At 47.1% G+C, this 71,799-nt stretch overlaps 1 protein-coding gene across 2 annotated transcripts; it reads right to left on the bottom strand.

Annotated features, from left to right (window-relative positions):
* Window positions 1-3,223: 3,223 nt before the first annotated feature.
* On the bottom strand, window positions 3,224-32,362 carry Ctnnb1 (catenin beta 1). 2 transcript variants are annotated; one of them, XM_052186953.1, is made up of 16 exons: window positions 32,196-32,362; window positions 13,617-13,677; window positions 13,099-13,326; window positions 12,676-12,929; window positions 12,325-12,563; window positions 12,042-12,243; window positions 10,844-10,988; window positions 8,356-8,459; window positions 7,940-8,278; window positions 7,628-7,786; window positions 6,434-6,553; window positions 5,978-6,128; window positions 5,767-5,888; window positions 4,966-5,026; window positions 4,206-4,426; window positions 3,224-3,786 (listed from the first exon to the last, which is right to left on the bottom strand). In XM_052186953.1, exons 2-15 carry the CDS (start codon window positions 13,627-13,629, stop codon window positions 4,218-4,220), a joined length of 2,346 nt encoding a protein of 781 aa, XP_052042913.1. In that variant the 5' UTR covers window positions 13,630-13,677; window positions 32,196-32,362; the 3' UTR covers window positions 3,224-3,786; window positions 4,206-4,217. The 2 variants fall into 2 exon arrangements, with proteins under 2 accessions (XP_052042913.1, XP_052042912.1); XM_052186952.1 differs by having other exon boundaries at window positions 3,224-4,426.
* Between the last annotated feature and the right edge of the window lie 39,437 nt (window positions 32,363-71,799).

A 71,799-nucleotide genomic window follows, 5' to 3' on the forward strand; every position in this document is an offset into this window, starting at 1 on the left:
CTTCCTGGGCCAGGCCCGCCTCTTGCCTCCAAGGCTCCTTGGCATGGCTCAGGGCTCCACTGCAGCACTCGGATGAGGTAAAAACACAGAAGCACTAAGGATTTCACACAGCCAGGAGTGGTGTCTCACCAGGCCGTGGCTGAGTGATCTAAGGGAGCAGGTTCAGGTCTCAGCTCCCCTCTCTGACCAGTGCTTGGGTTCTGGGATCTTGCTGGGAACTGCTTCAAAACAATGGGACATTCCTCTTCCCTTTTCAGAAGAACATAGAACAGGAAGGCTTTAACATTCCAGAACATTCTGTCAGGTGGTTTACAGGCAAGGGGCCTGGGGTGTGACGCAGGGTTGCTGTCTTGCTAGATGCTAGGCCTGGCAGTCACCACCACCCTGGCCTCCCATCCCCTGCTTCTCCCACTCAATATATGATATGGCTTGCTCCCCAAGCTTACAAACTACTGTAGAAACTTGATAGGTGAGCGCACTGGCTAGTCAGGGGAAGGAGGCAAACACAGCTCCTCCTCCGCCCTTCCTCACCTAGTCGGTCCCTGCTCTGGGCTCTGAGTGTGGTGGTGGCAGTCCGGACCCAGGCTCCTGCCTGCACTGCATGCTCATTCCCTAACTCCAGCTGCCACTAAGCACGGCAGACACAGACAGAAGCAGAGGGCCAGGCAGGCCGCTGGCCAGGCCTTACTTTCCTTCCTTCCACTGGCAGCCCCCAGCTCCAGCCTTTGCCCTAAACCACAGCCTGAAAGTAGGGGCTGGTTGCACTGCCCTCAGGAAACGCCGATAAGAGGCCACAGCTGCCCGAGGATACCTAGGTAGCTGTGGTGGTCACCCTAGAGCCCTTCACATATGCCCATCTTGTTTCCTGCATGCACTCAAGACCCCTGGGACACTGGGCCGGCATTCCTGTGCTCTGGTCCAGCAGAGAGCTGATGGACAAGCCTCCCGCCCTGCCCTGTCCCAGCCTGCTCACAAATGGCCTTTACCCCTTCCCCAGACACCGAAAAATACAGTGTACAAATGAATCTCCCTGATAGCTGCCATGGGTGCAGCCCAGGTGGTTCAGCTGGGAACCTCAGCCTCAACCACACCAAAGGTCACACAGGAAGGGAAAGAAATGCTGGCCTCTGACTTTCCTGGTCATACCATTGGCCTAGGCTGCAGCTCGGGGTCCCAGTGGTGGAGGACGTGAAGGAGGCAACAGGCCCAGAACCCAAACCCTACTGAACCCTGTGCAGCAGGCAGCAGTCAACTTGTTTCTGCAGATGGCTGTGTTCAAGACCGCATGTGCTCCAAAGGCCAGCCAACTGTCAGGAACTGAACTGCCTGGTCTCTGCTTTTCTATTTATGCACTTCAGTGGTTTCCTCTCAACTCAGCCATGCGGGATTCTCTTACTGAATGCTCACCAATGGTCATGTGACAGCTTACTTAGCTGTAGGGAGTTGCTATTACCCACAGTGCTCTGCCTTAGACAGCACCTCAAGCTCTTGAGAATACCTGGCTTACAATCTGCTGGCCCGAGCCCAAATGGACACAGGACATCTGCTGCTGGGCTCCGCACTCTGGGCACTTCTCCTGCCACATCCAGCTTTTTAAAAACAGGTCCTAGAGCTTCAACCAGGAGGGCCAGGCTTCCCCCTGCTGACCAGCCCTCGCTGGGGCTGCCTGCTTGGCCTCGCCACTGACTGCAGAGACCTGCCACTTCTAGTGTCGAGGGTTGAGAAGTTAGTGGTAGGAGAATGGACAGACCACATTCCACATGGAGTCAGATCTCACCAGTTTATAATTGCACTCAGGACACTACTTTCAGGAGGCATGGTGGAAGGTCATTCCAGAGAACTGAGCCACCAGACCTGTGAGATCAAGAGCAGCTGCTTATCTTGCCAGCACTTTCACTATCAGGACCCAGATCAAAGCACCTACCTCATCTGTGCCCGTTCCCCTTTGGCGTGGTAGCTGCTGCAGAGGAGTCACGCGTCTAGCTCCCAAGGACAGCTCAAAACTGGAGCTGCCTGCAGTCAGAATGCCCCCTCTGGAGAGTCCTCTCTTCCCTTCCCTTGCACATGTGTCAGAACTGGGGGCACAGCTGTTTAGGAGCTCCCCCCTACAGCAAGCATTTCAGCAGTGTGGGGGCCTGCCAGCATCCCGTGTACCTCACCCCCCAGGCATGCCTTCTGTGAGGTACACGGATGCTGCCCTACTGAGTGCACTGGAGCGGTGCTAGTAGAGTACAGTGCTTGTTTTCCCACAGACCTCCACACTGCCCAGGAGGTGTGCCTGCATCCCAGACAGCACCTACCTGCATCTGTCCCTTTGCCACCTCTGCAGGTAGCACTTGGCTCTATGTCATCCTTGTGCTTCTGGGGATGAACCAGAACTACCGCCGTACAGAACACCCTGCTGTGGCCCCTCACATAAAAAGGGTGACTGCAGTAAAGCTCTACCCTGTTACCTTGACCCCAGTGGGGCATCTCGGAGGACTTCCTCACAGGACCCTCCTCCTCCTATGAATTTAACAGGCACAATCTTAAAACCCAGGAAACCAAATAGCTCTCTAAAGCACAACACATTCTCACTTTTTGAGTTGTAACAACAGTTCTTTGTAGGAAATGTACAAAGCCTGCTTGACAGACTCACCATCAAAATGACAGATCATCTGGCAGGCCACAGGGAAGGCAGCCCATTTTGGTCTTAAGATCAGATAAATATGGTTTTGGTTCAAAGGAATAGGAGGACTGCCCTCTCCACGCAAGCCACATTGGCAATGGTGCTGGAGTCCACCCCAGGCAGAGCTTCCCTGCTGCAGTGGGACGGCACCAGCCTGGGAGGGCCAAGGCAGCCTCCCGCTTTAGCGACTGTTCAGTGTAGTGCAGAGACTACTGCAGGAAGTGCCTGCCTAGTACCTGGGTAAGACGGCGAGCTGGAGGAGGACTGGTTACACAGGCTTGCTCAGCCCTTTGGTCAGAAGTGACGACAGTCATTTCGTAAGAGCGCAGCCAGCCAGTGACACATTCAAGTCCTACAACAACACGCTTCCTTCCTCTGGTTTGCCTGGGTTTTGTTGTGACATTGCTCAGGGTCACTGAGCACTCCCATCCAGACTTGGTCGTCTCTACCCTGCCAGCCTGGGCACCCCGCTGGCGCCCCTTCCCCTGGGCAAGCTGGATGCCTTCACTGCCCCCAGCAGCCATCTCGTGACAAACAAACAAAATGACACAAGCGAATGAATTAAAAGTTTAATTCTGAACCATTTTTATAACCGCATCTGTTGAAGCATTGTATCACAGCAGGTTACAACAACTTTGGGATAAAAGGCAACTGGTATACTGTCCAAAACAAGGCTCAAATAACACCTCTTACTGATTTACCCTACCGCACGTATCCCCGATAAAGTTTTTGTTCAAAAACATGAAATAGATCCACCTGCTTATTTTAAGCATATTAAAAAGGAAACTAATCGGACCATTTCTATCTGTCTATTTATACAAAAGGCTACACAATGTTACACGTCTCCAGATTACAATTAGCGTGATTATGAATTAGTGTTCTACACCATTACTCAGTTCTTAGAAATCAGAAATTGCTGTAGCAGGTTCACTAGAACATAACACTACTTAAAAACTAACAGTTACTGCAAAAAAATAAAAGCAAGCAAAGTCAGCACCACTACAGATATTAAAACAAAGAACAAGCAAGGCTAGGGTTTGATAACGCCATCTTGTGATCCATTCGTGTGCATTCTTCACTGCGTGAGTCACTCCCCAAATCCATTTGTATTGTTACTCCTCGACCAAAAAGGACCAGAACAAAAAGTTTACTTCGACTGTTCCCATAGGAAACTCAGCTTGGTTAGTGTGTCAGGCACTTTCTGAGATACCAGCCCACCCCTCGAGCCTTCTCAGCAACTCTACAGGCCAATCACAATGCAAGTTCAGACAATACAGCTGTATAGAGAGAAAGGCTGCTATTAATGTTGAAAACAGCAAATGTTACTCATCTGAGTGTAATGCTGCAAAAGCTGTGGCAAATACGTCAAAGTGAGAAACTTCCACACATGAACATCTCCTTCCAAGGTATGGTATGTATCTGTTTTGTGGCAGATTTACAAACAGGCCTAAAACCATTCCCACCCTACCAAGTCTTTCTGGAGTTCTGCAGGCAGAGTAAAGTATTCACCCACACTGGCTTTTACAAGCTTTCTTACCTAAAGGGCGATTTACAGGTCAGTATCAAACCAGGCCAGCTGATTGCTGTCCCCTGGGGGTAGCCCGTCCATGAGGTCCTGGGCATGTCCCAGGTCAGGCAGCCCATCTACCGGGTAGTCAGCACCAGGGTGGTGGCCACCCATCTCATGCTCCATCATAGGGTCCATCCCCAGGGCATCCTGGCCGTATCCACCAGAGTGAAAAGAACGGTAGCTGGGATCTGCAGGAGTCAGGGTATCCACAAGATGGGCAAGGGAAAGGGCAGAGACTGATTAGCTGTGATAAGGACATCCTGCCAGAACACTGCTTTCTAGGCTCCTCTTCTAGGTAATTACAGGCTTCACACAGTTCCTGAGACTATCTACCACACAGCAGCAGCAGTGTGCCTTCAGCACTTGAATCTGACCCTGGCAGAACATGAAGCGGCAGTAGCAGCTTACTGTGTCTGACCTCCTGAGAATAGAAAAGTCTGATCTGCCTGTCACAGATCAGGTGAGAAGCCAAGGAGTTCCACAGCTCCTTGGAGAAAGTCTCTGGGATAGAGTGATGACTGTAGCACCTTCTGCTGCTCAAATTTGGGTAATTTTTCAAAAAGCTTTGATGGATCAGCTATGACCCTAGACGACCCCTCCCCATCCACCCCACCCCATTCTGTTCTCCATGTTGCTGCTGACTCTAGAATTCAGGGACCATCCTAAGTGCAGCCACCACTTCCTCCAACCCAGGTTCCCAGGTGTGGACAAGGGCTTTACGACATACCATCCTGGCGATATCCAAGGGCTTCTCCCTGGGCACCAATGTCCAGTCCAAGATCAGCAGTCTACATAAAATGGTACAGAAAAGACATAAACTTTCAAAAACCACACCTAAGTGTTTATAAGATCTCAGAATACAGAGACCTCAAACCGCAGGTAGCATTAAAGCATTCCCTCGCTGAGTGAGTACATGTGGTGGGTATGAGAGACATGGCTGTTCCAAGGATACAGGCACAGCAATAAACACCGACAGGCTGCTCCGACACCGAGTGCACAGTGGAAATGGTAGTCTGAGCAGGAGTATCTGGAATACCAAAGCTGCCATTATCCAGACAGAGGCAGCTGTGAGGATGGGAACAGGAACAGGCATCAGGACGCAGTGGGCAAAGAATGGCAAGGGCTCAAGTCAGAACTTGTCATGATGCTACTGTCTCACATCCTGAAACCCAAGGTTGCACTCAGCGAGCCAAGCATCACACACTGAATATTGGGAACTGTAGGGGACTACGGGCTCTAGCTGGGAACTGTGGGGGTATTTAAAACAGACTTCTAGAGAGGTTTACTAGAAACAGTGATTCAAAGACTATCTGTACTGAGGACAAATTACTAACAAATTCAAAGAAAAGCAGACTGTATAAAAAACAGCATATTGATAAACTGACTCTCAATAACTGCTCAGCAGATTACCTTGGAAGACTCAGAGCCCTATCTCACCTGTGCTCCTGTGAGTTCTGAGGGAGACTGTGCTCATGCTAGCTGCAGTTAGAGCTCAGTTAAAGCACGGAGTCGCGCAATGCTGGCCTACCTCATTCCAAGCCATTGGCTCTGTCCTGAAGAGGGAACTGGTCAGCTCGACTGAAAGCCGTTTCTTGTAATCCTGTGGCTTGTCCTCAGACATTCGGAATAGGACAGCAGCTGCGTATGTTGCTGGAATAGGAACGAAAAGAGCCCTTGAGAATAGCCAGGCCCAGCCCCAGTGCACAGGCAACTGACTAACGGACTGCGCCCCTGCTTACCCACGCCTTCGTTCCTGGAGTGGAGTAATTCTGTCAGGGGAGCTGTGGCTCCCTCAGCTTCAATGGCCTCTGCAGCCTCCTTGTCCTGAGCAAGTTCACAGAGAACCCCTGCAGCTACTCTTTGGATATTTTCAATGGGAGAATAAAGCAACTATGGAAAAAACATAGAAACAAGACCTTTAAACCCAAAGTAAAGCATGGCATGTGCCTAACTGTGGTACAAAGTTGACCAATGCAGAGTGTCCGCAGCACCCACTTGGCTATGTTCATGCTTGCTAATCTGTGTTCCCAGGAGAAGGCTGCTCTGACATAAAGGATTTCTAGAATTGTCCTCTGGCCTCGCCTCCCCTAAGGCTGTAGTAGCAATGCTCTTGACTAAAAAGGAGAGGCTTCTGGTCTCTAATCCTCTGTGTTTAGGGACTCAAGTCTGGAAGGCAGTCACTGAAGTCAACGTACCTGCACAAACAATGGAATGGTATTGAGTCCTCGGATTACAATCCGGTTGTGAACATCCCGAGCAAGGATGTGGAGAGCTCCAGTACACCCTTCAACTATCTCCTCCATGCGGACACCCTCCTAGGAGGAGAAAAGCAGTTAACAAGCTGGCCATCACTCTGAGCAGCAGGTGCCCAGTGCTCAGGACTGGAGGGTTCCTCCCGTCCACTGTCACGGAAGGCTCCTACAGCAGGCCTTCTCCTGCACAGCACCATGTACGGAGTGAGCAGCTCTCCTGTGCTGTAACTTCCACATCTGCAGATTCAACCAACCACATATCAAATGCAGCTAGACAAAAGCCCGCACCTGGGCCAAGTGCAGCCTGCCCTGTCTATTACTTTCCAAGACTCAGCACGCACCCTACAGGATGAGCTTCAGCACCCAAGGGTGACCACAGGAACAGTGTAAATATCAACAACGTTTGCACAAGAGCCTTGAGCTTCCACAGGTAGTGAGGACAGTGACTGCTCGGCTTCCCTGTCCTTCAAACCCCAGAGTTGGCAGCTTTCTCACTCATGGAGTCAGAGGTGGTGAATGTGGGCCATTCCAATGGTTCTTTCCACTTCTCTATTTCTCACGTGTATCTGGTGAGAACTTCCCTCAGCTTTATTCCTACAGCTAGAATCCCATTGAGCGGCCAGGGGATTGCCCAGAGACCAGTCAGCATCTGTGTATTTGCTTTCTAAACTAAACTATGTTTTGACTCTGCTATTACAGTCAACTCGATTTCTATGAGGACACAGTATTTTGTTCACAGACTAGACAGGCGGCAGCACAGTAACTGAGAAGGAGGCCATCCTATGGAGAGGGCCGGAAACAATAATAACGAGCAAACGCACAAAACCACCAGCAGAATGGGCTCTGAAACCCACTGTGACAGGCTTACTCTTGTTGTCTGATTTGGGTACAAACATGGCTGAGGTAGATTTCCCACACTGGCACATGCATTCAAGATCTAACATTCAAGTACATTGCACGTCTCTTTTTAAGGCTAACCTGGGAAACATCACCAGAGCTTATCACAGTGTCTCTGGAAACTAGACACAGGTTAGGTTTTTCCAGTCATTAGCAGGGATGGGGAGGTAGAGACAACACACGAAAACAGTGTTCACCCCATCCCTTTACAACAGCCACGTGTCACTCAGATCTACCTACCACAAACTGCTGCTGTGTTCCACCCATGGAGGTGCGCCGTTGGGTGTCCTGATGCGCTCGCACAAGCAGCTGAACTAGCCGTGGAATAGCACCCTGTTCCCGCAAAGGTGCATGATTTGCTGGGCAAAGGGCAAGGTTCCGAATCAGTCCGACAGTTGCCTGCAGAGGAAGGAATTAGTAGACAGCACAACAAGGCACAGCAGCACTGGCTGAGTAAACAGACGCTCCTCCAGGCCCCACACCCACTCCCAGCCATGCGTCCATCCCAACAGACGATCTCCATCCCAGCAATGCGCCCGGCTGACAGTTCACCTTTATCAGAGGCCAGTGGGATGGTGGGTGCAGGAGTTTAACCACAACAGGTAGTCCATAATGAAGGCGAACAGCATTCTGGGCCATCTCAGCTTCCTGATGCCGGCTGGTCAGGTGACGAAGAGCACAGATGGCAGGCTCAGTGATGTCCTCCCTGTCACCGGCACGAAGGACAGTGCGCACAAGAGCCTCTATGCCACCCACTTGGCACACCATCATCTTGTTTTTGTAATTATTGCAAGTGAGGTTAGAGAGAATTCCAGCCGCACAGGTGACCACATTTATATCATCAGAACCCAGAAGCTGCACTAGAGTCCCCAGGAGGCCTTCCATTCCTTCCTGTTGAGATAAAAACAGGATGAGTTCAGGGCTCATGGAGACCCTGGCACCAATGCAGCAACTTGTGCACAGCGTACCTGCTTAGTCGCTGCATCTGAAAGGTTTCTGAGAGTCCAAAGACAGTTCTGAACAAGTCGCTGACTCGGGTCTGTCAGATGAAGCCCCAGTGCCTGCATCCCACCTGCAAAGTCAGACATCAAAGGCAGGCCTGTTAGCCCTCACAGTATCCCTTGACTCGAAAAGCCTCCTCACCTCCTCCAAGAACTTCATTTCCTTCAGTTTTCTAGAATGTCACAGCTTTTCTAGTCTACTTTGCCAAAGATAACTCATGTCAAATGGCTGCTATATCCTTCTAAGGTTGGGGAAAGTTTCACCTGCAAATAACATTCCTACCAACTCCTTTCATTCAGCTACTTCCGGAATGACAGCAGTTTGTGCATGCTGTGCTGACCATCACATGGTGTGTACAGAGGAAAACACTGTAGTCCTCAAGTCATTAAGTCATGTGAGTAGGAAGGCAATGCCCGCAAGTCTTGAAGTACAGATGTAAACCTACTGGTAGACGCCCTGGGACTCAGGAGTCAGGTAAGCTGCACTGCTCAGTCAGGACTACTTAAGCCTGAGTTTACAAATAGCCTGGGCAACAGTGACAGTCCACGTAACAAGCCACGTAAAACACACCCCCTTCTTCAACTGAAGTCACTTCTGAATGAGAGACAGACCCAGTTACCTCCTTGGTCGTCCTTCACACTTACTTTGTGTCCTCAAACCTGACTAATTAGACTTATTTGTCACAGCTATAATTCAGTCTACCTTCCTGACTTGCTCCCAGATGGTGGCAGTACCTGGGCTGAGCCCGTGGTAAATGGCTGGTTACTTTATACAACTATCAACTCTCAGAACATGCACCTTGCCCCAAGTGCTCACCAGAATAGCTTAGGAGACCTCAATTCTCAGTAGTAATAACCCATCATGCTCTTCTGAGACACCCCTCTTCCTTCCTGTCATAAACTCAGGCAGCTTCCCACCCTTAGCCTGGCTTTCCCCATATCCTTCTAACTGCATGTCACCTTCTTAAATAACCTTGTTAACACATTAGCAAGAACCTGACAGTTCCACTTAACCTGCAAGTTGCCAATGTTCTTGCCAAAGACAACTTCTCTGGTTTGCTCCTGTAGTCTCATGGTTGCTAAGAACTAGGACTGTTTCCGCAGACCAAGGACTTCTATTTACTAGCTAGGTTTTTCTAAGCCAGCATTTCCTTCAGTGGTTCCCACTGTGCAGCCACTTTCCTGCTCAGCAAAACTGCAGAGCACACAGCTTGCTCTGAGACTACCACCTCAGTCATCAACCTTGAGGACCTTTAGCAGTGTTCTCCATAGCGTTACCAAAACAGCACAGTAGTCACTCCTGTGCACCAGGTAAGGCCCTGCTTATGATCCGGTAACTGCTCAAGCTGTGTTTGTACCAACGTCCTCCTTGCTCTAAGACATGGCCCACACAACGCTCTCCACCCAGAGAGCACCCAAGTTCACATGTCTCAAGGAAAAACAAGGTCGCTGCTTCCCCCAAAGTGCGATGCTGCACTCCTTTCTGGGGTGGCCTCCTCAGTAGCTGTCATTGTTATGTACTGTCCACGCTGTCATAACACATTTCTCAGTTCTATTCTGAGACAAGGCCTTGCTAAATAACCCAGTTAGTCCTAGAGTGCTGCCCAAGTGCTGGGGTCCAGGCCTGTGCACTGAGCTCAGCACCTACCTGCCTTTGTGTACTGTGCTCATCTTCACAAGATTAAGTAGGAACCAGTTTCCTCCCCACTGCTCTCAAGATGAATGTGTGGTAATAGTGTCAATTACGCTGCTTCAAGTATATTCAATATAAACACATCCATATCAGAACGACCTGGGCATCGGAAAAGGTTCCACGCACCTCCATCTCCAACTATCCCAGCTACCTATGGACTTTATCAGTCTACAAACTTAAACAATCTCAACAGAGGTTCTGGAAAACCTGGCAGAACTAACATCCCTTTACTCCACATGAACACAAGCCACACCTGCCTTTCCCAGGCCCATGGCTTCACTGTTAGCAACTATGTCAGTAACCTGAAGCCCCCAACAGCCCAAAGATGGTTGCCGCCACCCTGTGCCTCATCCCCAGCTCCTTCCTCTACATAATGCCTTCATCATTTTCAGTGTCTATTGGGATCTGAAGCTTGGGTCAACAGCCTAGGCAGATGTTAGTTCTTACTGAAGAAAGGAAGCCAGAGCTGAAACGACTTTCTTGGGCCAAACCAAGAGGCTTGGACATAAGCCATGTATTTTCTTTTCTATCATTGACAGAACACCTTAACAACAAATTTCAGACAAAACAAAACCAAACCACTTCTCTACTCAGCTGTACTCTGTATTCACAGGGTTGCAGTGAGGCCCAACCTTACATTACCAAAATCAAAATCAGAAACAAGCTTTATGGAGCAATGTGTTTCTGTTGTCTCTGACAAGCAAAATAACACAGGGGCAAGAGAACATGTTTTGTGAGTGATCTCGGAATCTGAGTACTCACCAGCTTCCACAATGGCCGGCTTGTTGCTAGAGCAGACAGACAGCACCTTCAGCACTCTGCTTGTGGTCCACAGAAGCTTCTCGTAAGTGTAGGTCCTCATTATGTTTACTAGGGCTTGGGGTCCACCACTGGCCAGAATGATCAGCTAGAGAGAGATGGAACTGTAAGTCATGAGACTCAGGAAATGCTAGAGAACAGTGCCATCACCGAGTTACTGTACATGTGAGAACTTTAGCCAGCGTGCAGTTAAGTGTGTCTCTGGACCCTTCTGATCCAGTCCAAGGGGGTCCCAGGTATGTGACTCCTGTGCTACAATTCTGCTCAAATTTAGACCCACCATTCTTTCGAGAATATACCAGCTCAAGTCAAAGAGATGGCTCAGCTGTTAAAAGAACAGCACTGGCTGCTCTTCCAGAGAACCCAGGTTCAAGTCCCAGAACCTACTACATGGCAGCTTGAAACTGTGCAAATCCAGTTCCAGTTGATCTGATACCCTCAGACAGACAGACATGCAGGCCAAAACAAAAAACAAAACAAAAAAAATTCAACTGGCCACCTCTCCACAGTGAACACTGAGGAAAGACCATGAAAAGCAGCAGGGTTGCCTGGGATAGTGGTGAAGGTCCTGTCCGGACAGCCAGTTAAAAACGGGTACTAAGCCCATAGCTTCGGACTCTGGTCTTCTATGTTGTGTGCCTTAAGACTGCAGAATACCCACTCCCTCATCCTTCAGGTCCCACAGGCAGGTCTCATCCCATGCCTGTGTTTAAGATCATATCTCCAGGACTTTGGTATGCCCAACAAAGCCTCACCGGATCCACCCAGCCCAGCTACAGCTTTAGCCCAAACTGTCCAACACTGTGTCTCTTAACTGCTCTCTAGCACACCGTCCCTCTTCTTCCTCAGGACTGTAGATGTCCTCCTCACTGTCTCCTCCTAGCTAACACCTCACTTCTCAAAGATTGCCACCAGACTTCAAAACACCATTTCCTTTGTACACCCAGCCCCTCTTCTCTGCCCAAGTGTAAACACTCAGGAGGCCTGTCCCCATCCCTCCAGTGCTAAGAGCACCACACTGTACACACAGAGATTCAGTGTTTAAAGACGCAAAGGGTGAGACACACATCTTTGAGCCTGTGTGTATGTGCTGAGGACTCAGTGGCTCCACACTCTGTGGGAACAACTTCCACCACTCTACCTTGCTCTCTTGGTTGCCGTAAGCTAAGATCTGAAGGCAGTCTGTTGTAATAGCCAAGAATTTCACGTTTGTTTTGTTGAGCAAAGCAACCATTTTCTGTAGCCCACCAGCTAGGCGCACTGCCATTTTAGCTCCTTCCTGATGGAGCAGGAGATTATGCAGTGTCGTGATGGCGTAGAACAGTACGGAATCCACTGGTGACCTGGGACGAGAGGAGAACCTGTTAGCCATGCCAGCACCCTTCCACTTCCAACCTTCAAGTTCCCTGGCCCTGTTCTCTTACCCAAGCATTTTCACCAGCGCTGGGATGCCACCAGACTTAAAGATGGCCAACAGGCCCTCACGATGGTGAGAGAGGTTGTGCAGAGTCCCAGCGGTACAGCGAGCTGTTTCTACATCATTTGTATTCTGCATGGTGCGTACAATGGCAGACACCATCTGAGGTGAGCGCATGATGGCATGTCTGGAAGCTTCCTTCTTGGAAAGCTGATGAACCATGACAGCAGCCTTATTAACAACCACCTAGAACAGGGATGGAAAGCACGTTAGTTTCCAAGACCCGATGTGGGGCAGCCACTGGCATCCCGAGAGCTCCCCTCAAGTGACCGGAAAAGCAAGTTGCATCACTGCTCACCTGGTCCTCATCATTTAGCAGTTTTGTCAGCTCAGGAATTGCACGTGTGGCAAGTTCTGCGTCATCCTGATAGTTGATCAAATTGACAACTGCATGTTTTAGCATCTGTGATGGTTCAGCCAAGCGCTGGACATTGGTGGGATGAGCAGCGTCAAACTGCGTGGACGGGATCTGCATGCCCTCATCTAGGGTCTCAGGGAACATGGCAGCTCGGACCCTCTGAGCCCGAGTCATCGCGTACTGACCGTCGATATCTGGGAAAGGCAAATCCAACACTCACTAGGCATGTGAGACTCCACTGCCCACCTCCCCCACCCCACCCCACCCCGCCCCCGCCTTTCCTCCACCCACTTGTGCTGTGTCTGAGCCGTCCCACAGCCCTGCCAGAAACTTAACACTAGCTTCCAAATGCAAATGCTTTACCAGCTACTTGCTCTTGCGTGAACGACTGGGAAAAGCCTTGCTCCCACTCATAAAGGACTTGGGAGGTGTCCACATCTTCTTCCTCAGGATTGCCCTTGCCACTCAGGGAAGGAGCTGTGGTCGTGGCACCAGAATGGATTCCAGAATCCAAGTAAGACTGCTGCTGCCAGTGGCTGACAGCGGCTTTTCTGTCCGGCTCCATGGCCATGTCCAACTCCATCAGGTCAGCTGTAAAAACAGAGTAGTTAGTGCACTGAAATGCTACCTGAAGAAGACATCTGTGACAATGACACATTGAATTCTGTGGGAAAGGCAGCCACGGAGCAGAGTGAGGCCAGTGAGGGTGACCTAATAGCACTCGGGCTCCAGGATCACCCACTCACTAGATCCCATTAGGTGGCTTGTTGATTATTTCACCAAGCCAGTGCAGCGTGCCTAAGAGAACAAAGGCCGTCTGGCCAGGCAGCAGGGGCTGTGAGGTGGCTAGAAAGCAGATCATCACAGTGGGCATCACAAACCTTGAGTGGCCATTGTCCACGCAGGGATGTCACAGCAGTTTTGCGCTGAGCTTCAGATACCCTGAAAAATCCCATCAAGTCATTCATTACAACCTAAACTTGATTTAACCCGTCACTGTGACTCTGCTACCTGATTAGTATGCCAGCCCTCCAGACCCCCCCAAAACCAGTTCACCATGGCCTACAATGAAATACACACCAGCCACGGTCCCATCACCACTGAGCTCAGGGTTATGTCCAGGTGGCTCCTCTCAGTAGAACACAGATTGTAGATACAAGGACAAGGTGCCGCTAAAGAATATCCCCCCCCCTCCCAGTGAAAGCCAGCCAAGGGAGCACTAGTTAAAATCCTGGGCTGTGCATGCCTTCAAGTTGTTTGGAAATCCTAACAGTCAAGAGGCAGTGGAGTTTTTTTTTTTTTTAAAGAAAAAACACCCAATTTTTATTAAACAAATCCATTGTTTTTCCTGATATAACACAATTACCAGGTCAGAATGGTGATTTATGCAATTTAAGAAACAAGATTACTTTAAGTCAAAGTTTGAAGCACAAATAAAAAAGTACATTTGTGAATAAGATTTGTCTAAGTTCAAACAATGTTGTACACACCATGTCAATTGGTACGGATGCCCCTGTGACTCAACAATGTAACATTTTCCACTGGTGAATTTTAATCTAAATTATGTCTTCATTTTGGCTCTGTACAATATTCAAGAAAACCACCAAATCACCAAGGATAAAATGGAAGCTTAAGGTTCATGACCTCTGGGCACTCTATGAACAGATTCCATTAACGTCTATCCCAAGCAGGCTGCACCACAGTTAAAATAATGAGTACAATCAACAGTGAATGGATAAAGACACAGAAAGGACTCCTGTTTTGGGAAATTTTTAAAAAGTAAGCTGGCACGATCCCGCGTTAGTGCTGGCACGGGCAGGCCACAGGGCTCCAGCCGGGTAATCTCAACTCAGTAGTCTCTCTGCCCGCCAACTCTCCAGTGGGGCTGGAGCCCCCAAACCCCCTGCAGATCACTACACCAGCTTCTCTCCGGCTAGCCCTGCAGAGTCTGGCTCGCTTGTCCCTGGACCACAGTATTCCTCCGCCACTGATGGTCTAACTTTCTAGTAACCAAGTAAATCAAAACTCTTGAACATTATCTTTAACTAATCAGATTTAAGTATCAATAAATTATTAATTTACAAGATGCCAATACAATTATTTCAGAGCCAACTGATAATGATAAAAGCTTTATCCCAATTATTCTAACCTTATGATGTCATAACTACCCGGGGCTGGTTCAAGCCATACTGGTTCAAGTCCGCCTCCATTCTCCTTCCTCTTCTCTCTCTCCTGAGAGGCTTTGTCTCCAGCCCCTAGCTCCACCTCCCTTTCCCTGTCCAATCACAGGCCTTCTCTTCACTAATGTACTCGGACAGGTAAAAATCTGCGACAGACTCCTACAAATGAATTTATTTTCAATTCACGCAAAGGTGTTTTTCAACATTTAATGAAGTTAGAAACCCCAAATACTGACCAGTGTTTAGGTAGAGAAAACACACTTATCTTTCCTGTTTTCTGAGAAACTGTTCACTCTAAAGCCCAGACTAGCACTCCTGCCTTGCTCACCCCCTCCTGAGTTGGGACCACCACATCTGGATTCCACCACTCCTCACAGGCTAAAGCAGGTAAGCACAAGTTGGGCCCCTTCTTCAGGGTTCACAGTAACTTTCCATCTTTAATCTACAATGATGCCCACACTCCTGCATGGAGAAATGGGTGTGGCCGCGCTTTGTTCACCTTGGGTAGTGCTGCTGTGCCCAGCCCTCAGGCAAGTGCAGGCCCACTGCAGCTTTGCAGAGGGGGACTTGAACCCTGTCTGTATCTAGCTTCCCATGCGGCCAACACAGACAGGTCAGGAGACCAGGCAGTGCCACTACTACATACAGGCTCCATACTGCCCATGCTACCGCCTTAGTGGTCTTGACCCAAACACTCACCTCTTGCCTGGTGTATACGGCTGACACAATATATAATAATTTTATGGGGGAAAAGCTAATGTTCTAAACTCAGTACCTGCATGTTAAGAGTCCTGAACACACAATCCATTAGCATACAGTCTTAGCACCTAACAAAGCACCCTTCACGGTACCTGAAAACCATCCCTGCTCTGCACGGTGGCCCTGGAGAGTGGAGGACAAATGCCTGCCCACAAGTAGAATGAAAACAGGATAAAAGAGAGCCGACAGTTTTAAGCAGCAACATGCAGATCAAAGAATTTCTTTTGTAGAAAGATTCAAAAATGGAAGAATTCTAAGCACCATTCACCAAAACACCACCACTACCCTGGCCAGTCTACCCAGAAGAGAAGCAGGGCCTTGTCCAAAAGGCGACTGCTTTTTTTCTCATTGGCAACTTCCAGGCAAAGGCTGCCGATACCCTGCCAAGCACACCTGCCAATGTCTTAAGGGTCCATAATCATATAGGTCACAATTTCCCATTTCTGAAGGGAACCATGTAATTCATGTAACGCCTCTGTGGGAGACTCTTCAATAGCAAAAGAAAAACTCAAAAAATGTAAGCTCTGCAAAAACAGATAGAGCTTTTAAAATGGGGTAAGGGATACCACAAATACTTTAACCTGGTATTCCTATGAAACTTAGAAACAAAAACAGCGCCGGGCGATAGTGGCGCACGCCTGTAATCCCAGCACTCTGGGAGGCAGAGGCAGGTGGATTTCTGAGTTCGAGGCCAGCCTGGTCTACAGAGGGAGTTCCAGGACAGCCAAGGCTATACAGAGAAACCCTGTCTCGGAAAAAAAAAAAAAAATATTAACTGAAGTTGCAAAATACTCCTGAAACACTATAGGGAAAGACCTCAGACATAGAAGAAAATGATGATGGATCCAGTAACCAAATCAAGGTTTCAGAAAACCCACAGCTGCAGAAGAACTTGCCTAAGTCTAAGTGGCTCACCTGGTCACAGTGAGCACAGCTGACCACAGTGTCTCATCTCCAGAGGAGATGTGTGGCTCACAGCTTCTCCTGCATCTACTTACGCAGTAGTCTAAGGAATCTGTACAAATTTATCTTTGTGTATTTTTCTTCTTGCTCTCTAAATGTATGTTTTACTTTTCTAGTTATCTATGAACTCAAAGATCACCTGACTTTATGTATATATGCCTCTCATAGAACTAGTATAGATTTACACTACGGTTATTTTCCAAGTTCCCATTAGGATAAAATTACCTTATTCATCCTGTAAGAATTTTGAATTATTATTAACTATGGATAAGATCACTGCATAAAGCACATACATTATAAAACCACATGCCAACAATTCATTTTTAAAAAAATGTACACAAGAACAAATCCAATCATTTAAAGAAAACACTGCTCTAATTCCGGAATGTCATAACCTTTGGATTTATTTCCAGGATTTAAAAAACTTTACTAAATGTGTAAGTCTGAAAGCAGAGGTGTAAGCTACAGTTCTGTGGTTTCCCTGCTTACCTTCTTCAGCTGTATATTCTTTAAGGATAGTCTTTCTGAAGTGACCCCACTCTTCCAAAGCACACAGAATGAAATGTCCTTACATTGTACCCTTAAGACATTTTAGGCACACAAATGGCTGAGAAACAGGAAGTACACTGGCTACCCCATAATGACTATACCACCCAACCCCCCCCCTTACCATAGTGACATTCCGAGTACATTTGGGGTTTTTTTTGTTTTTTTTTTTGTTTTTTTTGTTTTTGTTTTTGTTTTGGTCAGTTCTATAACATCAATCCTGCAGTTAATGACACTTTGGTATTATATGAAATTTATCACTAAAGGTTTTTTGTCAAATAAAAATCATGCATGTCAACAGTTATAAAACTATGAATGCCAGTACTATAGTGAATGACCACAGAAGAACTAAATCCTGCCTCCTGTTGAATACTTAGTCCTTCCTCATGTGCAATTCTTCTAATACAAGATTATGATAGACATCTTAACATAGAAAAAATTTTCTTAGCTAATTCTGATAATAGAAATGCTAGCAGCACTGTGGGTTTTAAAGATAAAAAGAACACTTAAGCTGTGCTTAATAACACTGACTGATACTCAGTCAACATGGCTACAAAAACTGATAGAATGTGAGTTAACACCAAGTCCACAGAAGGCACCACAGAAGTCATTTGCTTCCCAAGGTCTTGTCATGATCAACTGTGACCCAGCGTGATTTACCATCCTGCCTATCTCCCAGCACCATCCCCGTCCTGGCAGTGCTTCTTCAGCCTGCTTGAAACCTCAACACTTGTTCTGTCTTGTCTGTTAGATTTTGGCACTTTATTTTTATGAAGCACATATATGCACCATACTTAAGGTCTCTGAATATGCATATTTAAAACAATCACATACTTCAATTTTACAATTATAACTTTGCATTTATTGTCAGCCTCACCAATGAGTACTCAAGACAGAACCAACCCTTCCGAGTGCCAACAAATATTAAGATGGTCCTTTATGAGCATCACCTAGAATATCTTATTAAAAAGAAAGAAAGAAAAAAAGAAAGAAAGAAAGAAGGAAGGAAGGAAGGAAGGAAGGAAGGAAGGAAGGAAAGAAAAGAAAAGAAAAGAAAAGAAAAGAAAAGAAAAGAAAAGAAAAGAAAAGAAAAGAAAAGAAAAGAAAAAGCAAGCAAGCAAGCAAGCAAAGCAAAGCAAAGCAAAGCAAGCATGGGCTGGCAAGATGACTCAATAGGTAAAGGCACTTGGTACCAAGCCTGGCAACCTGAGTTCCATCTCTAGGGCCCAGGAAAGGACCAACTTCCCCAAGTTGTCCCTCTCATGCCTACTGCATGTGTACAGTAAAGAAAAATACAACAAAATACATTCTTTTTAATAACAGACACCAGCATGACATCAATCAGCCAGCATCTAAGCATGGGAAATGGGCCCTACAGCCCCAGCCCAGAGCTGAGGAGCTAATGAACGCTCAGGGAGGGAGTGGGATTTCTTTCTTTTTCTTTTTAAAAAGATTTATTTATTATTATATGTAAGTACACTGTAGCTGTCTTCAGACACTCCAGAAGAGAGCATTAGATCTCATTACAGATGGTTGTGAGCCACCATGTGGATGCTGGGATTTGAACTCAGGACCTTCAAAAGAACAGTCAGTGCTCTTAACCGCTGAGCCATCTCTCTAGCCTGGGAGTGGGGTTTCTGAAAGAAAATGGACTCCAGTAGTAGGTCAGCCATATTACAATGGATGGCCCCACACCTATGAGCATGTGAGTGTCATAAACTGGAACCTATGGGCTATTAACAAAGAGGACATAAAATCTGGAGTTTTCTGAGGTGGCAGGTAGGCCTGGAAGGAGTGAGGAGGAGGACTGTGGGTGAACAGGATCAGAGTGTATTAATTATATCCACAGAGGAAATTCTCAACAACTAACAAGTCTTTTAAGCATCTTTTCTGTCCAGCTCATCAGGCTCACAGACACAGAAACAGAGCAGTAGGCATCACACCAGCTGCTTCAGTGAGGACAGTGTCAGCTCTTTAGCAGGTTTTAGGTTTTTATTTTAAGGTTAAAAAAAAAAAAATCACCGCTTACTAATTTGTAGTGAGAAGCCGGGCAGTGGTGGTGCACACCTTTAATCCCAGCACTTGGGAGACAGAGGCAGGCTGATTTCTGAGTTCGAGGCCAGCCTGGTCTACAGAATGAGTCCCAGGACAGCCAGGACTACACAGAGAAACCCGGTCTTGGGGGGGGGGGGGGGAAACAAATCCAAAGAATAAAACTAATTTGTAGTGAGTACATGGATGTTTTGGTGCAGCATTATCTATACCTTACATAGAACTAAATACAAACAAAAAAATATACATTAGCATTTCAAATAAATATTAAAGCTCAATGTTATTTTGAAACTTAATCTCTGTGCTTCTAAAGCTTACAATTATTAAAATGGAGCCATCCTGAGGGGAAAAGCCAGTTCTTAACAAGTAACTCCATGTTTAAGGTGGGCAACACCTGTAAGCCCATCAAGTATGTTTTATAATTTAATAAGGGTTCAATATAATAATAATTTTAAAAGTCACCATTACAATTATATGCAAAAAAAAAAAAACCCATTGGAATCCATTCACAACAGCATCAAGAAAAAGCAAACAGGCAGGAGAGGGGTGCGAGTCAGAGCACTGGGAGATCTTGCTTTCTAACTACAAAGGGCCTTGTCGGATGGAAGTGCCAGCTCTAGAACCTGGTTAGTTCAATGTACTCACTCTTTAAATAAAACCACTTTCCTCTGTCTCCCGAAGCTGATGTGGGGAAGCCACTCCAACACTTGTGCCTCCCTGAGCTCCCTCAGCGCCTGCCAGCATGCCTATGCTTCATGAAAGTAAGACTGACTTACATGCTCATGCTTCTGAGGCACTGAAAATTTATTCTCATTTTCCACAAAGGCAGACAGAAATGGAAAGCAAGTCTTCCAACCACCTGGACAGAGCTAGAAGACTTGACAAAGCGTTCAAGAGGCTGCCTCGTCACGCTAAAAGCCGTTTTCACCTGTACCTCTCTCTCTCTACAGTAAACCCACATCTACATTCCATCAGACACCACTAAAAAGTAAAAATCAAACTAATGTAGCCATCAGATATGTGTTAAAACTGACACCCATCAGAAAGCATAAAGGATGTGGCACACCCTCATTCATTCACACACACACACACACACACACACACACACACACACACACACACACCAGTTAAAATGTTAGACAGTACCCTACTACCCATATGGTAATTTTTAAAATAGCATACTGGAAACATGATTAAAGGCAAAAATACACAGCACACAAGGAACAGGACAAAAGAATCTTTACAAAGACACACCACAACAAGAAACAATATTTCAAAGAAAAAAACCAGAATTGAGCAATAAGAACAGTTAAGGCCGTCTGTCTGTCTGTCTCAGATGACCAGTTAGAAAGGTGATGACAACCACAGCCAAGAGGGCTCATCAAACTGGCTAGAAGCAAAGCTAGCACAAAGTCTATCACTTAACATCTCCTACTTTAAAACCTCATTTGTTAACAACAAAGGAAGCAGAGGCATTCCACCTGCACAGTATAACAAAAAGGCTGTAAACTACATCCACAGGACTGAAAAAGAATCTATGTTAATATTCACCCAGTGGACAAACTAAGTATTTTTTGTTACTGGTATTACAATAGGACCACCCCCCCACGCCCCCAGGCAGCAACAGCAGCCAGTTGGACAAAGTACGGGCAAAGTACTCTGCAAGTGGTCAAGCACAAAGGGGAATACACTCTATCTGGAAAAGGCACTACATGGTGACCAACTTCATGCAGGCAGGGAACCATAGCAGCCTGGGGATCAATGAAGATGCAGAATAAAACTCCAAGTAAACCAGGAGCCACTGAACAAGTAGTGTGACTTTAGAATCAGAATTTCCCAAGCTCTCTAGAGGCTTAAGACTCCACCCCAGAGTTCACATGGGAGATGAAAAGGGTGTAAGAAGAAAAGACAGTAGGTCGACCAGTAAAGTAGTTACTGTAGCCAATCAGACAAGACTTCCCCTGCAAGTTTTCAACATTACCAAGCATGCAAACACATAGGTTTTGCATACAACTTGCAGAACCAATACAAATTTGAAACAGTGTCCTGTGTGTGTGTCAAAATAGGAAAATTGAATAAATGCCCAAGAATAAATTCTTGTATTGGACCTCCTATTCTATGTTAGCCAAATACTGAGACAGCGCATTAAAAGCCTAAAAGTTAAGTGACTGACTACATGGCCTCTATGCAGATGCAGAAAGCACTACTAACTTGGTTCATAAGGCAAAACTGCTAAAACATAAAGCAAAAGTTGTATTCTCTCTTTGGGGGGGGGGGGGGACTGTCACTGTTTTTCTTAAAGCCAGTTGTTACTGATGTAACCAAGCCTTGAACTCTATGAGTTTCCCAACTAATAAACTACGCTTTTCAGTTCAAACCCTGATCTGTCTGTAGCCTAAGTCAGGTGCCCAGCCTTGTAAATTCAAGCCTACTTCTTGCTTCTCCAGAGTTTTTGCTGGCTAGGTCAGAACTTCAGATAAAGAAATCCTACCCAACTTCCCATTCCCCACGGTAACTGCAGCTGTACCCACAGCCCAGCTTTCTCAGTGCTGCACACTCCAGTGTGGCTCTTCCATGCCTAGGAAAGGCAAAACTGCATTTCAAGATGATCTCCACATCCAGAATATAGGCAGTTAGTGGCAGAACTCCAGAAGTAGTTGAATGTTTTACTTTCCCTCCCTTATGAAAAAAATCTTCCTCACCTGCACTTGTTACAAGTTTCTCTTCCCCATCAAACAAACCAGAACTCTGGTTTCAAGCTTTCAAGACATGCCCTCAGGGGACTGAAACTTCACCTTCAGTGTCTAAGTCTACAAAGTGAGCAGCATATATTAAACCCAAATATATGATAGACTAACATGCTTATCAGAAAATAAAATGTACTCTGTGAAGTATGGATAACACCATACTAAGGAGGTGGATTTGCACCCCAAGAACTTCATTTCTCACCTTCACTTTCTGTGTGTCTAACACAGCTCTGACCTCACAAAGCAGGAGCAAGGAGCAGCCAACCTGACACTTCATCACATTCTCACCAAGGACAACAGCAGGTGACTTTTTTTTTGATTAAACGGACTAAGCCACAATAAGAGGAAGAAAGGGTTTAAGTGGGATAACAGGTTACTAAGAAGGTCATCTCTTAGTTGTTTACATGTGAACCTTCAAAACAGGTTACGTGAACATATAACTGGGCGAAATGACCTAGGAAAACCACACAGTTTTTTTGGGAAAAGGTATTTCAGGCTATCAAGTATGTAATAAATCAAAATTCAGATTCAATATATGTTAAGACTTTTAAAATCTTTAAAGATCGACCAAGAAGATCTGCAAGTGTGCTCAGGTGTCCCCACACGAGTCCATCTTGTGCTTGCTAAGCAAGAACTCCACAGCCAGGAAGAGATGATACAGGACCCTGGCATGGCACTTTTAGTGTGTCACATGGTACTTATGTTAACCCTTAAAGGACAGTAAAGACAAACCATCAGAACCCAGACTTCACAAGCAACACTAAGTAGTAACACACAAGGTTAAAAATCAAACAAAGGACCCAAAAAAGGAATTTGGAGTGTGCTGGCAAGAAACCCCAAGCAGCAGCTGCTCCTTAAGATGGGACTTCAAGCCTTGCAGCTATGAAGTTCCCTGATATTTAAGGTGTTTCAGAAAGCAAATATTTTACTGAGAATGTGTCTGCATTTTGTTATTTTGTTACAAAGAACTTGAAGACTTGCCCCTCATCTTTGTCACATTGTGTACCGTTCGTTACCTGGAGCTGCACATCAACAAACACCCCAACAAACATGGTGCTTTATTTTGTCAATCTTGTGATCAACAACAACAGTTTCACGACACAAACATCATAAATATGATACACAGATTCCTCACCTATTCAGCAAACATTTTAGCAACCACCACAGGTTCTGGGGATGGTCCCGCTGAAGAGCTTCAGGCTTTCTGCAGGGTAGCTTTTAAGCAGGAAGAGGCACCATGAAGGAGCAGAGCAGAAACGGGCAGGAAAACTCAATACTCTATGCAAGGCCACAGACGGTACAGCTGTTACCCTTTAGGAACTACACTTTGAGCTCAGTGGTTTAATTTGAAAAGAGATGGGTGGAGTGTAACAAAATGGCGCTGAAACCAATCACGGAAGTTCTCCAGTCTGCAGTACAAAGTGAGTGAATTTATTTGCTGGATAATTGGGAGTCTTATTTTTCTTCTCTTAGACAGGGTCTCACTGTGTGACCTAAACTTGCTAGGTAGCCTGGCCTGCCTCTGCCCCTCTTGTGCTGGTTCTCAGCACTGGTGACAGGACAGATTATTGTTGCTATAATTCACAAGCCTGTAAGAAAGAAGGGACACCAGTCAAGCAGGCACAACAGCGGGCCAGGTGACTCACCTTAGCTCAGACCTGGGCAGTAACACCAGGCACTAACACAGCGTGCAGGAGTAACAAAACTGAGTATAGAGAAGAAAACCATGTCAGAGGGATGAAAGGTAAATACCAGAGCTCGAGCAATGAGGTCTGCTAGGGAAATAGCGCCCATCTAAAGACACCATCTGGGGGACAGCTATCACTTATCAGTGGCTGTGGCCATTTAAGCTTAATTTTGAAGATTTTCGTTTTGCAGTTACACTCTAAGTGTCTAACAGCCACAGTTAGCTAAAGCTCCATCAAAAGACAGCCTAAGCACAGTTCCCAGTACCACAGACCATGGGTCTGAGCAGGAACTGAGACAAGTGTGACTGGAGGGTGGTTCAACAGTGTAAGATATTTATAGATCTCACTGTCAGGAACATTAGCTGAAAGCAAACAAGGGGTGAGGATCTCGAAGCCATAGTGCTTCCTCAGTCTGAAGGAGACCCAGGGTAAACAAAGCGGTGAGTGGTGCGTGCAGTTGATGTACAAAAAAGCATCAGCTACAAGGCCTCAGAAGCCAGAAAGCCCCACACTAAGGTGGTAGAGCTTCAGCAAGAAAATGATGGATATACCAGAGAGAAAAGTGGATAAGCCTTGCAGAGAATTGGAACACGTTATGAAAGGAGAGAACAGTCACAGTTATAAGAGTGTGAGTTGGGAATGGGAACAGGCAGGATCAGTTTCCAACTCACTGCTTGAGAAGTCTATTAGCAATGCACTATGGTGAAAAACCAAGAATTGACAGGAGAGAAATCAAGGCTAGGGTATATTTGCAAATCAGAGTATTTATTTAAAGCTGGATCCTGAGCAGGAACCAAATAGGGAGGCTCAAAGACTAGCCCTTCATTCACCTCAGCCACTCCAACACAGGCCAGGGATAAAGGAAAGAGCCAGAGCTGCCAGAGCTGAGGGTGTAGAGAGCTTGCCCAGGTATGGCAGACTCTTAAGCCAAGCTCTACGCAACTGTAGCAAGTGGGCAAGGGGACTAAAACATGAAACATGGTGGCCACGGATACCATTTTTGGGGGGGGGGGGTTAAAATCATTTGTGCTATAAGTCACAGCATGCCTGTATGCAGATAGCAGGGCCAGGCAGGTCTCGGAGAAGTCCAGAGAGCAGGAGGGGGAAGGAAGAGCAATGGCGCTCTTGTTCTGGCCACATCCACGATTATCAGTCCAAGGGAGTTCTTCCAATTCAATATTCTTAGCAATGACAAAGCAAGAACAAAGGTGAGTGGGGATGGAGGAAGTGGTGTGGGTCAGAGGGGAAACGTGAAGTAAAGCACCACGAGGAAGGTAAAGGAGCAGAGGCAGTGGAGCAGGGAAGCCTGCGATAGATGCCTTGCGGCCCCACAAGCTGAGTATTCACTAGAGGACTGCGAGGCTGGGTGCCTGGAAAGAGATGAGGAGGGCAAAGTTCTGATATGTGACAATGGGACTGTGGGGATGAACTGAGGGAGAAAACAGTACTACTAGAAGAGTCAAAGGAACTAAGATCAAATTCCAAATACAACACCATAAACAAACTTTTTGTCAAAACATAAAAACTTTGTCATCACAAAGTTGCGCTGGGGATGGGGTAGCTGAACAGTAAAAACAATGCCATGAGTCGTTTACATTCTAGAGTCACCCAATGGAACCCACACTACTAGGAAACAATTCATAGGCCAGACCACATGAGCTGACATAATTTTAAATGTGTATTACAAGGAATTATGTCTGGCCTAAAGGAGACCAAGACAGTGAAACAAAACAGGTGCTGACAAAGTGCCCCAGGCAGAAACCTGAAATAAAGACCATCAGCAGGAGATGTATAATTTGAAGGCATCAATATCAAAGTTTGGAGTCTGACACAATGATTGATCCAAAGTTACAAGAACCTTGGGTCCTGTGGCCAAAAGTATGTAAGAAGAGGGCACACCTCAACGAAAAGCCACAAGGAACTCTATAAACATCTTGGCTCGCTTGCTGGTGATCAGATCCAGCCAGGAGTTGCAAAAGGATCCCTGCCCAGGCAGAGCAACAGAGTGGCAAGGCGTGAGACAGACAGCTGTCTAGAAAACAATATGCCCCGTACTGTCAAAATGGACTCTTGATGCAATGGATCAGGTCATGGGTTCCAGCTGTACCTCTAGTAGAGGAGAAAAAGGCAGGTAACCAGTCTTCATAGAACTTTTCAGAGAAATTTCATTGAGAAATATGAACTGTGACAGAATGGCAATTAAGGAAAACCAAAGCCCTTCAGCACACAGCAGACATTCTCCAACCACCCCCTCAGAAGACCAATTTTCTTCTGGTAAGTGATTACCTCCCCGGTGGTAGGCAGGATGCCTCCAGCATTAACACCACTCTGCCCTCCAGACCATTTGCAACTCTTCCTGCATTCCTAGATTCTAACTGCAATTTCCTAGACAAGAACAGGATCAGACAATGTCCAGAACTTTAGGACCCAGGAAATGAAACAGCACAACTAAAGGTAGGTAATAAAGGCCTCTAGCAGATAGTTATCAGATATGGAGTCACAAATTGGATGAGTAAAAACCTAAAATACACTCCTGCCACAGCGGACCTCCTTTTTCCTCCCAGGCCTGAGAAATTCTCAAGTCCCGTCTCTGTCTACCCTACCCAGCCATTAGCTGCTGGCATTTTAATTTACCAATCAGAACTGGGGGCAGGGTCCCTCAGTGTCTTCCATGCAGACACAGTAAGCAGTTTTGGGAACCAAAATTAATGTTTTAATACAAGCAGCATTAGGTCAAACCCACTACAGTCAACAGTGTTAAAAACCATTCAAGAAACCCTGTGATATGCACTTGTTTACAACAGTACATCCAAACATGAGGAAACTCATTCCCGACCCTTGTCGCTCTAGTTCCGGAAGGGCACAGCTCTTCACCTGCTTAATCTGTATTAAGGAAATGTTGGAGGTAGTTTGCAGCCATCACTCTGTAACCAATTCTTACTCCAACCTGAATATGAGATCTTCAAACTGCACGCCAAAGCGAACTCTATTCCTTACATCTTATGTGACTGATGCCCATAAGCATATATCCCCTTATGGGTCCACAGCACCCACCCTTTCAGCTACTGGAAAGGCTGATGCGACACATCTTACGGTGGCCCCGACTCCAGCTTTTGTACTCTTCCTTCTTCCCCTTCTGACCAGCCAGCAGCAATCAAATCCAGTGACCCCCAGATAAGGTCTCTATGATAGGACACGGAGTAAAGGTTATACATCACAGCCTCTTTAAAACTGTGAATGTATTATAGATCTACTTTTAAAAAGAATATCAAAGCAAAAATTGAGTTAAATCCCAAATAAAACAAGAAAAAACGGGAAGTGCTTGAGGCAGCTTCCAACAGAATTCAGATCAGTGGTTCTCAACCTGGGGGATGTGACCCCTTTGGTGTCGAATGTGACATTTTCACAGGGACCACTCAAGACCATCTGAAAACAGATATTTACAATCCATACCAGTAGCAAAACCACAGTATGAAGTAGTGACAGAACTGTTTTATGATTGGGACCAGCACAATATGAGGAGCTATGTTAAAAGCATTGGGAAGGTTGGGGACCACTGCTCTGGATGGTCCCAGCTTTCCCATGGTACTGCATGGCAGGAAATGGAAAAGCATACCTTTCTCAACCAATGCTGATAGACCACAACCAGGAAAACCTCTGCAACACTACAAGAGCCTAGTTAGGTGCAGTGCTACAGTTGCAGCAACGCAGGACCTTAACAGCAGCTGCAGGAGGACACAGGACTGATGGGTGAGTGCTCTAGGGCAGATGCAGACCCATTGTGCACATGGTCAGCCCAGCTACAGCGCTGTATTCAGACGTACTTTAGTCGTTTGTTTTGACATGGTCTCACTCTGTACTGCAGGTTGTGCTCCTGTCTCAGTCTTTTGCGGTGACTTCCAGGGTAAGCCACACCAGGCTTAGATGATGCTTTGAACACCAGCTTGCTGCACCGAGTTCAGCCAAACTGTGCCATATAAACAAAGACTACTTCCACACAAACTGACCAAGAACAATGCTCTGCTAAAATAAAACACCTGACTTCCACCTCAACACTGTTTTTAAGTTTGGGATTAACCTAAAACTATACTCAGCTTAGAGGCTTCTAGTGAAACTAAAACTAAAAAGCTGACAGACTGTGCACACAGCATCTGTGGGGCTTGAGTCTGGACACTTAAGACCACATGAAGGGCTGAACTCAAGCTACTTCTCCACCAAGACCAAGCACTAGGCATTTCCCTCTTGTTGAACCGGTTCTCCATCCAATTAGAGAGCTGCTGGTTACCCCAAAGTATGTAATTCCATTACTGCAGCCTTAGGGTTTATCACGCCACGCTGGTCATGGCTGTGGTTTGAAGGCATCAGTTGCGTTTGACTGTCGGTTGCCGCCTTCCTTTGGAGGCACGGACTGTGTCTTCTGGTTCCATGAGAACCAGTACCCGGGTAGAGGGCATCCTCTAGGCCTTGGTCTGAAGTGCATGGACTCTTCAGCAATAGGGACTTTCCACCTCTTGGGGGCAACTAAGGGTAACTAACAGCAATAGGTTATTAGCTATGTTCTGGAATCTACTGGACAGATCTGGCCAACAACTCAAAAAAGGGCTTTTTCTGCCAAGTAGTGGGTTTTTCCCCCCGCTTTGGTCTTCAGTATTTGAAGGGAACATTGTCAGTCCAGATTGAGAAAACTGCATGTTAACTATGTATGTATATTTATATGTGTATTATAGATTTTTAGGTAAATAGTATAAGAGACATGCTAACGTGGGAGGAGGGCCAGACCATGAGGCCTCAAGTCTATACACAAGGAACTACAGGCAACTAAGAAATGCTGAGTCTTCCCTAGAGTAGAGTACAATTGGTTATCCAATACCAAATGGTCAGCTCTAAAAACATACAAAGCAAACAGGTTGAAGTTAGGTGTGCAGTTACAAGCACATAACAATTTACTAAAGAAGTCATGAATTTGACTGAGAGCAAGGGTATATGGGAGGGTTTGGAGGAAGGGAAGGGGAAGTGATACAATTATTTTAAAAAATAAGGGAAGTAATTTTTAAAAAGTCACATTAAAATGTGACAATGCTCCCTTTAAATCAAGAAATTTGTACTCATGTTTCCATGAGTTCTGAAGGCTAAACGGATCGGATCACCAACCATCTCTACACTATTTGATTTTTATCCTGTTTCTGAAAAGCAGAATCCAAAGACAATATTTAAACTCTCAAGAATCCTTCACAAACTGACCATTTCACTTCAAAAACTAATTCAGAATATGCTTCACTCTATTAACCTGACTGATTGAAACGGCTTTTTCAGAGGAGTGGAAAGGAAGGTCTGTAAGGACGGAAGCTCTGAGTGCGCCGCAGACCACCCTTCCTGCCACCAGTATTGCTCTTGCCTCACCAGAGGGAACTACACTTGTGCTTCAGTGACAGATCTTCATTGGGAACTTAAGAATCTCACCTCTACAGTCATCCTCTACTTCCTGAGGCACCTGGGCATTCGGTGTCTCACAGTGTATGCAGCCGTGCCTGCCCTAGACCACTGTTCTCTCCAAGGGGCAGCTGCCCTCCCATGCCAGTCTTTTAACTGGCTCCCCTTACAGTCATCAGGATCTATTCTACACAAACTTGCAGAAAACGAGGGAAAGTGGCCTGTGTTCTGTCCACTGGAGGGCGCTCAACATAACTAGTCTCAACTGAAACTGGGAAATGTGTCTTAAGAGAGACAAAACTAAGTTCAGTAGCTAAGTCTTAGCAGGTCTGCCTTCTTCCTTTAAAAAGTCTTTCTCCCCATGGACGATTAGATGCTTTCCTCCAGAGTTCTTCTACCCCAGCAGGTAAATCAGGGTTCCTAGTCAAGGTAAGCTCCATCTTGCATTAAATACAAAGGAAGCTTTCTTAGGTAAATAGAGGAAATAAAAGTCTTTCTCCAGAGTGTAAAGTTCTATTCACTTTCAATTGACACAAATCACTTTTCATTTTGTAACACTTGTTAGCTGACCTAGGAACCACAGTGGGCCTGGTGCTGCTCAACAGCAGCATCCCCGGGCTGCCAGCGTGCTGCAAGCTGCATCCTCTCAGGACAGAGGCTGCCTCCACCGGCCTCAAAACTGAAGCAGCTGCTCATCTATTTCATTCTCTGTAGCATAAAGAAGTCTTCAGTGAGATTGTTTTAAATAACAAAGGAGTTGAGAGGGGCCGCAACAAACAACGACCAAAAAAAAAAAAAAAAAAAAACCAAAAAAACCGAAAAAACAAAACAAAAAACAAACAAAAAAAAAAAACAAAAAATGAAGTTAGACTGTTTTTACAAGTTTGTGAACACTGTTTATCAGGAGCTTGTCCCTTGGGTATGCTTCTGACCAAGGACACTAAAAATTTACCACTAGGTGATGGGCAGAGACCACGACCTCAGCACTGGTATTTCAGTTAACTCGATCTGCTTTCACTGTCCACTTCCTGCTTACAAGTATGACAACAACAGATCCGTAAACACACCACTCCACCCCCACCCACAGTATGCACAGGCTCTTGTCCATGCTCTGCCCTGCATTTATTTGCAAAAGGACTCCACCAGTTTTTCTGAACACATTTCAAAATACACTCCGACTGAGAAGTGGCCTATCCTCCACCTTGGCGGTGGCATTTGACACTAGTGCTAAGGCTTCACTCACAATTTCTATTCCATGGTCACTATAGCAGGAGATACTTCCCTTCAGGCTGGAGACATATGATATCCAATACAGTCTCTAAACGAGTGTTCTCAATCTAGGATTATGAACATTATGGTTCATAGCAGTAGCAAAGTTAGTTATGAAGTGACATGAAAATAATTTTATGGTTGGGGTCACCATAACAGTTGAGAAACTGTTTTGATGGGTTGCAGCATCAGGAAGGCTGAGATCCGCTGCTCTAGAGAAATGATCAGATGACAGTTGAACTCTTTCTTCATGCCTGCATTCGATTAAATGCTTCTCTGAGGCTGGTCTTCTTGCAGACTGTGAGGCCCAGGACTCTGCCCCAGGCATGCTAAGCTTTCCAGATAGCCTGCTTCCTCCAGGACTTCAGCCTGGGAGGGTTTGTTGTAGAGAAAGATCTGCAAGTTTCCAACTTCCCTGCCACCACTAAAGGCCTTGTCCAGACTCGGCCTTCAGGACAAAGGTTAGGCCACAGAATGACTATCCCTACCACCACCATCAATGTTGTCTGCTGTGAAAGGGCGTTCTCAAACAAACCTTGGAGGCACTTCATTTTAATTTCGGGGATTTCTGAATGTTTAAGGTGAAAATGAACTACATGTAACAGCGGCCTTAACTCAAATAAAGTTTGAGCCCGACATACAAAACCGAAATTCAAAAGCCACTAGCTTAAGCAACATTAAATTAGAACCAAGAGAGCAAACTCTTTGCCGGGACGAGGAGAGTCTGCACCCAGACGTCTGCAAGCCTCAAGTAAATAGCGAAATGGCTTCCTGAATCCCAGACAAAACGCTTCACAACTTGGCCATGTGAAAAACATGAGGCAGACTTTATCAAAGGCAAAGCTGCCGTCTCTTCAGCTTGCTGTCTGGTCTAAGCCACCATTATTCATGGCACAAAGCTCTCGTTTCACTAAAACCACTCCTCGATTTCCTCTCGCCGACCTCCGCATACCAGCAGCCCAGCAGCTCTCCATTCAGAGCTCAGGCCCGGGGAGGGGGGGCGCGGGGGCGCGGGGGAGGGGAGCCCGCAGATGTCTGGAGACCCGAGCCCGAGACAAAGCTGCCCCGCAGCCAGCGGGCTCACCAAATCGGGCCTGGGGTACCGAACTTGCGAGCGTCGGTTCCAAGTCCGGTCCCCCAAACAACACTCAGAACAAGTCGCCAGGCTCCCACGCCCTGGCGGTCCGCGCTCCGGCCACTCCATCTCGCCCTGAAAGCAAACGCGCCGGGGTGAAAACACTTGAAGCGGACCCCACACTTACTGGCTAAGGACAAGCACCCCTCCCCCAAGCCCAGGTTTCGGATCCCGCGCACCCCCCCCCAAACCAGGAGTGGCCGGTGACTCGTCTACGGTCCCAAATTCCCGCCAGGACCTCAGCCCCGCAGCCACCAACCCCACGCGAGTCCACCCCCCGAGAACACGCTCCTGACGCATCCCCTCCCGCTGCATCCAAGTTTGGCGACTCCACGGTTTAAAGTTGTTTGGATTCAAACTCACAGTCAGGTCGTTGCAAGGGGGGGAAAATGTATCTGTGCGTGTTCCACGAGGAACAGAGGGGACCCGCGCCAGGTCCCAGGTCCCACGTCCCCCGGCTCCGCAGACCCTGGTGGTGGGGTCCCCGCCCACCCCGCCCCCCGTGGCGGCCCCAGCCGGGACGCGAACCGCGGTCCCCAACCCCCACGGCGGCTAGCCGTCCATCCGGGCTCCCGGCGCGCGCCCGCCCGGCCCCGGCCCCAGCCCGCGCGTCCCCGCGGCCTCCCGCCGCCACCCGGCCCGCGAAGTTTCCCGCTGGCGCGGTGCGAGCCGGCCCGCCGCGGCGCCGCACCTCAGGGCCGCGCGCTGCTCCCTCGCGGCCGCCCGCTCGGCCTCGGCCTCCTGCACTGACGGCTCGGCGCCCACCGTGCTCCGTCTCCGCCTCCCCAGGCCGCGGGCTGCACTGGACACGAGCTGACGCGGCCGCCACCGAGCGAGAGCTTAAGATGGCGCCGCACAAGGAGCGATTTATAAGGGCATCGTACCATGTATCCTGCCGCCGCCGCTCCGCGCGGAGCGTTCTGCCGCGCGAGGACGAGGGGCGGGGCGCGGGCGGGCCACGGAAAGTAGTCCCCACCGGCCTGAGTCGCTCTGCGCGTGCGCCGCCGGGAGGGGCGGGGCCGGGGCGTGGCGTCCAGACTCTGCTCCATTGGAAACTAAAGGAATTGAGTGAGGGCCGCTGCTGCGGGCCGGGTGGAGCGCGGCCATGGAGAGCGCAGGTTCGAGGCTGTAGTCACCTGTGCTCCGGCCGCCACACCCCTGAACCACCATTGGACCCTACCACACTTCACTGCTCGCAGGAGTGTCCCGCTTCCTTTCCTGCTGTGCCTCTGGAATCCGGACAGGGAACCTGGGGCCCAACCACCTTTCCTCCCCACCCTAGGAGGTCGTGAACTCCCCCCCCTCCCCAGAAGTGTCTGTGGACATCTTAACTACAACAAGTGATTCAGCTCCACCGCTGTGTTCACCAGCGTGATTCCTAGAAACCCCATCTTACCCGGACCCACTGGGTCAGTGTCCACAGAACCAGGCGTGGGGACATTTTCCAGGGACTGCAATTTTTACTGTATTGTTTGAGAAACCCGAGTGTGATGCTGAGAGGACCTGTGGGTAACCTCTTAAATTTTTCAAAACTAATTTTGTATCCTTCGAGAGCATTTTTTTTCCCTGACAATAGGCTGAAGTTGGGTCTTCTCTTGGAAATGGCTCCATTGTTGTCCTCCAAGATTGGCGCTTGTCAAAACTGGAGCAGTTGGGGTGAATTGGAAGAGTCCAGTCTATTACTGTGAGCTCCCTGTCTCTTCCCAAACAATGGCAACAGCGAAAGTTGCCCTACTGCCTTCTTTCATCTGGGCGCTGTAATTAACACAAGTAAACAATAGGCCCTTATGCACAGGTACTGACAGGAATCCTGCCCGGCCACTGAGGCAAGGCCAGTGCTGTAGGGCCGGCTTGTTTTTTAAATGAATCAGTTTTCTAACTTAAAGACGTGACTCTGTGAACCAGCACAGTCCACCATTAAGGAGCTGCTCAGTGAGAACCTTTGTCTAGACCTTTCCCCTCTGCAGCTCTGCTAGGATTTCCAGAGAATAAACTCTGCTGCTGGCTGGGGCAGACTTGGCCTGCCATGACTCAGAGCAATGGGGCAGGAAAAAGTATTTTACCAAAGCCCTACTGATGGTGGTCGCAGCTACCAACCCCTAATTTTAATTGTCATATGCAGAGTTAAAGAATATTTGGTCGACTCGTTTAAGATCCTGCTTTTAAAATTAGATAGCTGACTTCACCTCTATTGGGGTTTCCTTTCTTTCTTTTGACACTTGCTTTTTCTGTGTCCCAATTTTGCTTTTTTTTTTTTTTTTAGTAAACCCTTTAAGAAATGTCTGCACCACTGACAAAATAGACACCCTTATATTTATATTTCTCTAGCCAGACGCCAAAATAAAGCATATAATTCTGGCACTTTAATCCCTGCTTAGAATTAAATGTCTCTCCCTATTGATAATTCACAGAGAATATGTTTCAGAGAAAAGATGGATTTTACCACCACGCAGGCAGTCCTCTTCCTCTCGAGTGTAACTCAGCAGGTGACATAACCAGCTTTGAAACCTGTACGCTGAATTTTACATTTTCTCCAGATTTCTGTTCACTTCTCTCATGAAACAAAACTGTTCTGTAATTTTGTCACAAAATAACAGGTGACAATTTCTGCGAAATTAAGACAAATACTGTGATTACACCAGAAAGAAACATACGTCATCAAAATATCTGATGAATCAAGAAACCTGCTGGTTCTATGAGCTAATTTGAAAATAACATAAGTAGCTAAGGAGCAGGTGGTTTTACAAAATTAGTTGCTAAAACAATTGACCCTAGGTAACACACTTTACATAAATGGCAATTGGTTTCTCTCTTGTACCCTTTCTACCAAAATCAGCCCAGTGGGTGTGACAGAAAATAATTCATTTTGAGAAATTAGGGGTGTACTGCTCAGGCCACCCGCAGATCAAGCTTTGGCTACACTGAACATGAGCCTAGAATATACTCACTAAAACACACACACACACACACACTCACTCAGCTTGTGTTTGCACTTTGTGCAGAAGTAAGTATTAATAAGCCAGTATTAACAAATCCATTAGTCAAACATTTACTGCATACCTAAAACAAGGAGCCTCCTTTTCGGACAGCCGATGACTGCGTCTTTTGATGAACACCTTCATTTAAACTAAAACTGTAATTGTCAGTCAAGTCCATTTGACAATAGGCACAAAAGATGGGAAAACAAACTGAAATTAGGGTGTGGTCCGCTTTGGATTCCATCCCAATCCCCCTGGGAAGGAAGATTCCTTTCCCAGCCGAACCATGCACTCAGAAACAACCAATACTGACTCTCTAAGACCTGTTAAAAATAATTTCTTTATGATAACGTAGAAGCACCAGGCAAAAAAACATCACAATCGGCTCTCCATTCTACGTCCATCAAGTGGGCTTTTTGTGGATCCAGACTTGCGATTTGTAAAACGCCCGTGTCAGGGGTATGTCATCTTTTTGTTGATTTCCAGTTGAACAGGCTAAGCAGTTGTAAATACCTCTTGTCAGACTACGTGTGGCTTATTCTCCGGCACGGAGGCCGTCTAGTAACCCACTGGGCAGATTCCGCACAGAGCCACTGTGGAAAGCTTTCGCAGCCCAGATACGGCTCCAGAGCGAAGGAGGGACCATGAAGGTAGCGGGAGGTGATGGGCACGGAGGTGGCAGTGGCCTGGTCCTTTAGTTACGCTGGCACCGTCCTTCACACTTGAAGTTGCATGTTCTCCAGGCCTTCCTCGGATTACGTTCTAAAGACATGTTCTAACGGCTACCGTACAAAGCGGGATGAGGGAGCCATGGAGATTCCTCGTGGCAGGCAAAGGGCACAGAGGTATATATGTTTCTTAAATTTTTTCAGAACAGATACCAATGTGGTGCTAGGAAAGCATGCTTTGACACACCTACTCCCCTATGCCTATATGCGTGCAAAAATACACACACACACACACACACACACACACACACAGCCCCTCTATTAAAAATTTCAAAATGGTTGCAGGTATTTTATTCACAAGAAGGTTCAAGGCGTTTCCCATCGCAAGAAGGATTAACTTACCGGAGGATTCTGGGACTGCAGATGAGCACTGCGGCAAAAATCCTAAATTCGTCGAAAAAAAAAAATCATTTCTGGACTCCAGCTGCTAAAAATAATAGAATTATAGCAAATCATGAGGGAGATGAAAACAAGCCATTTTCACATCCCAAAGAGTTTGGGGTTGGGTGGGGGGGGGGTGCGAGCCTTTCTTTTAAAAGATGTCTTTAAACAATGCAAATGTTAAAGTAGCTTTTCTTTTCCAGAGCACACAGCGCCATGAAATCGATAATTTTTGATCTTTCGGTTAGTAGGCAACATGGTGAGCTATTGCAGAGACTGCAGGCAGCAGACATGTTCTTGTCAGCTGAAAATTTTCATATTGTTTTAGAATCCATTGAGATTTATAGAAGGGGATATCACCCCGGTTTTTTGTTTAGCTTGCACCAGGCTACGGCGGGGGGTGATGCGAACCCTCAGTTTATCGACATATACATGTCTATTGCTTTATATATATTAAAAAAACAGGGGGTCTTACTGGACCTTAAACAAAAAATTATGTAAAAGGAGTGGCTGGTGTGATTATAATCCCATCATGCAGGGTCCACGGTTCCCATTTAGTGAAATTTCTCAGAGGGCAACTTCTTAAGAACATCCCTGCTGTGCTGAATGAAAGGCATGAACCAACCAAAGACAGAACTCATCTGTGTTTATATTTTACAGACAATGAAAAACCCACTCTTTGCATTGCTTCTCTCTCCCCCAACCTTATTATTTCATAGAAACTGCAGCACCCCCCCTCCGCCCCCTCGCAAACACTCACCACCCCAGCACTGCAGTGTTCCGTCCCCACTCGCCTGTCCTTCCTTCCACACCCCTTTCCGCTCTCACAAATTCTGCACGCGCCATCTTTGTGTGGGGGGTGACGCTCTGCTAACTTCACTCAGCCATTCTCTCTCACAAATCCGTTCAGAAATAGAAAATTACAGTGCGCTTTGGGGGCTCAATTTGTTTGATTTCCTTACAGTCTTCCCTTCTCACATCGAAACATGGAAATGACAAGAGGGACCCCCCCCCAAAAGAGATATTTCTATTCTTCCCATAACCTGTTGTATACAGTGGTGATAAAAATTATTATTAACATAATAGCAACAGCTGCAGCCTAAATAGAAGCTATGAGATAATTAATGTGCTACAACAAATTAATTTGGTGCAGGTGTTTCTGTTGTGAGCTGCGTAACCCAGGCCATATAAAGTCTAAATACAAGGACCGTCCCCGTCACTAAAACAAAATGAAGAACAGAATGTCCTGTTCAACAAATGTGGCTATTATTAAAAAAAAAAAAAAATCCTCCCCAACTCAACCCCAATGGTTTAGTTACAGTGGATATAGTGTTCTGTAGTTGGTTGTTGGTATGTGTGTGTATGTGTGTGTGTGTGTACACCACAGTCCATGGTATGAAACATATGGAGGTTTTATGCTGTCTCAGTTGGAAAACATATGAGCCAGCTATACATTTTTGTTTTTTGTTTTTTTATTAAAGACAGACCATCATATTTAAGAACCCTGTTAGTTTAACAACAAGAATTATGTGTAGCTGAGAAGAAAATAGTTCCTTATCTGAAGGAACAATTTTTAAGACTGCGATGTTCATCCGCCTTAGAGGAGTCCCAATTTCAGGGTGACCCTCTTCGGTGATGTGACCCTGACCTGCCATCCAGGGAAGGGTTTCAGGAAGAGCTGCTGCAGATAGACCACGAGCTTGTGCCAAAGCCACTTTGAATCCGGGTGGCACCAGCAGGGGCCTGGAAGAAGGTCATGATGCCACAGTAAGCGTTTGCTTTCTATTTTATATGTACCGTTTGCAAAAAATGGATAAACAGAGGGATATACTGATTGGGGTTTTTTTTTTTTTTTCCTAACTTGGCTAAAAAAATTTTACCTAAAGATACAGTCACTTCTGATTTTTCTCCTAGTAATGCTACAGTTAGCCATGACAACCTAAATTTCGCTTGTTAAAAAGCATCACAGACACACACACACACACACACAATCATGGTTTTTAATCATTCCATCTTATTCTTTTTGATGACTTTTACCATTAATTCTAAGCCTTCAATGGAATAAATTGACTTCTTATAGGATCAATGCATTTTAATATTTGAGTGCACTTTTGCAGACATTTCAGCACTAACAGATCCAAAATTATTGAAACCACAGTTTTCCACATACACACCTATGGACTGCCGCATCAGTGTATTCGTTCTTTAAAATGTGTCTTCTCTGTAATGTTCCTTTCATGAGCTGAAACAAAGATCTGAGCCACTTGCCTTCTACACGGAGGTACTGAACATTTTCCATGGAATCGTCAGACACATGCCTTCTTTCCTTTGTTTCTATCAAATTCTTTTTCTTCACAATCTCTGTTGCAATGTACTCAGATTTCGGATTTACAAATCTATAAATTTGTTACTGGGGAATGGAAGAGAGATAAAGAAACAAGGACCGTGATAGTTTTCTTTTTAAATAGAGGGAAATAGCCAGACATAAGAAAAGTTGGGAGGTGTGAAAGTACCCACGTTTGCTGGGATTTCCCCATGCTTCCTACCCTAGCCTAAGCCAATCCAGGCTGAGGCTCTAACTTCAGGGAAGTGGTGTGATTATGAAATCTATGTGGGGAAACACAAAAGCACTCTCATGTATGTTGTTGGGAAGAATTGCCCACAGTAAACATTTCTCCATCCACCCTAAGTTCCACGAGAAACTTAGCCGAAGCCCACACAGTCAGTGCTACACATTCCAACCATCCAACCCTAGCTCCAGCAACCCCTCCTCTTAGCCGTAGAGGTGACCCTGCTCAGGTTTGAAACAATGTTTCTAAGATGGTTACTGTTAGTCAGTTTGTGGCTGGGTGCCTTGTTACCTGGGAAAAGCAAACAGAGCTAAGGCAATTCAAGTGCTGGCTTGATTGTGACAGTCTAACCACACTGCAGTTTCCTCCTGAGTGTGTCTTACAATTTCTAAATAATTTTTCATTTTACAGTGTGCTTAGTAATTCTATATATGGAGCTCCTGGTTGTGTGTTTATTTGAATGGCACCAATTTATTGCTATTTATACTTTGGCTAAATATCAGTGAAGCTTAACTCACTTTAAGATTAAAAAAATGTAAATACAACTGTTGTAAAAAACATAAATACAACTGTTGTATTTTATCTCTGTATCCTCCAGCTGCTTGTATACACATTTTGGATTCTATTTGTTCTAGTCACCCATTGTTCGAGAACTCTGAAATCATTTACTTAATCTGTTAAGCTAATTTTTTATCCATTCATAACCTGTTTAATTTGTAGCTTGGCTTATTGTCGTTTCTGATCTTTGCAGAGTCCTTTAGAGACTCCCACCTTGATCCTTCTACTGCCACATTCAACTGAACCTCTATCCATACTCTCCAATGTAACCAGAACATACAGTATACATACAATGTAACCAGAATATACAGTATGTGTGTATATACTGTGTGTATATACAATGTAACCAGAATATACAGTATATACAATGTAAATATATTGTCTTTAAAAGGAAGTGAGCAATGAGCACAAAGAGCGTCTTTTAATGTCAAAAGATTCTGAAATATCTCACTGGACAGTAGTTGCCTTTGGGAACTAGAGAGGCAACTGGGTAGTAAAAGCACTTGCAGCTGGGGACCAGCACATACCTAAGGTGGCTCACAAGTGTCTGTAATCCAAGCCCAGAGTATTCAGGGTCCTTTTCTGGCCTCTGTAGACACTACACTCATGTACACATACCTACACACATGCACATTAAAAAGGAGGATGTTTGCCTTTGGAAGCTGGAGAGATGGCTCAGTTGGTAAAGTGCTTGCCATTTAACCATGAAGACATAGGTTCAACCCCCCAGACCCACATAACAAAATCAGGCATGCTGAGCACACTTATAATCCCAGGACTGAAATAGGCAGGTCCTTGGGGCTCACAGCCAGTGTAGCCTGTTTTGTGAGGTCCAGATCATGTCCCCAAAACAAGATGGACCGATCTATCCATCCATCCATCTGTCTATCTGTCTGTCTGTCTATCTATCTATCTATCTATCTATCTACCTAGTAATTACCTACTCTCCTACCTATCTGTCCAAATATGTGGAGAATTTTCCAAAAGCTACCATACAGAGCCAGGGATGCTTAGCATATACAGGTCCTAGATTCAGTTTCACGTAACATGCACCATAGACCCCAAGAGCGAAGAATCCCAATGACACTATCAACAGACTGTATATGCTAGGTAGGCACAGTTACCTCAGGTGTAGTAATAGTTTTCATTTTCACCAGCAATGTCTGAAGGCCTAATCTCTGATGGTTTTATCACAGGAATATGTGTGAACGATTCCGCTGTGGCCCATCCACACTACACACTACTACAGCTGAATGAGACTACCTAGGGCTTTCTTCTGCTATCACAAAGCAGGCTTGGCTTTGGGGGTGGGGGTAGTGAGGTGGGCAGACAAATGTGCCTGAGAGTTAATTCCTTACAAGCACCACCAACCACCACTGGTTGGGCAGACACTTGGTGGGTGAGTGCCATGGTTTTCTGACTTGAAAATCCTAGAAAGCACCCCACACTGCCTCCCTCAGCTCCACGCTTGAGCTGTACAAGCCGGTGAGGGGCCCTGGCTGGTCATCTATGTCTTTGCTTCCTCTTCTCTGCCCTCCATTTCTCTGTTGGTTTTCCTTCTCCCAACTCTAAATAAACCCTTTGTATGAAGATATCCTGGGAGGACCCTGTGGGACAATGTGTCATCAGAGTTTCAGTTTTGTGAGTGATACTTGGCCGTTTGAATTTACATTTCTCTTTCAAATAAAGCTGAGCATATTTTCACACATCTGAATTTTTTTTTTACTGCATTCCCTTGACTATATATTTTGCTCTTGGTCTCTTCCATTCCTATAAAATCTCCACATTAGCACATCTGGTCTACGTCTGCAATAGGATTTTTTTTTCCCCAGTTTGTTTGTGCTTGTCTGGTTTTGTTTCCTTTACCATTTTTTAATCTCCCACACCCCCCTTTTTTTGACAATTTGGGAGAATTTTTATATTTGTTCATTAATTTAATATTTGTTTACTTAGTTGGTTCTGTCTATTGCACCCTCATATTGAAGGCCTCATGAATGCTAAGCAACTACATTCTCAGCCCATGATTTTATTTTTATGTAGACAAATTAATGAACCTTTCCTTTCGTCTCTCCTACATTTTATGTCATAATCAGAAGCACTTGGCAAGATGTCTCAGCAGGTAAAGGTATTTGCTGCCAAATCTGACAACGTGGACTGGGTCTTGGGACTCACACAGGGGAAGAGGTAAATAGAGGCCTCCTGGCCTCCTCCTCTTCTTTACCTACATGCCTTGGCCAGCACATGTCCACCTACCCATCCAAAAATACAACTAGAAAATTTAAAAGGAAGCACTTTCCTACAGTCCAAGTAATAAAAAGGATCCAGTGTTTTAGAATGATACCATGTCTGTTTTAACATTTTTTATTAGAAATGCATCCTCTGAGAGATTCTCCAACTCACACTGACTATAGGAGTCTAGTCTGTGGTCTTCCAGAACCACCCACCACTGTGAAAACTATCCTTAGGTTGATTTGGGTCTGATGTCACGTCACCTGAACGTATCTCTGCACTTCCTGTTCTTTCTTGCCAGCGACTGTGGGTCTCACAGCTCTCCCGCTCTGCCTCCACTGCACCTGCAGCAGAGACATTTCCTCCGCAGCATGTTGACCCACAGTAGCTGCTTGGCATCGTTTTCTTTGTCCAGCTCGTGTCTCATCTCTGAGAGTGTACATTCTCCTCATTTCTCCCTGTTCTCTGTGTTGTTCTCTGCGGAGCAATGGGTCAAGTCGTGCGCCCTCTTCTACGTCTTTGACATTATCACTCCAAAAATAGCAGCGTTCTTTTTTATGTCAAGTTAAGAACTAACAAAAAATATTGAGAGGACTCTTAATAGTTCTTTAAAACATGATCTCTATAGCTCACCCCTCTGCTGTTTACATTTTAGATCTATTTTATCTTACTAATTGTTCACTCAGAAAAAAGAGGAGGGCGGAGAAGAGGAGGGCGGAGAAGGGAAAGAGGAGTAAGTGGGGAGGGAGGAAGGAAGAAGGAAAGACGGAAGGAAAGAGGGAGGGAGGAGGAAAGAACGAAACAAGGAAGAAAGAAGGGAAGGGAGGGAGGAAGAAGGGAAAGAAGGAGAGGAAGGAAGGAGGGGAGGAAGGAAGGAGGGGAGGAAGGAGGGGAGGAAGGAGGGGAGGAAGGAAGGAAGTGGACAGGCATGATTTTTATTTACTTCTTGAATGTTGTAAATTACTCATGAACTTGATTAAACTTAGTTGTTTTCACCAAACCAGACTAGCCGGAAGAATTAAAACCAACATTTTAATTGATTTCTAGCTGCCTGTGAGCAGCTACAAACATTTGTCTGGTACTTGTGGTGCTTTTCCGCTCCAGAGCCCACTCTACCTCGCCCAACTCATCCCCGAGGGAATCGTTCTGGAGCTAATGACACTTACTGGTCTTTGCCTTCTCCACAGAGGCAGAGCCTCCTCTGAGAAGGAAGGAACACGGCCTGCCACATTCTGTAGCTCTGGTTAGCCATCTTACTCTTGAATGTGAGGCGAGGAAGGCAACTCAAGTCCTCGCTCTCACGGGGGTCTGAGGCTCTGTCACCATTGTCCCAAACAGTTTCCTAGACTCTGCGTGTCAGCCTCTGCTCACCTCAACTGGGATGAAATTGTGATGGTTAATATGGCCAACCTGACAGATCCAACTCACCCAAGAGACAAGCCTCTGAGCAAGTCTGTGAGGAAGTTTGCCGACTTCGTTCACTGAAGTGTGGAGACCTCTCCCCACCCTCACCCCCAACCCCCAGGTGTGGGCAGTGCCCTTCCATGAACAGGAGCTGACTAAAAAGGATAAAGTGATCTGAGCCCCAGCATCCATCTCTCTCTGCTTCATGACAGTGGGAGCAGTGTGACACGCTGCCTCACACTCCGGCAGCCATGTCTTCCCCGCCATGACGGATGGTACCATGAGCCAAAATCAACTTCCCTTCCTGAATTTCGTTTTGTCATAGCAACAGGAAGAGTGACTAATGCAATAGCATTTCTGCTATTAGACCAGCATAGCTGCAGATCCCGCCTCCCTGGCAAGCTAGGAACCTTCGTGGCTTTTTCTTGTATGAGGCCAGGGACTTGCCCATCCCCTTATCCCTCCATAGGTTTCTGGTCTCTGAAACTTCCACCATCATCACCCACCTGCTCAACGGGCTGCCCCTCTCCATGTCCCAGGCTGGGGTGCCCATGACAGATTTCAGGAAGTGGGGCTGGAAGCGAGGGAGGCACACCTGAAGGACGGGCTTGTCCGGCTGCTTAGAGGTAAAAATGGTAGAAGTCTATTTGGAGACCAGACACAAGATAACAGCTTCCTAATGGGACTGGTGCGCTGCCGAGTTCATTGTATGGACTTGTTCTTAGACCCCAGGAGGCAGAGGTGCTTAGGTGAGTATTTACTGAATGCACTCAACTCAGTAAGCACACAGGCTAGCCAAGACTCCTATAGAGCAGAAGTGTGTTCGGTGGGGGATTACATTTAATTGACTTAATTGCCTTGAGTTTCATGGATGAGGTTTTCTGGGTTTCCTGCTTCAGTTGAAAGAATAAATTCATTTCTAAAGGATGTCCAGCATGCCCGGTGTCCCTTAGATTCTCTTTTCCTGAGAGGTAGGGGTCTTCTATGGAGGAAGGAAGGGAGAGATAGAGGGAGGGAGGGAGGGCAAGAAAGGGAGAGAGGGAGAGAGGGGGAGGGGGAGAAGGACAGAGGGGTAGTGACAGAGAATGCATAGGGACTGCTCACCTGGTTTATTGAGATAAGTTCTTCTATCACTGGCCTCCAGTTCACCAAGTGGGCTAAGCTTGCTAAACACGGAACCCCTGAAGTCTGCCTGTCTCCCCTGAGGTCTGCCTGTCTCCCCTGAGGAGACACTTGAGTCACTCCATGATGAACCTCGAGATACGCACCTTTCAAGACCCCTGAGGTCTGCCTGTCTCTACCTCTCCCAAGCTGGGATTGCAAACAAAAGCTGTCATCCTGGCCCTCTTTGGACTGGGTTCAGGGTACTGACCTCATATTCTGACATTGATAAGAGAAGCTCCTCACCAGCTCAGCTCTTTCCCCTGCACCTTTGATGGAGGTATGAACTTTGCGCATATAGCCACAGCCCAGTCGACTCCTTGTATAAAGAATACCGTTTTCTGCCTTGACTGTGAGGATGTGGCCCTCAGCAGGGAGACACCAGGCCTCACTCCTTGGTATCCAGAAAGGAAATTAGGCCATAGTCTTACCTCAGATGCTCAACATGGCTACTGAATTGCCCTCCGCCTGAGCCCAGGATTGACTCATCAGCCTGGCCCTGTGGGGCAATAAGATTGTCCCTTCCCTTTCTGTGGTCCCATGGTTGTTCCTGAAGCCCAGCAGTCAGAATTGCTGCGACACTCCCAGTGAGGTGAGCCATGGGCTTTCCAGAAGGCTCACTGGAAGGGCATTGTGTGAGGAATAAGAAGGAAGGCTCCCATCCTTGTCTAGTGCTTGTTTAGAATCGGGGACTTTGGGGAAATGAATGACTGCTGATGCATGAGGGGTTTCTCTTTGGTGGGATAGAAAGATTCTACACTAACACAGCAGAGAATATACTGCCATCCACTGAGCCTCAGGCTTTAAAATGGGAATTACATAGTAAAAGAACTCTACCTCAATGAACTGTATTTTGTTTTGTTTTGAGACAGAGTCTTAGTTTGGGTTTCATTGCTATGAAGAGACACCATGACCAAGGCAACTATTATAAAGGGCAACATTCATTGAGGCTGGCTTACAGGTTCAGAGGTCCAGTTCATTGTCATCAAGGTGGGAGACAAGGCAGCATGCAGGCAGGCTTGATGCTGGAGGGGGCTGAGAGTTCTACAACTTGTACTGAAGTCAAACAGAAGACTGGCTTCCAGGAAGCTGGAGAAGGGTCTGAAAGCCCACTCCCACAGTGACACACTTCCTCCAACAAGGCCACACCCACTCCAACAAGGCCACACCTCCTAATTGTGCCACTCCCTGGGCCAAAACATATTCAAACCACCACAGACAGGGTATCTCTATGTTGCCACAGCTGGCCTGAGTCTTTCTATGTAGATCTGGCTGGCTTTGAACTCACAGAGATCCTCTTGCCTCTGCCTCCTAAGTCCTGGGATTGAAGGAGTATGCCACCACACCTGGCTCTCAATGAAGCTGTTATAAAATTATTCATCTATTTTATCATTAACAATTCTCTTTCCTTGAGTCACTCCGTGATGAACCTCGAGATACGCACCTTTCAAGGGCAGCGTATAGTTAGTTTCCTGTGACTAAGCGCGGGTATCGAAAGGCATAAACAGAATCTGGGCAAAGGTTGTTTGTGTCAGCTTTAGAGACACTTAGAGTTCTTTTTGAGGCATAGTCTCATTTAGACTAGGCTGGCCTTGAACTTGGTATGTAGGGGGTGGCATGAACTTCTGATTTTCCTGCCTCTGACTCTCAAGTGCTGGGAATGAACTACAAGGTCCCAAAAATGCTAGGTAAGTGCCCTACTAACCCAGCCAACCCCCAGCCTCAGCTCTCACAAACTGTAATTCCTTCACCATGTGACAGGAATCTGATTTTCACCTCAACTGTTGCTGCTAATCTAATAGCTTCTTTTTCAAACGTTACATTTATTCATGAGTGGAGGTCAGAGGACACATTGTAGGGATTGGGTTTCTCTTTCTACCACATTGGGTTGTCAGGCTTGGCAGCAATCACCTTTATCCTCAAAGCCCACTCACCAGCCCCTGATGGTGCCTTTTAAAGAGTTAGATAAATGAAAGCTCAGAAATGCTGGCTTTGAAGCTCTCCCCTCTCACCCTGGTGTGCACTGACTGAAAGGACCACAGACATCTCCAGGAGAACTCTGGGGACCCATTCTTCAGCATTTTTTCAGGACTGCTGAGGGAAGCTCGGAACCTGAGGCACCAGATTAGGTTGCCAACACCACTGTGTGCCCCCCCACCCCACTCTGGTGTCTTTCTCCCAGAACCAGCATCTGCATGTCCTTTTTACACTTTGTTCCCAGGTTACCTGAATCCATTTTGAACATTGTCCAGATACCCACCAGTGCTTGGGAATGCATGTACCACACACAAGGGACGGGTCCTTAATCAGTGATGTGGGGGAGGGGGCGACACCAAACTTGGGCTCCCTGGGATCAGGTCCAGCCAACTCTGAGGTGTCAGTCACACTCCAGAGCCTCCTGTGGGTGGAGACTGAAGCCACTCCCCAGGTGACACACCTGGCTTCTTAGCCTTCTCTGTCTTCTTTTGTTTGCTCCCAGGTCTCCTAGGCAGCACAGGCTTTCATTAATCACAGGCAAGCTAGGCCAGCCTTTATCTCAATTGGCTTTAGGGAACTTAAGACCACAGTCAACATGTATGACCAATCCATGTGCTCAGTGCGGTCAGCATGCCCAGACATGCAGAGGGTGTGCCTGTTTGGTGCAGCCAGGCCTGCTGTGGGAATCTGGGCAAGCCTGCTCCTTGGAGCCCTGGAGTACTGGGCAGGTAAGGAACAGCTGAGACTTGGCTTTTTTTCCTGTATATTTTAGAAGGTTTGATGAAGCCCAGCTTAGGACTCTCAGGCTGGGGCTCTCTAGGCCCAAGGAAAGTGGGGCTACCCCTGCTCCTCCATTCGACAGGCTTCATAACGTTTAATGCATAGATGTTTCAGAGAGGGTCACAAAAGAGACCTGCCTTTACTTCAGTTCCAACCTGGATGCCAGCTGAGTTTTGACAAACTTCCAACCTCCCAGTTCTGACCCAGGTTTTCTGTGTCTCCAGAGCCTTTAACTTTATGGCTTAGATAAACACGACACCCCCACACCCCTTAGCAGGCTATATATGAGGTTTTCTACCAGCAGCTCGTAGCCAGTGTGGATGTCTGATTCAGGCAGCTTAGGTTTGCTCACCCTTGGCCACTCGCTGGCAGCTTACCTGTCTCCTGGGTGGGGAAGCCCACTGCCTGGTGCAGCAGCTGCAACAATGAACTGGAGCAGTGCGCGGGATTGGCAATATTGTGTCAAGCACAGAAAAGCACCAGGAAATATCCCGAGTCTGGGTGCTTAACTCCAAGCCTAGTGACCTAAGCTTGATCCCCAGGCCTCAGGTGGTGGAAAGAGAAAACCACCTAGCACAAGTTGTTCTCTGACTTCCACACGTGCTCCGCTCGCCATCCATACATGCTCACATGAACACAAAATAGATAAGTGAAATTTTAAAGAATAAAAAATACTAGTGACTGATTTTTTTTTTTAAACTTAAGGACATTTCTATTCCTGTCAGTGTCCAGCTGGACACATGTGTGAGCAGCTAGCTTTTGCACATGTGTGCTCTGTGCAATGAAGCACATCCTGCCCATGGGGCTTAAACAGAGCCTGCCTTGGGGATTAGGAGGTACTTCATAAAGAGCACTAGCCTTGCAGAGCAGGAGACACAGAGAAAGGATAATGCGCAACCCGGAGACAGCTGATGGAGAGAGAGGCAAGCTGGGAAAGGCAGTGATAGTTCAAATTACCAGTCTTCAGCCTGGGAGCTGATGGGCAGGTGAGTTTTCAGGGACAGTGGGCATTCCACAATGTGGACATGTGTTACCAGGGAAGACAAGTCAAGATGAAAGCAGCAGCATCCAGAAGCTAACACACAGAAACAGCAGCTGACATGGTAAAATCTCTCTTTGCTCTCTGTTTTCAAACCGTTACTTATACAATTCGAAATGTTACTTATACAGAATACTGTCTCACAGTGGCATCTTCATATGCATGTAAATGTATTTTCTTGGGGCTGGAGAGATGGCTCAGCAGTTAAGAGCACTGGCTGCTCTTTCAGAGGATCCAGGTTCAATTCCCAGTAACCACATGGTAGCTCACAACCATCTCTAACTCCAGTTCCAGGGAACCTGGTAACGCCCTCCTTTGGCCTCTGAGGACATTGCACGCATGTGCCACACATACTTATGTGCAGCCAAAACACCCATACACATAAAATAAAATATAATATTCTAAATCCATTGAAATGTATTTTCTTAGTACTTGCTTGTCCCCTCCCCTGCAGGTCTCCTTCCTCTTCTCAAGGAGCTGCACCCCACCAATTTTACCTATATAGTCGTTTTCTTTAATCTAGATTCTGCATATGAAAGGAAATGTGACATTTGTCTTCTTGAGACTGGCTTATTTCATTCAACATGCTCATCAGTCCCATGCAGTTTCTACAAACAACATGATTTTGTTCTCTATGCCTGAGTAAACCTCCATTGTGTCTATAAATCACATTTTCTCTATCCATTCATTCTTGATGGGCATCTAGACTGAGTACATAACTTGTCTATTGTGAGCAGTAAATGTAATGATAAGGGTTGGGGGGCATGCCCGCATCTCAGGTATATACCTGAGGTGGTCTGAATTAACTCTCATGGTGGTTCTCTCCCTCTTCCTTTCTTCCCCATCACCTCCCGTCAGACCTTCCATACTGATTTCCATAGAGCTATTGCAATTGTAACATTCCCACCTTCGGGCCATAAGCCCCGCCCTGACCTGCTCAAGCCCCGCCCCTCCCCCTCCCCCCTCCAGGATTTGTCACTTGTTTCTCAGTGATGATTTGTTTTAATTGTCAACTCGATGGGAAATAGAATCGACTAGCAGATATGATCAGGATGACTGGGAGGGCATTTTTGGTGATTTACCCACAAAGGAAAAGCCCACCTAAAAGTGGGCAGCACCATCGCATGATCGGCATGAAGGAGGAGGAAGCAAGCTGAATGAAAGCGGCGTTCGGCTCAGGATGAAGCCGACCAGCTGCCTCGAGCTCCCGTCCACCGGCTGGACTGCCCTTGAAAGGTGAGCCAAAACAAACCTCCTTCCTCAAGTTCTTGTCATGGCAATGAGGAAATTTACTTAATGACACAGTGGCCATTCTGACGGGAGGGGGGGGATGGAATCTCAGTGCTTGATTTGCATTTTCCTGATATATAAATATGTTGAATGTTTTCACACATTTACTGGCTATTACAATAACATATCTGGATGCAGGTTGGTTATATTTGGACGGGGAATGTACCGTCCAGTATCAGCCCCTAGTTCCTCCTTGAACCTACACTGAGCAAGGCCCGCCTCCCTTGAGCTATGACATAGACTGGCAAGATGGAAAGGAGGTCACTGGAGACTCCATTTAAGCCACAGAGAAAACTGTGTTTGTCACTGTGTTTGTGCCTATTAACCCACCTTTAACAGGGGTGGGGGTAGCGAATCCAGCAGTGACATCAGGAACCTCAGCAGCTGTGTTATAACCACAAGGCAGAGGACAAGAAACAGCCAGAAGCACTGGCCCTGAATCTTAAAATTTGTCACTGGAGAAACCAGTTTCTATTTGCTTAAGAGACATCCGACTCCAAGGTACCGCTCCTGGTACTCTTGGCAAAGAACATTCCAAGATGGTTGGTTAATGGGGATTTTCCTCCCCTCCCCATTTCTTCTTGCTTGATTTGAGATTTAGCTCAGTACAAGCTGGAAGCTAGCTGAGAATTGACCGCAACTATCTTTCTGGCTCTGTAGTGCCTGAGAGACCTAAAGTAGACATTTAACATGTATACCACTGTGTTACCTTTGACCTTTTCTGCTAGACAGAGAGGCACAGTGGTAATACCTTCATGCTGTTATAGCAAAAGGGGGTATTGTGTTTTAATCAGCTCAGAAAATACAGTTAATAAGATTTCATTACTGTGGGAATCCTCACAGCTTTTAATGGGCTGATGTGCTGGAGAGAGGGCCATCCTTGTTCCCAGGCCTGTATGACCTGCAGCGAGTGCTCTCCCAGAGAACCAGACTCCGTTCCCAGCACCCATTTTGGGGAGATCACAACCATTTGTAACTCTAGCTCCAGGGAATCCAATGCCCTCTTCTGGCCTCTGAGGGTACTACACTCATGTGCATACACAAACAGAAAGAACTTTTGTTTTTTATGGAAAAAATAAGTAACACATCTCTTGCTAATTGTTATGGTGTTAAAAACACACTTCTGAGATGTGATTTTAAGTGTTTGCTTCCCAGCAGGTGGCACTGTTTTAGTGGGGGTGGGTATGGAACCTGCAGGAGGCGGGGCCTCTTTGAAGGAAGTGAGTCATTAGGAGCTTGACCCTGTTTCCTGTCTGGTGTCAACTTCCTGTTCCATCATGGTGTGAGGAGGGGAAGGTGTACCATCTACACGCTCCAGCTGCCACAGAGCCCTCTCACACACCTATGCCATCCCTGCCGTGATGGCTGTATCTTAAGAGTGTGATCCTGAATAAATCCCCACCCCCCACCCCCGAAGTTGCTTTTGTCAGGCATTCTGTCACAGTATCAAGGAAAGTGTCCCACATGGATGTCTGTGTGATGCAATGCACATCAGGCCCTTCCCCACAGGCTTAGGAGCTTCTAGTGGGTGGAGAATAGAGGAGAAGGGCATTAGCTCTTGACCATGTTGGTCCACTGCACAGGCTTTGCCTGGCTTACTGTGTGGAGACTGGAAACAGGAAGACGGTGCTCTGCCTGTGAGTTGTGTTGGTGCAGTAGTGGCATAAAGCTCGTGGGAGTAACCAACCCAAGTCTGACTGGATTTAAGGCCAGTCTGGGAGATGGAACCCATCCCTGATGCTGCTTCAGTGGCTGAGAACCTGCAGCTGGGTAGACCAGGGACCTACACTACAGTTCTCCTTAAGGAGCATACCAGTAAACCAATAAACCAATAACAGGACTCTTAACAGCATCCCGCCATACTCAGACCCATTCCTTGTACAGTCACCACCAGAGAAGCTTCCTGTTGTAGCCAATGGGAGCGAATACAGAGACAGATAGTCACACTTTATGCAAAGAGTGAGAGACCTTGGAACCCTCAGCCCTAAACTCGGGGTCTACGTCAATTCCCAAACCTCAGGGCTCAAGGAACCCTGCACAAGGGGCAGTGCAAAAGTGTAGGAGCCAGAGGGGATAGAGGACTCGAAAGAAGTGAAGCCCTCTAAACACAGCAGGACCCCGCATGTGTGAACTCACAGAAACCGTGGCCAAAGGCAGAGAGAGGGCCAGCACGAGTCTCTGCACTAAACCGTGTCCCAGAGCTGAGAGGAGAAAGGGACATATGCACCATCCCTAACCCAGGAGCAATCTCCAATTGATAATCAATTCCAAACTTTGGTTTTCTCCAAAGGAGTCTCACTGGGGAAGCAAACCACTCTTAAGGGTAGGTCGCATGTCCAGAAGTAGATGGTAACACAAACTCAGCGGTGTCTTTAGAGGTCGTCTCATAAGGTTGAGTCTTTTTCCCCCCTAATCTTTTTTTACTTTGCAGGTCCTTATGGCTTCCAGTTGTGCGTTTTTATGTGTGCCAACATGTGTGTCTGTGTTTCTTGTGGTTTCTCTTGGGCTCTTTTTCTTCTGTTTTGTCCTGTTCTGATTTGTTTTTGTTTTTATTTCAGTTTATTTTAACCATTCCTTAGACTCCTGTTTGTTTTCTAAGAAAAGCAAAAAAAAAAAAAAAAAAAAAAAGTGGCTCTGGATGGAAGGAGCGGTGGTGGGGAGGGGTTGGGAGGAGTTGGGGGGTGGAACCACAATCAAAATGTATTGCATGAAGAAAAAAATCTATTTTCAATAAAAGGGGAAGAAAGGAGAGAGTATTGAAGTCCTCAGCACCACCCTTTTTATAAGGTCATCTGCACTGCCTGCACCCCACTCACCCTCCCTTTAATAGCATAGCTCACTGACACAGGTCTCACCCACCACTCTCAGGTCACATGTTCTCCCTTCCATAATGACTGGCCTGCCCAGTCACAACTGTGTAGCTTTCCTCTCGAGTCTCTTCCTTCTTAGGAGTAAAGCACGTCCTAGGAGTAAAGCACAAGCCATCTTTCTGCTCTGTGTCAGCGTCAGCATCAGCATCAAGAGCCAGGAGCTTCCCTGAAGACAGGGAGGCCCCAGAAAAGCTCTCAGGAGGCACAGGAAAGCGACAGCAGCCGCTGCTTCTATATATTTACATTTTTACTGAGGACTGTGTGTCTTGGTGAGTCAGCTGAGGCACACCCAGTCCTGTGATTCTAAAGGACTGCTGGGTTTCCCAGTTGGTCACCCCAATTAAACCTTCCATACTTACCCCTTCAGTCACTTTTGATGCTTTCCTAGGTCCATAGTGAGATTTCTCTTCCCTAGTCATCCATTATCTTCCACCAGTACTCCCAGCTGGGACAAACTGAGACCTGCTCTACAAAGCTTTTAGGGTATAACCACCTGAGAAAACCTGAGAACAGGTGGGAAGGCTGTGACTACACCTAACCACAGCTGGCAGGTGATAGCCCCATTTCTATGCAAAAGCATCCTATGTACGATAATATTTTTTTATGCCAATTGCCAGCCCATTCCTAAGGAGTCTATTTCAGAATCAGGTGTTAACAAAATAATGAACAAAATCAAGTATACAGTTAGCAATTATCAGTTTCCTTTGATGAATCTGCCCTAGAGTTTACTATCACCAATCTGATGTAAAATTAAACAGAACAAAAGAGTGCCTTTGGGAGGGGTATGAAATCAGCATTTTAAAACAACTGTTTCATCTAGTTTGGGCCTTTACTCTGAATGCATTCACTCTGGGAATGGTGGAGCTCGGAGAGTGACCCTGGCCCAGAGGTCTGGTAGAAGCTCTCTGGGTTTCAGTTTGGTGAAAGGATCCAGGTGGCCTGTGGGAAGCATGTCTCCGTCTCAGAGAGGTAGTTTGAGTCGACACCAGCAGGTCCCAAATCATGTCTACAGCATACCTGTGGCTTGGAAACAGGGGCGAGCCAAGAGCAGTTCTGTGTCCGCACCTCTGCCCTGTGCCAGCAACAGGGCTCTCTTGTGCTGCTGCGTGGAGAAGGGTCACCATGAACTGAGGCGCTTCTGCAGTTGAAGGGATGATATAGCCCAATCAGGAACCTGAAGAACAGGTGGCACATTCCTTTGTGTTGCTGAGATAAAACCCAACCCGAGGCCACAGTCTATCCAGGCAGGTTCAAATAGGACCTCAAAACAGAAACCACAGAGGAATGCAGCTGGCTGGCTCAATCACCGGTTTAGTTAGCTTTCTTCTACAACCCAGAACCACCTGCCCAGGTAACGATGCTGTCCGTAGTGGGCGGACCTTACCACACTGACTAACAATCAAGCAATCCTGCAGACGTGCACACAGCCCAATCTGATCTGGGCAATCCGTCAATAGAGAACAACTTCTCAGGCACCTCTAGGCTGTGTCAGGTTGACAATAAGCTAATCGTGACATCCTACTGTAGAAATCAGTACAGAGTTTCCTCCAAAACCTAGAAACAAAATGACTGTAAGAACCAGCTAGAGCACTCCTGGACTTAAAAGTCCTTAAGTTAGCTGACCACTCTTAAACGCAAAGGACTCTTAAGTCAGCAGAACACAGACTCACACACTCACAACCACATTCGCTGCAGCACTGTTCATAATGGCCAAGATTTTGAATCAGTTCAAATTTCCATCAAGGAATGACTGGATGAAGAAATTACAAAATATATGTGCAACATAGCTTCGTTCATCCCCAAAGAAGAACGACATTACATCACGTGGAGGAAAATGGATGGAAAGAAGATCATCACCCTCAGTGAAACAAGCCAGGTTAGGAAGTTCAAGTCTTTTCTCTCCTATGTGGAAGCTGTGTTTTAAAAAACTCAGATATGAACATAGGATGGGGACTCTGGGAAGAGGAAGAGGTCAGAGGGAGGGGAGCACTGGGCGGGGCAGAGAGAGTAATAGAGGGGTGTCGTTACTAAAACTCCTTCTTTGGATGGAGACCTGAACAGAATCTCCTCTTCATCACCCTGGAATCCTAACGACAAACAGGGATAGGGATTCCTCCAAAGCCCGTTCCTGGGAACCAGTGAGCTTCTTGAGCTAACCCACAGAGCCTGGATGAAGGGTTCCTGACAGTGCATGGGGAGCCACGCTGGAAGCTCTGTACCCACATACATGATGACTCCCTGGGGCCATGACGAGTGAGCCCCTCCCCAGTCTACTCTCGCCCGTGTACTCTAGCTCCTCCCAAGACCCAGGACGACATGCAATTAGGGCAGAATTGCACTCAACTGGCTAGGAGAGAGGCTGACCCCTCAGGTGAGCGCCCACTGACCCTCCCTACTTCCTCTTCTCTGACGGAGTATCAGCAGCCCACCAGCCCTGCTGTGACACTGTTCTTCAGGATACACAGCTGATCTGACAGGAATGGTGGCAGTTTGGCTTGGAGAATAGTCCTGTACAGCAAATGTGGATGCAATCAAAGTACAAGCTCTGTATGTGTGAAAACGTCAACATGATGCCACCTCATGAACGCATTCTTCAGAATACGTAATTAAAGTGCCTTTATAAAGACTTACCTCTGGTCGCTTACACCAGCCATAAACTCCTATATAATGTGTCCCGACCTAAAGGTCATGAGAACAGTCCAGGGTGAGCATCTGCAGTTGGAACCCCATGGGAAAAAGCCCTGTGTCGAGTGCTTTGAAATCATCTTTTTTATTTTATTTTTATTTTAGCATATGGTCATTCTAAAAAGGGACTGCTTCTTCCTTGTGTTATGGAGTTTGAGACACCTAGAAAAAGACCTCCCGACTCAGGTTAGATTATAATTAGCCAAATTTATTAAAACTGCTGGCACAGTCTCTAAGCCAAATTATGTGCTTTTGACATAATACTTAACATAATGTATAATGTAATATTATCTGCCAACTAAAATCCTCTCCCATTGCTTCTGTGTGCTACCACAGGCCCTTGCATTATAAAGTGGTTAAAATATTAGCCTTACAAGCTCAGAACCAACTTGTACCTCAGCACGGATCAATGATTTGATCATACAGTCGAGAGCCAGTGGGAACTGTGATGGCTAAAGAAACTTTGTTTTATGCTAAACATTCGTCTTGGTACCTGATAGCCATTTGTCTCTGACTCAGGTTCCTAGAAGATAACCCGCTCCTCCCCCCCCTAAACACACACACACACACACACACACACACACACACACACACACACACACACGAAATATATGGCCGTGAATATCTGCTTGTTATAACTAACTGCTGGTTTTGGCCTCTGTATCCTGCTTGTGCAGACGTTCAAGAACCATCTCGAGGTTGCCTTGACTAATCTTGACTGAGCAGGACAGTGCTGTAGCTCCTGGCCCTGGCCCTTAATGACATGCAGATATTCAGGACTTCTCGAGGAGACAGCGTTTAGCCCTGGCTGTCCTGCAACTAACTCTGTAGACCAGGCTGGCCTCAGACTCAGAGAACCACCTGCCTCTGCCTCCCAAGTGCTGGGATTAAAGGCGTGCCCACCACCACCCAGCTTTGTGTTTCACCTTTAAAACTCTTCCTGCGTGTACCTCGGCACTCTTGTCTCTGATTTGGCTCAGAGACTGTGGTCCCACCCGCAGTTTTAATAAATTTGGCTAATTATAATCTAACCTGAGTCTGGAGGTCTCTTCCCAGAACACAAGGAAGCTGTTGCTTGTTAGAATGACTGTGTTACAATAATTATATGCTTTCAAATAATTTGATCTGGATATTAATCAAGCAGTTACACACAGTAACTGTTCAGTCCGCCTCTTGGAGTGACGCTTGTCCTGTGCCCGCAGCCTCCGCCCACGCTGTCCCTATTTCTTGGAGTATCTGCCCCCTTGCTTGCTGCTCAACAGTCATGAGGCCGCATGGATTTTTGACAGGAACCATTAAAACATAAAATGAAGTCCATAAATCTTAAGGGGTCATTCTTTACTGAAGAGCAGGAGTATGCATCCTCTCTGTGTGGGCAGCCTGGGCCAAGCCCACCGCCCTCCAGGACCAGTTCTCAGGCACTCCCCCCGCCTGTGTGCCCTGTGCAGGGGGGGGGTGGGGCACTCACACCCTTCATCTCCAGTTACTGCATGGAAAGGAACAGTGGCCTGTCTTTGGAGGTGGGTCTTGGATAACCTCTGTGGGATTCAGTTGCAAGCCTTGAAAAGAATCTGAAAGGGATCAAGAACAGCCCCGGGCACTCCTTCCTCAAGGAACCACACCCACTCACCTCTGGGAAATCCCCTTCTGGCCACAACTCCTCATTGGTGAATCTCCTGACCAGGCACTTGCTCAGTGTCCTGCAGTGTTTTTGCTTGTGTTGTCGCCTTGATACAACACCCAACAGAAGCCACTTAAGGAAGGAGCATTTGGGCTCGCAGTGAGGCAGGGACACAGGGCTGCAGCAGGGTTAGGAAGGTGGTCTCACTGCATCCAGACTTAGGGAGCAGAAAAACGAGGTAACGTGGGGCCGGGCTACAAAGCCTCCAGGCCCACCACCAGTGACCCCTTCCTCCACTTGGCTCCACCTCCTAAAGGTTTCACAACCTTCCCAAATAGTCCACTCTCTGGGAACCAAATACTCAAACGTGCATGTCTGCGGTGGAGGTTTCACATTAAAAACATAATGCTACGGTTTTGGTGCTTCGGTTTCCTGGATGGCAATGAGGTCTCCTGCATCAGAGGAGACACAGACAAATGGCAGGAAGCCCCTCCCATCTCTGAGATGCCAGGACACCCACTGAGGTTGAGTCATAACAAAAACAAACAAACAACAACAAAACTCGAACAGCTTCTAACTCCTCTGTGGTAAGTTGGACACACAAACCTCAAAGTGGGCGGAAGCATCCTTAAACCCGAGGCTGTGCAGAAGAATTTATAGTGTATCAAGTCCACCCATTCTGACTTGTAGCTCTGGATCCCATCTGAATCTGGAAACAGGATGGCCAGGGGCTTAGGGTATTTTTAGACAACTCTAAAAAATACATACGTGTGGTCTTCAAGTTACTCACCTCTGGGTCTCAGTTTGTTCATGTGTAAAATGGGGCTAATAATAGTTCAGAGTGACACAGAACACAGTGCTGGGAACATATAGTTGGAGCTGGAGAAACCTCAGCCAATATGCTGTTGTGTAGAGGTCACTTGGGGAGAACATGGGAGGGCGGCTGGAGTCCTGGCATGTGCTCTTCTGAGGGATACAGGGAGGAGGGACTAGAGCTGTGGTCCTCAGCCTTCCTGATGCTGAGACCCTTTAACACAGTTCCTCCTGTCGTGGTGACCCGAGCCATAAGATTATTTTTGTTGCTATGTCACAAATGTAATTTTACTACTGTTAGGGATTGTAATGTAAATGTTTCTGGAGCAGAGGGTTGGCAAAGGGGTCGGGACCCACAGATTGAGAACTGCTGGACTAGAGGCATTGTTGCTCTTGGGAGTCTGGAGCTAGGCTTCTGATTCTGCCAGGCTCCTCTGGGCAGCATGGCTGCCTTGGCTTGGATAGCCTTTACAATAAGCAGAGATTAGGTCAGGGACAGAAAGGCTGTGCCAGTATGAGGACCTCAGTCAGATCCCTAGCACCGATGTAAAAAGTGAGATGTAAGAATGTCTGCCTGAAATCCAGAGCTAGGGGGTAGAGGCAGGAGGCTCCCTCATTCTCACTGACTGCCCAGCTTAGCTGAATCAGTGAGCTCCAGGTCCATCGAGAGACCATGCCTCAAGAAGGAAGTAGAACCAACCAAAGAACAAGCACAGGCTGGACCCAAGCCTCCCCAAGCATGCAGCAGATGTGCAGCTTGGCCTTCATGTGGGTCTGAACAACTGGAGCCGGGGCTATCCCCAAAACTGCTGCCTGTATGTGGGATATGTTTTACCAGTGGGGCTGCCTTGTCTGGCCTCAGTGGGAGAGGAAGCCTCACAGAGACTTGAAGTGCTAGGGTGAGGGGGGATAACGGGGGGGGGGGCACCCTCTCAGAGAAGAAGAGAGGATGGGGAAAGGATTGTGGAAGGCAGTGACTGGGAGGGGGGCAGTGAGTGGGATCTAAAGTGAATAAACTAAAAAAAAAAAAATTAAATTAAATTAAAAGAAGTAAGATAGCTGGGCAGTGGTGGCGCACGCCTTTAATCCCAGCACTTGGGAGGCAGAGGCATGCAGATTTCTGAGTTTGAGGCCAGCCTGGTCTACAGAGTGAGTTCCAGGACAGCCAGGGCTATACAGAGAAACCCTGTCTCGAAAAACCAAAAACCAAAAACCAAAAACCAAAAAACAAAAAACAAAAAACAAAAGCCAAAAAGAAAGAAGAAGAAGAAGAAGGAGAAGGAGAAGGAGAAGGAGAAGGAGAAGGAGAAGGAGAAGAAGAAGAAAGGCAGAGAGTGGGTAAGTTGCTGGAGTTGTCATTCTCTGACACCCCCCATTCACACACACACAAAGCCCCAGAGTCTAGACTCTCTCTCCCTCTCCCTCTCTCCCCCCTCTCTCTCCTTCTCTCCCTTTCTCTCCCTCTCTCTCTCCTTCTCTCTCTCTCTCTCTCTCTCTCTCTCTCTCTCTCTCTCTCTCTGACTCATCCAGTCATCTTTCCCCAGGGCTTGACTGGCCAGAGATAAGCTAAGAAGGGATGGATTCCAGACCTTTTGTCTAGCACTGAGGAATTTGGAGTCTTCTAGAAGCAAAGGTAAGCGTTCCAAGGGCTTTAAGAAAGCTTTGATCAGAGCCACTTCTTAAGGATCACAAGAGGGACTGGGGCTGTAAAGTTGGCCCTGTGCTTGCCTAATGCAGGAAATCAGCCCCGGGCTCAACCCCCAGCACCAGGATGGAAGGTCAGAGTTCAGGATCATCCTTTGCCACATAGCTCGTCAGGCCAGCCTGGCATGCATAGACCCTCCTACCTGCTCTCTCTCTCTCTCTGTGTGTGTGTGTGAGAGAGAGAGAGACAGAGAGACAGAGAGACAGAGAGAGAGACAGAGACAGAGAGAGAGACACAGAGAGAGAGATTATACCTACACAGGTCTAGGCAGAGGGCCCACGATAGAGCAAACCAGTTATATCTGCAATACCTGCAGTCTTCCAGACAAGAGATCTAGCCAGATCAAGGTAATGTACACACACACACACACACACATGGGGTTGTGGGGTAGAGGCTGGAGTGAGGAGAATGGGTATGAGTTCCATCCAGGAATTGCATCAGCTGGGGCTGGTGGCCACCAGACTTTCACGTTAATCTGGTTAGAACCGGTGTAGATGAACCACACAGGGAGAGAAGGCTACCAGGTGGCAGCGGAGGCCTTGATGCCCCTGGGCTGAGAGAATGGCAGGCCTGCCCTAGCATGGCTCCTGAGAGCTCTGAGGAGATCCTGTGAAGGGCCAGAAGCTGGAAGATCTGCTTTCTGGGAAGACTGGGAGCCTCCTATCCCCACCCCACCCTCGCCCCCTTACTGTGCACATGGCTCCCTGGGGACAGCTGCAGAGGTACTGTCTCTGACAGGACTCACTGCCCGCCTTCATCCCCAGGGAGGCCAGACAGGGAGCAAACAGCCTCCAGGAGGTCTGATTTCTGTTCTCAAAGGTTCTCCGAGTCCTGCTATCGACAGGAAGGAAAGCACACACACCTCTGCGCTAAGTGCATACACACTCAGATCCATTGCAGGGTTGTGATTAGTTCTCCCGGAAGCCAAGTTTCTCAGTCTTGTTTCTATTGAGTTTGGGGTGTTGAGTGACATCCTTGTGACCCAAGTGCTGGCAGCAGCTCCTCCTCTGCAATAGCCAGAATTGTCCTGGGTATTTCAAATATCCCTTAGAGGGGCGACACCACCAGGTTATAGGAAGGCTTCTGGCTATGGAGCTCTTGAGCAAAGGGAGGAGGCCAGCAGAGGAGCTGTGGAGAGCGGTGAGGGTTGACAAGGGACACTATCTCTGGGTGGAGGGCACAAGGGACACTATCTCTGGGTGGAGGGCACAAGGGACACTATCTCTGGGTAGAGGGCAGCAGCTTTGTGAGGCCAGGACTTTAAAGGTCTGCTGTACTAAGACCCCTGCCCTTTGCCCCGCCCCATCCATCTGAGACCCCTCCCCTTGCTCCGCCTCCATCTTCAGTCACTGCTTATTCTCTGCGCCCTTCCTTTGCCTGTGCACCCACACAGTTGTCACCTGCCTGCAAGTGAGAACCCCAAGTCTCCACAACTGCAAGCTGGCCGAGGCTGGAAAAGAAGCACTACTCCCTGAGTGTTCTGCAGCACCCTTTGGATGCTTGGTGGGTTGGTTTGCTTATTTTTGAGACAGTCTGATGTGTTCCAGGATGACCTCAAACTCATATGTAGCCAAGAATAACCTTGAATCCTCCACCCCCTGCATACAGGCATGGGCTACCATGCTTAAATTATGTGTGGTGGGGATTGAACCCAGGGCTTCCTGTAAACTAGGTGAGCGCTCTACAGAGCTATATCCCGGTCCTGATTTTTCCCTCGCAGAGCTTCACGTTACAGCTAGTTACACATCATAGTTTATTGTTTATTTTTGTCTATTGTGTTAAAATGCCTTCATGTTAGGGGAGAGAGGGCTGATTCGATTAGATTCACAACTCCAAGTTAGACCTCCATCATTTCTGAGAAATCAAGATGGCGGGATCTTGAAGCAGCTGGTCCTACTACGGCCACTGATAAGAGCCAAGAGTCACAAACAGTGCATGTTAGTGCTGTCTACTTACAGTCCAAGGTTCCCCAGCCTAGGGAATGATGCTGCCCTTAGTAGGCCAGCCTTCCCACATCAATTAGCATAATCACAGCACGCCCCCATGGATACTCTCAGAGGCTTTTTTTCCAAACCCAAGTGATTCTAGATTGTGTCACACTGACAGTTAAAACCAACCTTCACACTCATGAATCCACTGGGCCAGTACTTGACAGTTGTAATCTTATCGGGCTGTATTGTATGTCTTGCTTGTGTATCGATGTGTGATTCATGTGGGGGCAGAGCCAGGAACTCAGCAGGTGCTCAGAAGACTGGATAAATCGATGAACCTCTCCTAGCCTCAATTTCCCATCACATGAAGTTAATGAGGCTTCAATATGGGCTCACACAAGCAGTCACCACATGGAAAGCACGGGCCATGTCCTGCAGCAAGCTCTGCCTGCTATTCTGACTCCATGTCCCCCCACCCCCACCCCCATTCATTCACCTACCTGAAAGTGCCTGCTTTCTTGGCCTTCAAACATTCTTTCTAAGTTTTTTGCCCACAATTTTATGACCACCCACCTTGAACTGAGTCAACCCCAAACCCTTTGTTCTTCCCCAAGCTACTTCTAGAAGGTTCTGCACCAAGCAGATGTCCAGTTTCATCCAGAGCCTTAGGGAAAACTTCTCCTGTAGTCTCAGAAAGGCATTCAGATATCCATGAGTGATTTTACAGGTCACTTGAGGTGACTCCAATCACAGGGATAGGACATCCACTCACTTGGGATGGAGAGAAGAGTTAATGAGTTCATTTTATCCCCCACCAATATTAAATTAAGACATCTTGTATCCTTGCATGTGTGCGTGACAGAGGAGAGGAGATAGTCTCAGGTGTCATTCCTCAGGTGCATCCATCTATCTCGGTTTTGAAGACCGAGTGTCTCTCTGGTCTGGAGCTCACCACCTGCCCAGTGAGCCCCAGGGATCTGCCAACTCCCTGGCACTGGAATTGCAAACCCCATGCTCTCCTTTCCTCGTGTAGGTGCCAGGGATTGGACTCAGGTCCTCCAGTTCACCCAGCATGCACTGTGCCTCTGAGCTGTCTCCTGAGTCCATCCATAAGAAGACTCATGTGCCACAAGTCAAAGGACTGGCTGGGGTCACCATGCCGGCACCTACAGAGCTAGACAGTTGCCATTGAGTGCACAACCAATACAGCACCTCCATTGTACAGGTAAACAAACATCAGCCCAAGAAGCACAGAGAATCCAGAGCAGGGTCCAGTGTCAGCATCAGGACAGTGGACTGAGCAGCAGCTGTCACTGACTTAGTGCCGTCTCATGACAGTATCCATGTTGTCCACATCAACAGGTCAATGCTGTCCTGGGCAATTACCCTGTCTTCTCATATGACTGGCTGGGGATTAGTTAATTAACACAATATTTGCTAAACACAAACTTTGCTTTAACCCGGCTAAGGGCTAGGTGAAGGATAGCAGCTAAGACAACGGAGAGGGGGCTGGTGAGTCCTCTGTTTTCATTTTGAGATAGGGTCTCATGTGCCCCTGGCTGGCCTTGAACTCCTGATTCTTCTGCCTCCATCTCTCACTACCTTGCGTGGTTCAGAGTAATTCTGGGGGTTGAGCCCAGAGCTTTTTTGCTCGATATGCAAGCTTTCTCCCACTTTGGTCATAGCCTCGGCCTGGGACTACCATAAACTCTGACACAGGGAGTAAGAGAGTTATCTGGAGTAGGCTCTAGACCTTGATTTTCTAGGTTTCATTTCCATCAAAAAAAATTTACAAAGAAGGAAGGGTTTCTGCGGGAATGATGGCCTAAGTGGTGTCCGTCTGCCTGTCCCATCCTCCCTGCTTTCTTTGTTCACCCTACCCATCAAGTTTGGACTCTGGCGAGAGGTCTCTCCCTGGGAATGTCACGTACAGCACAAATCTGTTCTTGTGTTTCCAGCCAGCTGCACCTGCCTATGGACTCCAAAGGTAGACTTTGCCCCCTGGAAAGTAGCAGCTGTGGGAAACTCTGACACACCTACCTGGAGCCAGGATTGTCCTGAAGCAGTTTCTGTAGGAATCTTACTCTCTGCTAAATAGCTTTGCCCTCTGACAGAGAGAGTCCTTCCTGGTTCTGCCTTGTGATCGGCAACCAGTTCTTAGTTCATTCTGCTGGTACTGCTGGCCTTTGTTAAGCATCTAACCTAGAGCCATCTAACAGGACTTGCTGCAAAGAAGCTTTGTAAATAAGCTTGAACAGGCAGACTTTGTAACCATTTTATTGTCCCGGTGTGGGGGTGGGTAGTAGGGTGGAGTGAGTGAGTGAGTGTGTGTGTGTGTCCATGGGAGGTAAGGATGGTGGAACTTTGAGAAGGGAGAGCCTAAACTGTGGAGGTTACATCCACTCTCTCATAATTTAATTCTGTTAAAGGGGGCATTTAAAAGTCCCACACAATTTAAATGACCTTTCAGAAGTCTGTAGATCAACAGGAATGTCAAGACATCAGAATGAAAACTGGACTTCTTGCAAGACCTGCGTTAGGATGCTGCGGGTCAGGGGTCATGTCCCGGGCCTGCAGCCCTGTCCACTTCTACAATTCCAGACCTGGGATGGGCGGGGCCACTCACGGCCTCATGGGCATCATGGCTGATCAACACCCTCCCTTGACACTTTTCAGGAGGAGCTGGGGAGAGGCCTGTCCTTAGGGAGTCAGGGAGACCTGAAAGGAAGAGAGGAGGAGAGCCTGTGTCCAGCCACCCCCGCCACCCCCTTAATGAGAGAGGGAGGCCAACAGACAGAAGCAGAGCAGAGAGGACGGCCCTGGACTTGCTTTTCAGCCCTATAAGGACACATGAGAATGATCTCTGAGAAGCTAAAAGGATTTTAGAGAAAATAGGTCAATTAAGAGAATCAAATGTGAGCATCCCTCTTAGGACTCTCAAGTAGCTGAGATAGAAACAAGAGGCATTTTTCCCCAGTCAGGGCTGTGCTCTGTGGCATCTGCCTTCCTCCGTCTTTAATTTGTCTTGGCAGATTCCACTATTCTCTGACCACTTCTAATGGTTAAACACAGTCAGCTGCTGTCGCAGGCAGCAGTCTCAAATCTATTGCCATTTCTCCTGTGTGGACTGGCAGCTCCAAGGAGATGCGTCAGGAGAAAGGCATGGTTGTCTCTTTCCCTTCGACTCCCTCCCTCTTCTGTCCTCAGCTTGTTTACACACTGGCTAGGTGAGGAGACCTGGAAGCCAGAACCAGCTTCTATGACTGTCCTGTGGTGGGGTGGCTTTGCAATGCTGCGTGGTCACTTTGGCGATCTCTGGTAGAAGAAGTGTAAAAAATAATGCCACCTTTTAAGTGGTGGCTGGTTTTGTTTAGCTTAATTTTTGTTTTTTGTTTGTTTTTGTTTTGAGACAGAATCATGTTGTGTAGGCTACACTGCCCTCAAACTTGGGCTCTTCCCGCCCCACCTTCCCAAATGAGCAGTTATTGGTGTCCACTCCGACATTGGCTTTCCTTATTCTCCTTAACATTCTTGACATGATGTGGGGACAGGAGAGGGAAAGAGATGTTAAAATAAAAAAGAGTGCTGTCTTAGGGTTTCTATTCCTGCACAAAACACCAAGAAGCAAGGGGGAGGAAAGGGTTTATTCAGCTTACACTTCCACATTGCTGTTAATCACCAAAGGAAGTCAGGACTGGAACTCAAGCAGGTCAGGAAGCAGGAGCTGATGCAGAGGCCATGGAGGGATGTTTCTTTCTGGCTTGCTTCCCCTGGCTTGCTCAGCCTGCTCTCTTATAGAACCCAAAAGCACCAGCCCAAAGGTGGTACCACCCACAAGGGGCCCCTCCCCCCTTGATCACTAATTGAGAAAATGCCCCACAGCTGGACCTCTTGGAGGCATTTCCTCAACTGAAGCTCCTTTCTCTGTGATAACTCCAACCCGTGTCAAGTTGACACACAAAACCATCCAGTACAAGTGGGGACTTGGATTGTATTTTTTATTTCATTTAAAAATACTTATTTTTATTTTATGTGTATGAGTGCTTGTCTGGAAGTACATATGTGTAACACACATATGCAATGCCCTTAGAGACCAGAAAAGGGCATAAGATGCCCTAGAATTAGAGTTAAGGACAGTTATGAGCCATCACGTGGGTTCTGGTAACCAAATTCCAGGTCCTCTGCGAGAGTGCTCTTAACCACTGAGCTGCCTCTCCAGGCCCTGCTTTGTTTTATTTTACTTGTGTATCCTTGACAATCAGGAGAGCAGTGCTTGCCTCAGAGCAACCTGTAGTAAGCACGGTTGGAGAGGCAGATGAGCAGAACTCTGCCCCTCAGGAGGCTCAGGAGTGAGGGCTTGGAGGAGAGGAAGTGTGGCCTCTGGTCTAACCGAATGGGGGAAGTACTTAGCGAGGACCCTGAGGATGCTGTGCCTTCTGCCTCCTGGGGAGGGAGTGTGGGAAGAAGTGGAGGCTCAGAGGAGGAACTTAAAAGATAGATATGCTTTGTCCCCCAAGCCGGGGAAGAAGACTGTGCTGGTTTCTGTTGGGTCCAGGTTCTCAGACTCCGCTGCTGGCTGCACATTCACAGGAAGACTTGACCCAGCCTTTCCATCTGCAGAGCGGTGGGCAGGGCAGCCCTCAGCCTGCACTGGTGGGATGCCAGGAAAACCTGCACTTCTGCCTCTGAATGGGCACCACGGGCGCGAGTCCTGAGGCCTCCTTGGCCCCCAGCAACTTCCTTCCTGTCCCATCTTGTGTCCTCCTTAGTGATTTCCTTGAGAACATTTTCCAGTCAGTGTCCTCTTGAATATTTGAGCTCTGCTCTGAGGAGAACCCTCTAAGACCTATGATCCTGGAAGTAGCAAGAACATGGAGTAGCAAGATGGAGGAGTAACAGTCTGGCAGCAGGGCAGATATGCTAAAGCACTAGCTCTCAGCCTTCCTGATTCTGTGATCCTTTAATACAGTTCCTCACGTTGTGGTGAACCCCAGCCATAAAACTGGGCTACAGCATAACTGTAATTTTATTACTGTTATGAATCGTAATATAAATATCTGTGTTTTCTGATGGTCTTAGGTGACCCCGTGTTGTTTGATCCCCAAAGGGTTTGTGATCCACATGTTGAGAACTGCAGATCTAAAGAGACACTGTCTCTCTCCCTTTTGGCTATCAAGATAGTAAAGCATCAGACCCTATGATATTGGAGTTTCCCCAAGGAAGCCTCATGTTGGAACAATAAAAAAGGCTGAGATATTGGTACAACCAGAAGTGTGTGTGTGTGTGTGTGTGTGTGTGTGTGTTTGTCTCCCATGAAAACATGTCTAGCTGCCTTCTGTAGCTCCTGCCTCACGTTCCTGCCTTCCCTCGGTGACGGAGTGTGACCTGGAAGTACGAACCAGATGAAGCCTTTCCTCCTCACATTTCCTCACTGCATGTTCTCCTCTTCTGCAGCTAGCTTGGAGGACTTTGTCAGCCCTTCAGTTTTTCAACAGTCCCTTTACCACCTTTTCATTCCACAATTTCCTTCTCCCTCAGACACCAGAAGAGAGAGAACACTCCTTTTATTGTCTGGAGTTGGCTCTGGAAAATGCCACCAGAGACCAATTTCAAGAGACAGAGTGTGTCACACAAGAATGTCCCCTAGCCAGCACATAATCTACTGGCCGTGGGTGGACATAACAGTGGGTGGTCCAGGCAAAGAGAAGGAAACTGTGTTCAGGAAATAGGGCTAGTGTCCCTTTATGCTGGACACATCCAAGATCACTGTCACGTCATCGAAGTCCCCTTGACTGAGTGCTCAGTTGTTTCAGAGATAATTAACTTCTACCCAAAGCAGAAGCAGTCAATATGAGGATGGCCTCTGAATGAGGTCACAAGAGAAGTGAGTGTTTTGAGAAAGAAAGCCACCGTACGTTCTGGGGCTACAAATCTTCCCTGGAGAAGGAGGCTGAGGTCTTAAAGGCTCCAGTGTGCTGCCTTCCTTAGATAAGTGACCACCGGACCTGCTGGGTCACCGGGAGGCTGAGAGGAAATTGAGCTGCCAAGCCACATAAAGCTGGAGCTGGAGACTTGGAGGAAGATGAATGTTACTAAGTAATAAGAGAGTGTGAAATCAACTGTTAAGAAAGCCCAAGGGGCTCCCCAAGGGGTGGGCATGGTCCCTTTGATCTTGCTCAGGTTGGCTGTTGGCTTTCTGACCACTTTGTGTAGCTGTCCGTAAGTCAGTTCGGTGTATCCCGAGTGTATGTGATGATACAGAAACTCCTGGGGCTGGGAAAAGCTGTCTCTGGAGGGAAGCTTCACCTTCTTCCATTTATCCCCCTAAAAAGTTACTTCATCCAAACCAAGCTCTCTGCCACTCTCTACCTGCCTGCCCCTTCGACCACCACCACCACCACCACCACCACCACACCAGGGAACAGGGCAGGATGAACGGGGTTTGATTATGGTCCGCATATAGATGCCCTTAAATCTGACACTGACCGTGGCCAGGGTGGCAGTGGTGGCAGGAGATCCCCAGGTGTCATACATTTATTTTGTCAGGAGGACTCAGCTGTTTTGTTTTTTGTTTTAATTTTAGCTTTAATCATAGGAGTTATAGAGAGATACACTGTTGCTGTGCAAACACAAGATAGAACACTATATAATGTTGAAGGACAGGCCAGCCCACATACTTCATTTCTGTTTCCAGCAGAATAACAGGGCAGACCTGAATCCTCTAGTCCTCTGTCTCATTAGCATGCAGGGTATCTTCTGTATAAACAATGTGTGTTTAAATTAGTCAAAGGTGTTTTACACATTTCTCTAGAACCTGTTTGTCCACTCAGCAGAGTTCTCTGATTGGTAGGGCAAGACTTTCAGCTGCTCCTGGCCACCAAGAGGAGAGTGGATCAGAGATGTGGAAACTGAATCCATTTCTGATAGTTTATCTCACACAGGGCTTGGCTTTCTCTGATTGCTTCACCCAAAGGGGACGATCTTTTTTCTAATTAATGTAAAGATGGCTGTGTTAATGTAACCGTGGGCTGTGGTGGCCCTTTGTGGAGGTTCATGCTTTACCCGGTCGATTCCTTCCATTCTGTGGCGATAGTATGTGTACTTTACATATGCATTTCTGCATTTGGATCTGTAAGTTGTTTCGGTGTATCCGATTGTATGTGATGATACAGTAAGCAGCCTAGTCCTTGGGTCTGTGTACACACATGCAAATGCCTACCTAAGGAAGTACTGGGGTGACTGAGCCATACAAAGACACATTTTAAAAACCCCTGGAGAATTCTAAATCGCCCTTGGGGGGACCGCCCCCCACAGGCAGTCCCATTATGACTTCCCCATAGCTGCATTGATGAAGCCTTCCTCCCTAGTCTTCTCAGACCTATAAACTGTAGCCCTCTCCTGAGGCCACATGAAATCAAGGCACAGTTGCACACCACAGGTGGTAGGGAGCATCAGATACTCAGGAGAGGGTCTTGTGACCCTCCCCACTCCTCCATGAGGAGATGTAAATGGTTAAGAATGGAAGCCAGGATGATTCTTTTGCAAGGGGCAGAAGTGAATTTCCCATGGTGACGGTTGCTTGGCTTGGAGGATACTCATGCACAGGTGACTGACCTCACTCATGAACGCTCCATCTTTACGGCGTATGTACTCTTCACAAGGCCCTGTCTATTGGTGCCGTCACCTTGTCAATAAATGCTCAGCTCGGGAGTTATGGTCAGACGCACATATTCAGACCACGGCAGCTTTTCCTTCTCACCATAAGCCTGGCTAGTTTTTATTGCTCTTAACATACTGTTTAATTTTGCTTCTGGTTTTTCATTAACTTGTCCTCAATTTGGCTCTCTGGTTGCCCAAGCTTCCCACTCCAAGAATTGTCCACTCTCCTTCTGATATGAATTCTAGGTGGCAAGAGAATGTTAGGACCAGATTGCTCCCACCTGGCTGTGTGACCAAGAGGCAGCTACTAGCACAGTCCTCAGTTTCGCCATATGCACTGCGAAGGAACTGGATTACAGAAACTCCAGACTCCCAGTTCTAAAGCTTTGGCCACTTCATTTTAAAAGATACACTCTTTTCCTCCCCGTCACTCACCAGCATTCTGGTGCAGCTGAATTGTCGCACTGTGAATGCCTGGACACACGAGTCATGCATGGGAAGAAGCCATGGGTGGGGATGGACTTTCATCGATCCCGTAAATCCTGTCACCATTCATTTCTTTGTTTTCAAGGGCGCGGGCAGGTGATGGAGGAAGAGCATTTTGTTCTACGAAAGCTCTCTACCAGCTGGCAAATGTTCCTGTAATGAATCACAGCCCCTTCCATCTCTGCGGTCACTTCCTTCTTGGCCCCCCACTCTTTCCTCACTGACGCAGGAGCTATCCATGAACACCTGCAGGGAATACCTACTGTTGGCCATTTTCAGAAGGGGCTAGAGTGACAGGTAGAGGAAAGGTGTCTCCATAGTCAGCTGACTTTGGCAGTTTAGCTCCTTGTGACCTGAGAGACCCGGCTATGGAGCTGGTTCCAGAAAAATCTGTCCTCCAATCCAGGAGGAGTCCAAGCAGCCACTGAGCACTTGCTAACTGAAAGTGTGGCTTCAGGTTCCTCGGGGCTGTGAGCAATAGGAGGTGGGAGGCAACAAATCCCCAGAATTCAGCCCTCACCAGTCTCTTACTGTTCTTGAGACTGATGCCTATTTAAGGTCATGGAAGCATTCAGCCTCCAGGAGGCGGGGCCAGAGCCTTGGTGGGAGGAGCCATCTGGAGAGGCCACCTTCTCCTGCAAACCTCAGTGACTCAGACTGATTCGCTCAGTGGACTTGTGCAACTTTATGAACAGCACACATTGTATAACTCCCAAACTGGGGACTTTCGAAGGCGGGGACGACCGCCTACCGAGGCAGGTGTGCACCATTATGGATGTGGATGGATTCATCACCCAGAGACCAAGTCGTTGAGCCAGGACTTGCAGGTTTGGCAGGTCCCCATTTAGCCTCTCCAGAAAAAAAACCAAAAACCAAAAAACCCGAGGCCTTAGGGAAAACAGATGCTTGCTTATTAGCTCACCTGTTGCCTGGGGTCCTGGCAAGTGCTGCTGATCCTGCTTGGTGCCTCAGTTTCCCCCATTTACCTAGTGGGATTTTAAGGTTCTAGAACTGGAAAACAAGAGTTCCCATTAGATGGTAAGTCCTGAGGCTGGGCATAGGTTGTGGATACTTCTTCACATTGGGGTTAGCCCAGGATGGCCAATAGGGCTCCCACAGTCATTCCTGACTCCATAAAGTTGGAACTCTTTCCATAATTGGTTTCCTGTGGCTTCAGGTGTGTTGTGGTGTGTGTGTGTGTGTGTGTGTGTGCCTTTGTTCTCTTGACCTCATCCAACAAGCATCACAGAGGCGGTCAGAGCAAGCAGGGACCCCAGCAGAGGCAGTTAGAGATCCAGAACAAGCGACAGCTTTTATTTTTATTTATTAAAAAAAAATGCAGCTGTTTCCTTTTGTCAGAAGATACATTTTAACAGTAATAACTTTTTAAAAAAATACTGAAATGGAAGAAATGTAAATTAATTCCATAAGACTTGGATGAATTTGAACCGTCAATTTTATTTTTTTATTCAAGTAACACGATGACTTTTGTACCAAGTCTGTTCAGCTGCGATCGTTGAGTGGCATGTAAGATGGGCAGCCTGACCTCCAAGAGTCCACCATTTAGAAGGATAAAAGTCAGCAGAAGCCAGGAGCCTGGAGTGTTGCTTGTCCCTCATCCCAGCACTGCGGAGGCTGAGGCCTAAAGAGTGCAGGATGCAGGGGGTTCAAGGTCAGCCTGGACCATGTAGCAAGACCTCATCTCAAAAAGACAGACAGACAGACGGACGGACAGATGGACGGACGAAAAGACTTGGTGTGTAGTTCAGTTGATATCGTGCTTGACAAGCATGCTGGAAGCCCTGAGTTCACTCCCAGCCCCACATGGGCTGGACATGGTGGTAATGCCTGTAATTTTAACACACAAGGAACAGAGGCCCTAGGAGGACCAGGAATTCAAGGACATTCTTGGCTACCTATCAAGTTTGAGGCTAGCCTGGGCTATATGAGACACTATTTGAAAAAAAAAAAAGAAAACAAAAACAAAAAAAGAGCAAACAAAACAATCACTCTCCACCTCTGAAAACACACACACACACACACACACACCCTGAATTTCTTTTCCTTTGCCATCTTATTTTGAATGTCAGCTTGGACCATTACAGTTCTTGAAGGGACTTTTTACCCTGACCATGTTTTGCTTCCTCCTCAGGATTGAGTCCTGGTTGGAGAGAGAATATCCCTCAGCTGGTGGGGAGGTCTAGGTGGTGCAGCCTTGCTGGGAGGACTCTGGAGGGCGGGGCTTTGAGAGAGAAAGGCCTTGCTTACTTTGTGTTTGCCTCTGTCTTCCTACTTTATTTGAAGATACTCCCTCCGCATCCTGCCTCTCCCCCATGGTCTTCTCTTGTCTCCATCCATCTAGCTATTCCACCCTCAGGGACTCTCCCCTGGACCATAAACAAAGTGAAACACTTTCTTCCTTAAGTTGCAGTTGGTTACAATGTTTAGTTACAGCAACTACAAAGTGGCTAATGGGGGGTGGGGCTTGCCGTTTGACTGTGCAGCCGGCTCTGTGCTGCCGCTGCCTCCTAACTCAGTCCTTTGAGTGCTGCCTCAGTCCTTCCTCGGTGCCGACCTGTCACGGTGGTCTGTGCCTCTTCATAAACTATGAGGCCAAAATAAACCCTTTCTTCCTTGAGTTCCTTCTTGTATTTTGTCACATCAAGGAGCAAATTAGCACAACGCTGAAGGAGGAGGAGGAAGCCGTCAGTCCAGTCCGCACGGCTCCTTTCGCTCCAAGCCGTTTGTGTCTGGCTGCAGCCGTCCAGCATGAGCATTAGACTCCAGCTTCTTCGTTGCTTCAGTTCTGGCCCAGTCCAGCTTCAGTTCAGCAAAAGGATTCCAGGATATTTACAGCCTTCAGTCTCTCCTGAACTGTCATAGGTTCCATCCTGGTCTGAGACTCCTGGCATCTCACACTAAACAGTTACTAGGTTTCCTGGCTCTTCTGTGTACAGAGGGCCACTGTGGACTCCCCAGGCTCTGGTCCCCTAAGTCCCCCTTAGAGTTACGTATGATCTATTAGTTTTATTCTTCTGTATACCCTAACATTGCCCTTAGCTACAAGTCCAAAATCCTTCTTATTCTCTATTCTTGTTTATACTCATTTTCTAAAAGCAGGATGTGTGTGTGTGTGTGTGTGTGTGTGTGTGTGTTTATTGGTTAAGTGGCAAGTCAAGTCCTGTAGCTGTTGGGGATGGTGAGCCTGGGTGAGACAAACCTCTCTGCCTCCACACTGTGGAATGTGTGTGGAAGTTAGGGATGTCACCTGAGTCTCGGGGCAGGGTGACCCATTCCCAGTGTCCCAGTGAGTGCGCTTGAACCCTATGTTTTCTCATCTTTCTCTTGCCTTGAGACTTCACCTTTCCTCCACACTGTCTCGTGTTCACTTTAAAAAATTATTTATTTTTAACTATATGCAGGTGAGTGT

The sequence above is a fragment of the Apodemus sylvaticus genome, chromosome 7 (assembly GCF_947179515.1).
Source record: "Apodemus sylvaticus chromosome 7, mApoSyl1.1, whole genome shotgun sequence".
Taxonomy (NCBI): domain Eukaryota; kingdom Metazoa; phylum Chordata; class Mammalia; order Rodentia; family Muridae; genus Apodemus; species Apodemus sylvaticus.

What these genes read in the sequence shown, in the direction of transcription:
- Ctnnb1 (XM_052186953.1), bottom strand. An exon ending in GCCGGCCATTGTGGAAGCTG is followed by an intron (nt 8,460 to 10,843) that starts GTGAGTACTCAG and finishes CTGACTTTGCAG; the next exon opens with GTGGGATGCAGGCACTGGGG. An exon ending in CAGATGCAGCGACTAAGCAG is followed by an intron (nt 8,279 to 8,355) that starts GTACGCTGTGCA and finishes TTATCTCAACAG; the next exon opens with GAAGGAATGGAAGGCCTCCT.